General features: G+C 46.1%; 4 protein-coding genes, 3 long non-coding RNA genes and 1 other non-coding gene across 8 annotated transcripts; 3 read left to right on the top strand and 5 right to left on the bottom strand.

Annotated features, from left to right (window-relative positions):
* The first annotated feature begins 7,587 nt into the window (after positions 1 to 7,587).
* On the top strand, positions 7,588 to 9,574 carry LOC100191499 (Pentatricopeptide repeat-containing protein chloroplastic). Its single transcript, NM_001136931.1, has one exon. It carries the CDS (start codon positions 7,620 to 7,622, stop codon positions 9,438 to 9,440), a length of 1,821 nt encoding a protein of 606 aa, NP_001130403.1. The 5' UTR covers positions 7,588 to 7,619; the 3' UTR covers positions 9,441 to 9,574.
* An 11,592-nt stretch (positions 9,575 to 21,166) lies between these two features.
* On the bottom strand, positions 21,167 to 22,733 carry LOC100191200 (uncharacterized). The gene is made up of 2 exons (NM_001136635.1): positions 22,075 to 22,733; positions 21,167 to 21,973 (listed from the first exon to the last, which is right to left on the bottom strand). The coding sequence occupies exons 1-2, from the start codon at positions 22,572 to 22,574 to the stop codon at positions 21,334 to 21,336; spliced, it is 1,140 nt and encodes a 379-aa protein (NP_001130107.1). The 5' UTR covers positions 22,575 to 22,733; the 3' UTR covers positions 21,167 to 21,333.
* LOC103625814 (uncharacterized) lies at positions 22,500 to 25,023 on the top strand. The gene is made up of 3 exons (XR_002262136.1): positions 22,500 to 22,588; positions 23,348 to 23,459; positions 23,593 to 25,023. It is a non-coding gene; the product is annotated as an uncharacterized lncRNA (long non-coding RNA).
* Positions 25,024 to 27,892: 2,869 nt separating this feature from the next.
* LOC100280535 (uncharacterized) lies at positions 27,893 to 32,635 on the top strand. Its single transcript, NM_001153454.1, has 7 exons — positions 27,893 to 28,182; positions 28,431 to 28,554; positions 31,103 to 31,151; positions 31,252 to 31,312; positions 31,424 to 31,470; positions 31,552 to 31,629; positions 32,254 to 32,635. Exons 1-7 carry the CDS (start codon positions 28,006 to 28,008, stop codon positions 32,300 to 32,302), a joined length of 585 nt encoding a protein of 194 aa, NP_001146926.1. The 5' UTR covers positions 27,893 to 28,005; the 3' UTR covers positions 32,303 to 32,635.
* A 280-nt stretch (positions 32,636 to 32,915) lies between these two features.
* On the bottom strand, positions 32,916 to 35,742 carry LOC100282793 (transmembrane BAX inhibitor motif-containing protein 4). The gene is made up of 4 exons (NM_001155699.2): positions 35,294 to 35,742; positions 35,100 to 35,213; positions 33,754 to 33,911; positions 32,916 to 33,597 (listed from the first exon to the last, which is right to left on the bottom strand). The coding sequence occupies exons 1-4, from the start codon at positions 35,544 to 35,546 to the stop codon at positions 33,391 to 33,393; spliced, it is 732 nt and encodes a 243-aa protein (NP_001149171.1). The 5' UTR covers positions 35,547 to 35,742; the 3' UTR covers positions 32,916 to 33,390.
* Positions 35,743 to 40,425: 4,683 nt separating this feature from the next.
* Positions 40,426 to 40,699, bottom strand: LOC115029018 (MIR167cHG). The gene has a single exon (NR_163704.1). It is a non-coding gene; the product is annotated as an MIR167cHG (long non-coding RNA).
* On the bottom strand, positions 40,566 to 40,697 carry MIR167c (microRNA MIR167c). Its single transcript, NR_121038.1, has one exon. It is a non-coding gene; the product is annotated as a microRNA MIR167c (primary transcript).
* Positions 40,700 to 46,277: 5,578 nt separating the features above from the next.
* On the bottom strand, positions 46,278 to 49,985 carry LOC109939417 (uncharacterized). The gene is made up of 2 exons (XR_002261867.3): positions 49,725 to 49,985; positions 46,278 to 46,388 (listed from the first exon to the last, which is right to left on the bottom strand). It is a non-coding gene; the product is annotated as an uncharacterized lncRNA (long non-coding RNA).
* Positions 49,986 to 53,190: the final 3,205 nt, after the last annotated feature.

Here is a 53,190-nt window from a genome sequence, read left to right as displayed (position 1 = left end):
TTGTACACAGAATTTATATTTGAAATCAGAGACCTAATTCTCTGCATTTGGACTATAACTATAAACTCCTTCTCCCAGTACCAAGAGTCGCCCCTCTGTATTGCATAAAATTAGATCACAAAATTCCAAACTCCAATTCATCGATAAAATAGAATTAGAATTACATCTTATTTCAATATCATAAATGATTCGGTATTAAATCCAATTCAATTTCATACCCTTCAATATCAACATCCAAACAGAACATTAGGTTTAACCATATTTTAAAAAAACAAACTAAAATTTACGACAAATTAAATTCAAATATTATTTATTTTATGGAACAATTGGATCTATACCATTAAAAGATCCAAACTTTAGATATATACCATGGACCCCACATGTCATTGACTCATGTGGACCCACATGTAAGTGAGATAGTAATGGTATGGATCCAAAGTGGTGATCTTTTAATGGTATGGATCCAAATTTCCCTTATTTTATATTTAGTTAATTTGAATAAAGTTAAATAAACATAAAATAATTTAGTCTGGTGTTAAAATAAAATTGTATTGTTTTAAAACTGGTATTAAAAAATGAATTGTGTTTAAGACTGATGGAGTACCAGAAAACTGCTAAAAAAGTTTTGGTGTAGTATTAATATATTTAGTTTTTGTAAATAAATATATTGTTCCCCAGATTCGGCAAGCATATATCTCAACCGTTTTATATGTCGTAACAAACTCACAGGCTCAAACAACAAACATGTTATCCAATCAACGCCCATAAGGCTGGTGCCAATGCAGGCTATAGTGAGGGCGATAGCGCCCAGCAGGAGGCGAGAGCGGGGCTAGAGGCGGGTGAGAGCGACCCGGCGGGCGCTACTGCCACCGCCCGGCGATAGGCAGGCGAGAGCGGGGCGACGCGTTGGCGATGGCGTCTTCGCGGGTGAGAGCGAGGGGCGACAGTGAGGTGGCGGCTTCTGATTGGTCCACGTGTGCTATAGCCTGAGGCTGTAGCCTGCTGCAGCCTGTGCACTGGAGCAGCAGGGGCGAGAGTGGAGGCGAGAGCTGACGTGGCAGGGGCGAGAGGAAGGCTGTGCACTGGACTCAGCCTGTTCCAGTGCACAGGTTGCAGCAGGCTAGCCACGTCAGCTTTTCTATTTCAGAATTAAGTAATTCACGCGGATTTATTTCAACGCGCTCAGAAAACACACAACATAATATTTTTTTATTGAATTAAAAATTACAAAGTACATAATAATTAAAATAAAATGACATGATAATTAAAATAAAATTACATAACTCTAATCGGACTCCTCGATCTCATCCTCATCTTCCTCCTCTTCACGTTCCGCTTCCGGTTCCTCTTCTTCGTGGGAGCGACGATGTAGTGAAGAAGACTCATCTAACGGAAGGGTTGTAGGTGACCCATCGGATTGCAAGAGATCCGTGAAGGTGTTCAAATCTGGGGACCAACCCGACATTGTGTGAAGAAAGGTGAGTTTGGAAGAGAAAAATGAGATGGAATGGTGTGTGAAATGAGCTCCACCCGGGTAGGGGTATATATAGAGGGATTGAGGATGAAATTTGTGATTTTTTGCAATTTTTTTCGAATTTTTTGGACTCCAAACGGTCAAAATCGGCTAGTTGCAACGGCTAGCACACGTAGACCAATCAGATCGCGACACGTGGACCAATCAGATCGCGCCACATCGCTCTCGCCCGCGCTCTCGCCCCACCAGTGCCTCGCCTCCCTCTCGCCTCCCTCTCGCCCGGCCGAGCGCTCCAGCGCGGGCGAGAGCGAGGCGATACCGCCCGCTCTCGCCGGGCGCGAGCGTCATCGCCCGGCGCCGGCCTCTCGCCCGCCTCGGCAGCGGCCTCTTCTCGCCCGCGCTGCCACCAGCCTAAGGCCATAACCTTAGCACATTGTTTCAACATGCCTCAAACGTCTTTCAGATCGTCATTCCTTAAGTGTGTCAATTGTTTCTAGTTAAACATATTCAAATACTTGTAAAAAATGTTAGCCTTTGATTACTTGTCATTAATACATCAAAACTCATGACGGGAGCAAATTCACTTTTATTCTCTCCTTTTTTTAGTGATGGATAACAACGTGATCAAAGCCTACATGAGAGTTGTAATTAAATTATATTTAAATTCAGAAAATTTTGCTCCCTCTAAATTTGTGTATATATATAGAACTAAATTTTTTAAACTATATAATATTATATTTACACAAAATTAGAGAAGTGTATGATCTCCCCATGTATATATGAATTTGCGCCAAGTGTGAATCAATAGAAAACGCGACTAATATGACAAATATATCACCACACGCTAGCCAAATATCCTTACAAAAATGAAGTTCACACTAGCTTAAAATCAAGCATAGAACATCATACCTAATTTCATAATGCCCGTACATAAAGGTCTTGCAACAGATTAAAGTTCAAATAAGACACCACAAAGATAGTTTTGCTGCCATCAACATGTGAGACATAAGAAGTCCAACCATGTTACATCATGATAGATAAAGATAAAAACTCACACATAAACATGGAAGCAAGGGAATGCTCTTCCACTTTATCCTCAAGCGCTAAATATAGAACAAAAACTGTAGAGCTCAGTCTATATCGATCATATCTCTGAAGATCATTGCTTTTTACTAGAGAGATTATGGATATTTGAACATGAAAACATATATTCAACATTGATACCTTCGGAGGCTCTTCGCATGTTGGAATGGTTATAAATGACCAGTACTGGGTAGCCGTGACACTATTTATCAATTTATAGGGACGGGCCAACATATACCGGCCTATAAAATCACAGTTTTACATAATACTCTTGGTAATTGACGGAGTATATTTTTATGTTATTGTACAGATTTGACATGTTGTGTAGGTCTTTTCTTTCTCTTGGAGATCTTACCTGCTCTTCTCTCTCTAAAGGCTTCATCCGATTATGCCGAAGACTTCATCCGACTGACACCGACGCCTTTAACATCCTCATATAAATTACTATTTTATATCAGAAAAATCCAGTATGCCACCACTAGCAATAGCTATTTAGCCTAATAGTATGCACTTTGGAGACCAGTTCAGCAGGGCAGCAACACTACGACCCTATAGAATAATTAAACAATAGCTTAGCCGGCGAGCTTGTTGTCTTTTAGACACGGACGTTTCTCCCCAATAGCTATTTGTCAATCATGACCAAATAAAAGCTAAAATATAAAATACAGTACATCGTCTGAGCATGTCCAGGCTCGTATGCCCACATTGACCTTGTAACATAGGATGAAGATAACTGTTTTTTTTCTTTGAACACCACCAATACGAGAGCATGTCAACTTTTATTGCATATAAAAGAAGAGCTTATAACTATGACAATGGGGATCTTAAAGGACTAGAGGGACAACGAGGGCATAAATGCAGAAAAATGAAATCAAAGTCTCTTTTGAAACACATAAATGTAACATGAGTCTGTGTAGAAAATCTACAGAAATTATTTTTTTTATAGAAAGAACACAGAATTAGAAAGGAGAAAAAAAATCCAAGGTTCAAATGGCCTTTCCTATGTTGACAATTGACAATAGAGCTTCCAGAGATCTAGGGTCCCCTTCATTCGTTTGATGAATATATACAGAAGTTGTCGGAAGCTCGCGGATATAGAAAATTCCAGTTAAGGCTATCTCTGGTCACTCTCCTATCTTATCTCTCTCATCCTATCTAATCTAACGTGTCTGATTACAATAATAAGCCATGACGATTTCTCAGATAAAATTATTTGATTTAGAGTAAGACGCTGGAACATGAGTACATGACCATTCAGTGTTATCTTTATGTGTTCCTCAGAATTAGACAAAAGAGTGAGGATGTTGAGGACGTTACAGACTTACAGTCCTGCAACCTAAAACATTGTCACATATACGATACATACACGATTTGCTATTACTTTCTCAGCTGTCTCGTAACCTAAAACACTATTATATAAATGTTTGTAGTGGCTAGTTTATTTTTAAACTGAAATGTGAGTACACGATTTGCTGGGCATACCTTATCGCGACATCTTGTACACGTCTGCACGAGCCAAGCCCCCGTCTCATCATCGAGTCTTTTCAGTGCCCTGCCGCGTCCGCCTGGCATGTTCCACAAGCAACTGTGTGTGCCGTGCCCTGCCATCTATCAGAAGAAGCCGTGTCGCCGTCGCTTCCTTCCTGCTGCCCCTGCCCGAGCTCTTCCCATCCATTACCACGCTGTCCGATGCCAGTGCCCATGAGTGCCTGGCTGCCTGCTCCCTGTTCTTCTGATGTCGTCGGTCGTCACAGCTGGCCTGGCATGCCATATGCTGGTGTCGTCGCGTGCCAAGGTCAAACTGGGAACAGGTGCCGGGGCCATGATCATGGAACCGCGCGGCGTGGGTTTTGGACACGGCCATCCGTCCAGTCCAGTCTTGGCGCGACGGCGTCTTGTTGGCTCCCAGTCGCAGCGCGCGAACGCAACTGAAACTGTTTTTTCGTGGGCGCTCGTTTGCCGATTCTTTGTCCCGACTCATCCTCATGCTTCCTGGGGTGTCGTGAATATTTTAAACAGAACGATTGTTTTATTTAAGATCATAAACATCTGTATCTAGAGTTTACAGCAAGCTAGCAGTATTGTAGCTAGCATAGTTACAGGGGCGAAACAATGATGAGATTACATAATAGGATTAGAAAACACCAACAACCAAGCACCTAATACTTGTGCCTCTTTCCTGTTGTGCCTGTACGCCCAAGCTTTTGCTTCAGAAGCGCTGAATGCAAAGTGGCCGCAAGAGTGGCATGATCCTGACGGAAGACGACACCATTTCTGCGTTTCCACAATTGCCAGCAGCAGAGGAGGACAAAGGAGTTGAATTCTGCACCCGGAAGGCGATCAGGGCGACTGATGTTTGGTAGGTCCTGGGTGCCCAGATCATCAGCGACAGAGAATCCGATGGAGCTCCAAAATTGGCGTGCAAACGGGCAGTGGAAGATGATGTGCGAAGGAGTTTCACTGTCTTGGTTACATATTTCACAACAGTCATCATCAACAATCCCTTTTTTCTTCAGGTTCCATTTGCACTGAATTTTTCCTTGCATAAGCAGCCAACAGAAAAATTGTGCCCGCGGGGGGGCTTTGTTACCCCAGATGAAAGTGGTGCTAACATCACCATGCCCCAAGGACCCTTTAAGCAGGTTGTAGAGAGTAGAGGTCTGAAAATTACCAGTGTGATCCGCAAGGAAGCAATGTCTGGTATCTGGTCGATCGGCGAGGCTTGTGTTGTTTACTATTGTTAGCACAGCTTCTAGTTCCTCCCGGGCTTGTGGCGTGAGGCGCGGGACTAGGTGCAAACCCTGCAGCACCACCTCCCTCACGCAGACATTTTGCCTGATGCAGTGTGAGTACAGGGCTGGGAAGGCTGTAGACAGGTCGTCAGGCCCAGACCAAGCGTCATGCCAAAAATCAGTGCTGCAGCCATCCCCAACCTGAGACGAACTGATCGCTTGATAGATGGGCAGCAACGCTCTCAGAGTATCCCAATGGCACCCCCTGATCTCGCCCTCCATTGTTGCTAGTTTAACATTCGAGCGCACCCAGGCTGCCCAAGACGACAAGGCTGAAGAGTGCAATCTGTGAATGAGCTTGACCAACAGACACGTGTTCTGGATGTGTAGGTCCTTGATGCCCAAACCCCCTGCCTGTTTCGGTTTACAAACATTTTCCCAAGCAACCAAGCAGCTCGATCCAGAGCACCGATCTTCGCCAGTCCAGAGAAAGGATCTTCTACGGCTGTCCACCCTGGAGAGAATCCCAGGTGGCAAAGGCACAGCGCACATGGCATAGACGAGCTGAGAGTCAAGCACCGAGTTCACTAGGACTGCCCTGCCAGCGGGATTTAACAAGGCTGCTTGCCAGCCCGCCAAATATTTGTCAGTCTTGGCGATTTGGGGAGAGAAGGCCGTGAGTCTGAGCTTTGTGCTGGACAGAGGCAACCCGAGGTACGTCTGCGGGAAACCTTCCTGCTTGCATCCCAAAACTTGGAGCATTGGGGCCAGATCCTGAGGGTTAACATGCATGGGCACCACAGTGCTTTTGGAGTAGTTGATCTGCAGGCCTGACGCTACGGAGAAGGAGTCCAAAAGGTGCTTCAGAGCCATGATGTCCCTTAAATTAGCACGGGCAAGGATGAGGGTGTCGTCAGCGTATTGCAAGATTGGGCAAGCTGAGTCTTCAAGAATGGGGTGCCTAACCATGCCGCTATTTTTTATTAGCACCTGCAGAACATCGGCGACAAGCAGGAAGAGATACGGGGAGAGGGGGTCCCCTTGCCTCAACCCGCGCCTGCAGGTAAACCAAGGCCCCGGGCATCCATTCACCAACACGGCGTTCCTTGATGTGCTCTGAATTATCTTCATCCAAGACAGCCAAACGTCACAAAAACCCCTTGCAGACAGAATGGTGGCTAGGCCGTCCCAACTGACAGTGTCAAAAGCCTTTGCGAAGTCCAACTTCAGCACCAATGTGGGAGTCTTCCTCTTATGACAGCATTGGACAAGCTCCATAGCATACACAAAATTCTCTGTGATGGAGCGGCCTCGAATGAACCCTGTCTGATCCAAATCAATGAGGGATGCAATCTCCCGCTGCAGCCTGGTGGTGAGTATTTTTGTGATAATCTTGAGACTGCAATTCTGTAGGCTGATCGGTCGGAAGGAGTCCACTGACACACACCCCGGTTTTTTTTGGCAACAGCACCATGTACGCCCTGTTGATACGCTCAAGGTCGACCTCATTTCTGTGGAAAGCGCCCAAGAGATCCATCACTTGCACTTCAACAGTTGACCAAGCTGCCTTGTAGAAGCTAGGCCCGAAGCCGTCAGGGCCCGGGGCACTGCACCTATTCATCGATCGAACAGCAGCAGCAGCTTCTGCCTCAGAGAAGGGGGCAGTGAGGGCGCCGCTAGCACGAGCCCTCCCGCTGTAGAGGGCTTGCACATCGAAGGACCAGGAGGTGGCAATACTAGCGCCCATGATACCTGCGAAGTAGGATGTGATCGCCGCTGTTTTATCCTCATGACTCCATAGTTCCTGGCCGTCCACCTCAACCACTCTGATGTGGTTTCTTGTTTGTCTGTGAGAAGCATGAGCATGGTGAAAGGCGGTATTGGCATCCGCCTCCCGAAATGCACGCTGCTTCCCTCGCTGCTTCCAGTATGCAGCCTGCTCTCGAAGACGGAGTTCCAGCTTGTCCTGGCACAGAACCCGAACCTGCACTTCTGCACCAGACAGCGTGCGAAACTCTTCCAGGTGGTCGAGCAACATAATAATGAATTTGCAATTGGAAATTAAGTGGGGCGGCGCCCTGTTACGCCTTGACCAAACCTTTGCCGCAGAAGCTGGGTCTTTATAATTTCGGAATTGCTTATAACTGAGGCATTGGGCTCCGGACCGATTCAATCAGATCTCGGCCCAGCCTGGTCAGCCAGGCCCAACTGCCGATCGTCAGTTCCTTCTCCAAGTAGAAACCCCGAAGGCCCGAAGCGTCGCTAATCTCTTCTCCGGTGCCGCTACTCTCTCTCGAAGATAACGGGACTGGGGTGCTGGGCGGGCGGCCATGTCGTCCGCGCCTCTGACCGCCACGCCAGCCCCTCTCCTTCCCGCCAACAAACCCAAGAGCGCAGCACCGCAGCACCCGCTCCTCTCCCACCTCCCGCACTGCACCAGCCTCCGCGGGCTCGCCCAGCTCCACGCCGCCGCCGTTAAGGCCGGCCTCGCCGCGCACCCCGCCTTGGTCACCAGGCTCCTCACGCTCTGCACCGGCCCGGGCGCGGGCCCCGCCCACCTCGCCTACGCCCGCCAGGTGTTCGACAGGGTGACCCAACCGTCGGACGCCGTCTGGTACAACACCTTGCTCCGCGGCTACGCGCGCTCCTCCTCCTCCTCCTCCTCCTCCTCGGCGGCGGCGGTGCGGGTGTTCGTGCGGATGCTGGAGGAGGGCGTCGCGCCCGACACGTACACGTTCGTGTCGCTGCTCAAGGCGTGCGCCGCGGCGCGCGCGGGGGAGCACGGGCGGCAGGCGCACGCCGTGGCGGTCAAGCTCGGCGCCGCGGGCCACGACTACGTCCGCCCCACGCTCATCAACATGTACGCCGAGTGCGGGGACGCGCGCGCCGCGCGCGTCACGTTTGGCAGGGCGGACGGGGACTGCGTGGTCTCGTACAACGCGATGATCGCCGCGGCCGTCAGGAGCAGCCGGCCCGGGGAGGCGCTGGTGCTGTTCCGGGAGATGCAGGCCAAGGGGCTCAACCCGACGCCCGTGACGGTGATCAGCGTGCTCTCGGCGTGCGCGCTGCTCGGGGCGCTCCAACTTGGGAGGTGGCTCCACGATTATGTTCGGAAGCTAGGGCTCGGTTCCCTCGTCAAGGTCAGCACTGCACTGGTCGACATGTATGCCAAGTGTGGGAGCCTGGAGGACGCCATTGCTGTGTTTCAGGGGATGGAATCAAGAGACAGGCAAGCTTGGTCAGTGATGATCGTTGCGTACGCTAACCATGGGTATGGCAGGGAGGCCATTTCGCTGTTTGAGGAGATGAAGAAGCAAGGGATGAAACCCGATGATATTACATTCCTTGGTCTGCTCTATGCCTGTAGCCACTCTGGTCTCGTGAGTGAAGGGCTTCGGTATTTTGACGATATGAAAGATCATGGCATTGTTCCAGGGATCAAGCACTATGGTTGCGTGACAGATTTACTAGCTCGCTCAGGGCAGCTGGAGAGAGCTTATAAGTTCATCGATGAACTGCCAATAAATCCCACCCCCATCTTATGGAGGACGTTGCTTTCTGCTTGTGGAGGCCATGGAGATGTCGAACTTGGCAAGCGTGTCTTTGAGAGGATTCTTGAGCTGGACGATTCTCATGGTGGTGATTATGTAATATTCTCGAATTTGTGTGCAAACACTGGATACTGGGAAGAGATGAATAGGGTAAGGAAACTGATGAGCGACAAAGGTGTGGTAAAGGTGCCTGGCTGCAGCTCAATCGAGATAGATAACACGGTTCATGAGTTCTTCGCAGGAGATGGAAGGCACCCCAAATCACAAGAAGCACGGAAAATGGTTGATGAAGTGATCGATCAACTAAAGCTTGTTGGTTATATCCCTGATACCTCACATGTGTTTCATGTCGAAATGGGTGAGGAGGAGAAGGCGATAAGCCTAAAATACCATAGTGAGAAGCTGGCAATTGCTTTTGGGCTTCTAAATACTGCTCCAGGGGCTACACTGCGTGTTGTCAAGAATCTCCGCGTATGCCCAGATTGCCATTCGATGGCAAAGTTTGTCTCAATGGTCTTCAATAGGCGAATTATACTCAGAGATCTCAATCGCTTCCATCACTTTGAAAGAGGGATATGCTCTTGTGGTGACTATTGGTAAATTTGTAGGAACAAAATTCTTGCACCTCGATATCTTGTATTGCAATGCCTTCCACTCAGGTTGTGGTGAATCTGTATATCCATGGAAAACCTACTGACGACTGATGATTCTTTCTATGAATATTATTGGCACTGAATGATACTATGTTATGTAACCTTGATTTTGCTGTTGGATATCCAATTGTGGCCAAAGCCCATCAACTTGCTGATTTTCGGAGTTGAGTGCACCACATTGCTGTGGCAGCAGCTGCCTCTCCAGTCTCCCCACATCGCTGCCCTCGTCCACCATGGATCGGCGTCCTGTGCGGGCCGCTGCCGACAAGTTCGTCCTATGCCAAGCTCTTGACCCTCTGCCACAATGTCGCCGCAAAGGGTGCCAAGGAACCCACCTCCACGGTTGTTGCTGGTATCACCACCTACACGTGTGTTTTGCATTTGCTAGCTACTCATTCCTATGTATTTTAATGTTATAGACCAGCTATTTAATTTCATTTCTGTTCCCCAGTTTCTTGGATATGATACCTTACTAGTGTTGAGTTTGTGATCCAAATTCTGAAGAAGGCGGCCAAGTTGGCGAGCAAAGCGGAGGCCCGTCACGGTACGCATCCTTCTCTACTCACCTTAGGGTTTCGCCTCTATAAATACACTTGTAATCCGCAAGAGATAATCATCTCAGTGTAAATCTCCTGCGATCTGTAACCACCCGAAAAATAGTGAGATTTTTGCTGGCCGGTGCCCGTGGTTTTTCCCCCTTCCCTTTGGAGGGGTTTTCCACGTTAAATCTGTGTCTTCTCTGTGTTTGATCTGCTTTGTGTCGTATTGATTCATAACAACTAGCATTCTGGTATGCTTTTGATGCCAGATAACTATTAACCATTTTTATCTTATATAGTAATGGTGGGTGCTTCAGGTAGTTGTGCAGCTGTCATGCTGCAAGCCTGCGACACATTCATGTCCTAGTTCATTTAGATGGTATTTGTCTTCATTTGTGATGTTTCTTCGACAATCTAATTCTTCTAGATAGCGATTGCTGTGCCATCCGATATCCCCCAGGCTGTGTTAATTATGGTTGTAGAGAAACAGGGTTGAGGGCAATTGGCCACACCTCAATGAGAGGGGGCACCTTCTATTATATAGAGCTGGCTGGCCTGCTTTACAAGGCAGGGATAATTCCCCTGATTTATCCCTGATTTACATCTGCTATATCTAGCAACTAATCCCTGATTTACATCTGCTATCTATAGCAGCTAGGATTCTATCCCTGATTTACATCTGCTATCTATAGCAGCTAGGATATCCACAGATGGCATATTCTATTGCCTAACACCCGCCCGCAGTCGCAGCGGGAGGCTCCCGGACGCAAAGACTGGATCGAAATTCTCGAAAGAGTGCTGTCGGAAGCCCTTTAGTCATGATGTCGGCGAACTGGTGAGAGGAGGGCACATGGAGAACCCGAATTTCACCAAGGGCCACCTTTTCGCGGACGAAGTGAATGTCGATCTCGATGTGCTTCGTTCGCTTGTGGTGGACGGGGTTGGCCGTCATGTAGACGGCGCTGACATTGTCGCAGAAGACAACTGTGGCAGACGACAGCTGGATGTGTAGCTCCTGGAGTAACTGTCGAAGCCAGCAGCACTCAGCCACAACGTGAGCCACAGCCCGATACTCGGCCTCGGCGCTAGAGCGGGACACCGTGGTCTGGCGCTTGGAGGACCATGAAACTAGATTGTCGCCGAGATAGACACAGAAGCCAGAGGTGGATCGTCGAGAGTCTGGGCAGCCTGCCCAGTCGGCGTCAGAGTAGGCAGTCAGCTTGGTGACAGACCCGGTGCCAATGTGAAGACCCGAGGAGAGTCCCCTGGACGAAGCGTAAGATGCGCTTGACCAGCGCACGGTGAGGCTCGCGCGGGGCGTGCATGAAGAGGCACACCTGCTGAACAGCATATGCCAGATCAGGACGAGTCAACGTCAGGTACTGGAGAGCCCCCGCTAAGCTCCTGTACTCTGATGCATCCTTCTCTGACAGTAGATCCCCGTCGGTCGCAGATAGCTTGGCGTGAGTGTCAACAGGTGTCGATGTCGGATGACACTCAGCCATGCCTGCGCGCTGAAGAAGCTCGACCGCGTACTGTCGCTGGGAGAGGAAGAGACCATCGGAGGAGCGCGTGACAGCGATGCCGAGGAAGTGGTGGAGGGCGCCAAGATCCGTCATGGAAAACTCGGAGCTCAACCGAGTCATAATGCGTTGTAGCAGGGCCGACGACGAGGCGGTGAGGATGATGTCGTCGACGTACAACAGTAGGTAGGCGAGACTTGTCCCCTCTCGTAGAACGAAAAGAGACGTGTCGGAGATGGAGGCGACGAAGCCGAGGTGCCGGACGAAGGTGGCGAAGCGCTGGTACCATGCCCGCGGAGCCTGCTTCAGGCCATACAAGGACTTCTGCAGATGGCAGACGTGATCTGGAGCGCCAGGGTCGACGAATCCTGGCGGCTGTTGGCAGTAGACGGTCTCCTCGAGGTGGCCGTGAAGAAAGGTGTTCTTCACGTCCAGTTGATGAATGGGCCAGGCGCGGGATGCAGCGATGCTGAGTACAGACCGTATGGTAGCCGGTTTGACAACCGGGCTGAAGGTCTCGTCGTAGTCAACGCCCTCGCGCTGGGAGAAGCCACGGACAACCCAGCGAGCCTTGTGGCGAGCAAGGGACCCATCGGCATGGAACTTGTGCCGGAAGATCCACTTCCCCGTTACGACGTTGGCTCCGGGGGGCCGCGGAACAAGCTCCCAGGTGTTGTTGTCGACGAGGGCCTGATATTCATCCATCATCGCGGCACGCCAGTTGGCGTCAGCCAGCGCGCTGCGGTAGTTTGTCGGAAGCGGCGATGGTGAGGATGACGTCGTGGCCGCCAGCCCCTCATAGCAGACACGAGGAATGGCACCCGTCATGGTGCGAGTGACGCGCGGCGACGACGGAGGCGATGAAGTCATAGGGGCTGCTGGGACAGCTGCCGGCTCGGACGTAGACGTCGTACGGGAACGACGGACGTAGACTCGTGGGAAGGGAACCACGTCGGGTCCAGGCGGGGGCACGGGACCACGCCCGCCCGGTGTCGCAGAAGGCGAGTCATGTGAGGCTGCAACGTCTGGGGGCGGTTGCTCAACATCCGAGTGGGATGGAGCAACCACGGGCGTCGAGGATGGAGTCCCACCTGCAACAACAGTAGGACAGGGCACCGAAACCATATCGTCGTCGAGGAGGAATTCTAGGGAAGCAGAGGACGAGACGTCTGAGGTGGCTGCAAAGGGAAAGGTGGTCTCGTCGAATGTGACATGGCGAGAGATGATGATGCGACGGGTTGATAGGTCGAGACAGCGGTAACCTTTGTGTGAGCTAGGATATCCTAGGAAGATGCATGCCGTGGAGCGAGGGGCGAGCTTATGTTTAGAGGTTGCTTGCATGTTGGGGTAACAGAGAGACCCAAAAACACGCAGATGGCTATAAGTTGGTGGTTGATTATGCAGACGAGTATAGGGAATTTCATGCTGAATAGAGGAGGATGGGCGCCTATTATGGAGGTAGCAGGCTGTCAGGAGTCCCTCGGCCCAATATGTGGGTGGTAGGGAAGCATGTAGAAGCATGGTGCGAATGGAATTGTTGAGTGTGCGGATGATACGTTCAGCCTTGCCATTTTGGGGAGATGTGTAGGGACAGGAGAGGCGAAGGTGAGTGCCTTGAGCAGCGAGGAATTTGATGGTGGCAGTGTTTACGAATTCAGTGCCGTTATCAGCCTGAAAGCATTTGACGGGGAGGCTGAATTGTGTTTGGGCAGAGGCAGCAAGCTCGACTAAGTGTTGGTGGACATCAGATTTTTTTCGGAGCGGAAAAACCCAACAGTAGTGAGTGTAATCATCCAAACAGACCAAGTAATATGAAAAACCAGACAGACTATTGATGGGTGAAGTCCATACATCACAGTGAACGAGTTCAAAGGGTGCATGAGTTATGGAATGCGAAGAACTAAAAGGTAGACGCGTATGCTTGCCTAGTTGACATGAGTGACATAGGGAGTGTTGTACTTTATTACAAGAAATAACATGAAGTTTATTGAGACGCTCTAAAACGGCGGGGGCGGGGTGACCGAGACGTTGATGCCAGAGAGTTGACGATGCAGCCAGGAGAGCATGAGGTGGAGCGCCAGGTGTGGAGGCAGGCATGGTGTATAGGTCCCCGTCGCAGTTACAACGGAGAATCACGCGTTCCGTCCTGAGATCCTTAATAGAGAAACCATGGGCGTCAAATTCAAAGGAACAATTGTTGTCGCGAGTGAATTGACGAACGGATAACAGGTTGCAGACTATGGATGGGGCGACAAGGATATTATTAAGAGCAAAATTTGTTGTAGGTGTAGGAAGGACGAAATGACCTCTAGACATAACAGGTATACTAGTGCCATTACCTACTGTTATTGAGGAGATGGAGGGGGGAAGGCGCTGAGTAAGCATACCATCCGAGAACGTCATGTGCGTAGAGGCGCCGGAGTCAACAACCCAGGGCGAGTTGCCCTGAAGTTGCATGTTTTGCAGGGCAGCGATGAGGCCTGCTGCATCCCAGGTGCTGGTGGAGGTGTTGGAGCTGCTGGAGGACGCCTGGAGTGGAGCGAAGGCGGTGTGGGCCTGCGGGGAAGACCCGAGAATGCCCAGGGTGCGCCCAGCCTGGGCACCAGAACCTCCCTGGCGGCGCTGTCCAGGAGGGGTGACGCGCTCTCCAGGGGCCACACGTTCGCCAGTCCAGGGATTAAAGCCCTAGGGAACACGTTTGTTGGTGCTGGTGTTGCCGGAGTTGTTGGAGAAGCTACCAGAGGTGTTGTAGAAGGGCTGGTGGCCGCCTTTTTTGGTATTAGGGCGCCGGCCGCCCTGCTGGTGCTGCTGCTGCGAACCACCAACATTAGCTAGGAGGGCAGCAGCAGCACGCGTCTTCTCGTTGTTCTGCAGCCGCAGCTCTTTGAGGAGTAGCTGATGGCGTGCGGTGGCGAGGGTGAGGGGCTGCTGTCCGGCGATGTTGTCGGCGACGCCGGAGTAGACCTCGTTAAGTCCACGCAGCAGGTTGAGGACGAGGTTGGGCTCAGATACGGGCTGCCCAACGTCGCGTAGTTCGTCGGCCTTCTCCTTCATGCGAACGCAGTAGGCGTCAATGGACAGGTCCCCCTGAGTCATCGAGTGAAACTCGTGATTCAGGAAGATGGCGCGGGGAGCTTTGTTTGCCTGGAACACCTCGCCGATGGCCTTCCAAAGGGCGCTCGCCGTCTGGGTGCTGTCGGTCATGGCGAGGTTGAGGACGGCGTCGGAGGTGGTGCTGTACATCCATCCGCGGACGCAGAAGTCAGCCTGTGCCCATGCCGCATCGGTGGGGCGCGAGGTGGAGAGGTGATGCAGCAGCCCAAATTTCCCACACGTGGCCTGAAACGTCGTCGACCACTTGGTGTAGTTGGAAGGTTTCAACTCCAGGGTCATGGGGACGTGGAGCTTGATGTTGATGGTGGCAAAGGGGCAGAGGACAGGAGCAGAATCGGCAGCATCGGAGATGGTGCTCATGGCGCAGGGAAGGGGAAGGAGAGGGCAGACGGCGCGGTCTGGTTAAGGCGGCGCGGCTGGAGGAGAGAAGGTGAGGGGGGGGGGTTGGGAAATTAGATCGATGCCTGGGTCTCCGATACCATGTAGAGAAACAGGGTTGAGGGCAATTGGCCACACCTCAATGAGAGGGGGCACCTTCTATTATATAGAGCTGGCTGGCCTGCTTTACAAGGCAGGGATAATTCCCCTGATTTATCCCTGATTTACATCTGCTATATCTAGCAACTAATCCCTGATTTACATCTGCTATCTATAGCAGCTAGGATTCTATCCCTGATTTACATCTGCTATCTATAGCAGCTAGGATATCCACAGATGGCATATTCTATTGCCTAACAATGGTCACTGAGGTGTGGTAGGCCATTACTGGTGCAAGCTCGAGGATTGATGAAGCTATCTTTAATGAAATCCAGAGCCAGTTGAAAAGCACACCAATGTGACTGTGGATGTGAAAAGCAACTTAAAAAATCAAATGTAAGTGGAAATATCTGTTATAGTGTTATTACTCGTCTATTGCCATGCCATTCACCAATTCCAATTTTGACCATATGCACTTCCTCAGTGATGCAAGGTACTCTTCCTTTGTGAGGTTCTCCATTATTTTCAACTCTTTCTCACAGTCCATGACCTGAGACATACAAACTCAACTAAGTCGCTAGCACAACCATATCGAAATGCCAAACTTCACGAGTCAGCGTGGTTCACTGATGCTTGCAGACTGGGTCAATCTCTCACTAGTCCCTTGTTTTACACGACAGTGAAGATGTTCCAAGGTTATACTGGGAATTTTGTGTAGGTGGTGGGCCCCGGTACTTGAGAGCAGCAAGGTCATAGGCCCTTGCAGCAGCCTCTTTCTCATTGTAAGCTCCTAGATAGACTGTTCATGATCAAGCAACGAAAGACTCCTATCCAACATTTCATCACATTCCCGGTCAAAAAAAAAGCATTTCATCATATCATCTGCTGTCTTTTTATTTTGTTCCTGAAACTGAAAGAAATCCCTGGATCCCTGATGTTCTAGAGCACGTACCTTGTTTGCCCTTTTTCCATTGTGTCGGATTGCACGAGTTCTTGTCCCATAGACGCGCTTCAAAATGAAGCATATTCCGAAGCTGCTAAAGTGTGGAGCTTGTGAAGCATATCGCATCACACGGCAAATGGAAGAAACATCAATGTCTCAAAAGGTGATCCTTTTCTTGAATACATTATTCACACCGCCACTCCTTTGGGTAGAGACAGAGTTCATATCAGCTGTAAAAGAGTCACAGAGTCTCCTATTTGGCTGCCCCTTTAGCTGAGTCTTAGGGTTGGTGTGGTTGTTTTGTAGTTTTTCTGATGGATTCTTTTCTTTATGCTTGCTACTGGCCTCCGTAAGGAGGATCTTGTACCTAGTGTTCTATAGATCTTTCTCTCTCCCTGCTTAATATATGTTGGGGCGCACCTGCGCGTTAGAGAAAAAAAAGTCACAGTAGAAAACATCCCACTTTTCCTCAAATGATATAAGTTTATCATCCATTTGTCCTCAAGATTATACTCAATCAACAATTCATGCCACTTCTGGATGAAAAGAGCTTCTGATCTATCTTTGTAGACATATCTCTTAAAATATGGTAAAAACTTATAAGAATGTTTGTGAATTATATGTCCCAGATGTTTAGCAACATTGACATAGGTGTGCCACAAACAAAAATGACGGCCGGTATTTCAGAAAACATAAGCAATTGCTTCCCCCATGGTTGCGTCTTGATCAATGCAAATTGTGTTTGAATGCTTGTCTGACGCTGCTGCTAGAAAGATTTTAAAGAGCCAAATAAATGATTCAATAGTCTCATTAAGGGTTTGTTCGTTTTGACATCAATCCATGTGGATTGGGTGGGATTGAGTCGGTTTAAATCCATAACAAATCAAAATACATTTTAATCCCACTCAATCCACGTAGAATGGAAATAACCGAACAAGTCCTAAATATCGGTGTAGCCCCAAAGGTTATTGTCTCATTGTGATTGTTGGTTAGAAGGAGTGTGTCGAGTACCCAGGAACCGGGAGCCCAAGGAAAGCCTAGAAGGCCTCCCGAAGGCGGCCCATTAGCCCACCAACCCGCTCGCCGGGCAACTCGGCGAGACGGAGCCACCGACCAACCCCTCTACCGAGCGATCCGGCAAGGCGGGACTGCCGACTATAGGTGTACATTGGGTCGTGCCTGGCTGGCCCGTGGCCCGAAAGGAACGTGCTCGTGCTTCACGTACATGCCCATCGGGCCTTGCCGGGCCGGCCCACAGGATTAATGCTCGGTCCATAGCACGACACGATAAACTTTAGACGGGCCGTGTCGGCCCATTTAGCAAGGCAGCCCAGTAACCCATTAGGTCTGCTGGGCTGTTAAAGCACACATGCAAAACTGTAGAACAAAATAAGTATAGATCTTCAAATATAGATAAAACAACTATAAAATTGCTGTAAACGTTGAGAACTACATTCTACAAAACTTCAACCCATCATTACATAACAAGACAACAACCATAAAATTGTTATAAAACTTCAAACATCTCATTAAATTATTACAAAACTTTTATAGAACTGCTTATATACGTCCACAAATTAAATGGGTCGTGCCCTAAATGGGTCGTGCCTTTCATGGGTCGTGCCGCCCAATGGACCTTAGCGAACCGATAGTTACATGGGTCGTGCCGTCCATTGGGCTCGATGCTCGGCCCATAGCCCGACACGTATATCATGTTGTGTCTGGTCTGGCCCGCTGAGAGCACCTAGAGGGGGGGGGGTGAATAGGTGATCCTGTAAAATTCAAACACTAATAGCCACAAAACTTAGTTATGAGTGTTAGTACGACTAAATAACTTGAAGCGAGTTCTTGTAAGCACAAACAATCACAGAGAGATCAACACAAGACACGCGATTTTTATCCCGTGGTTCGGCCAATTAACACTTACCTACTTCCACGTTGTGGCGTCTCAATGGACGAGGGTTGCACTCAACCCCTTTCAAGTGATCCGATGATCAACTTGAATATCACGGTTTTTCCTTTAGATAATTATTCCCGTTTGCGAGGAATCTCCACAAGATTGGAGTCTCTCGTCCTTACAACAAAGATCACAATAAAAGCACGGAGTAAGGTTGGGATGAGCAACACACACAAGACACAAATCGCAGCACACCCACGCACACAAGAGAAGACTTGAGCTCAAATGACAACACAGGGAGTCATTGACTCGAATAGAGCTCAAATCTCTAACACAATGAAACGACTGCGCGGGAACAAAGTCTGGATGCCTTAGGATGTTTAGTGAATGCTTGGGTGTCTTCTCCATGCGCCTAGGGGTCCATTTTATAGCCTCAAGGCAGCTAGGAGCCGTTGAAGATAATCTTGGAAGGCTAATCTTGCCTTCTGTCGTGTGGTGCAGTCCGGCGCACCACCGGACAGTCACTGTAGCTGTCCGGTGCGCGATCTCCTTCCTTTTTTGGCGCATCCGACCGTTGGTCCTCGGGGGCAGTTGGCGCACCGGACACTGTTCGCTGCACATCGGACAGTCTGGTGCCCTCTGCCGACCGTTGGTGCGGGCCACGCGTCGCCCGCGGATTGCACGGCCGACCGTTGCGCTGGCGACCGTTGGCTCACCGGATAGTCCGGTGCACCACCGGACAGTCCGGTGAATTATAGCCGTACACCGCTGATTTTTTCCCGAGAGCGGCCTTTTCACCGGAGACCAGCCTGGCACACCGGACAGTCCGGTGTGCCAGACTGAGCTGAAATTTGGCTGCGCCGAGCCAAGTCTTTTTGTTTTCTTTTCTTGCTGCTTCTAGCACTTAACCTCATTAGTATTCAAAAACAAATGTACTAAGTCTAGAATCATACCTTGTCTTTGATTTGCACCTTTTGCTTGTTTAACACATAAGGAGTTCAAAACATTTGTGTTGGACACTTAATCACCACCAAACACTATAGAAGTTGACCAAAGGCACATTTCCCTTTCACCCGCCAAACTTCGTGTCGTGCCGTGCTCGGATTGGGCCAAAAATGTTGTGCCTCGTGCTGGCCCTTTTAGCCTGGCCCAGAAGTACACCTGTACTGCCGACCAACCCGCCTACCGAGTGATCCGGCGAGGCGGAACTACCGACCAACCGCCTGTCGAGCGATTTGGCAAGGCGGGACAGCCGACCAACCCGTCTGTCGAGCGATCCGGCGAAGCGGGACTGCCGACCAACTCGCCCGCCGAGCAACCCAGCAAGACGACAACCGACTCTTTGGCGAGCACATCTACAAGGAGGAAGAGCCGACACAATACTATCAAGCCACGTCAGCACGATAAAATGAACCATCACCAAACCACGTCTGTACCAGGGGAACAGTGCCGAAGGGCCTCTGTCAAACACGACCCCCAATACGTTCTCAGATGTGCCCCCGCTGACCGGTGGGACCAGTCAACCCCGGTCGAAGGGACCTCAGCATTAGAGCCTCTACAGTGACCTGAATACCTGAAAGAACGGGACAGTACACCATACCGTGTGTATGCCAATGTGTAGGTCTAGATCCGTTCATAGGCGTTTCCCAACTAATTCTCACGCAATTAGTTGGATAAGAACACGCGAGATAAGGACTCACGCTGGAGTTAACCTAATCGCGGACCATCCAGTACCTGCGGACTGTCCGGGCCACATGGTCGGACCGTTTGGCCGTCTCCAGGTGTCACATATGATGCTCAACAAGAAGCGAACAATAGTTATTTTATTTAATTGTGCTAAGTAGGAGCCGAATTTGTGAGTTCTGACTTTGATATCATATTAAGTTACATGGTTAATGCTTAGTATGATAGAGGAAGATGGACAATTCGTTTATAGTATTATAAGAGAGACAACGGCCGGTGTAGTCAGAATTCTTCTCTAGGGAGTCTACCCATGATGCGTGCAGACGTGTAGTCTGTAGTCGGGTCGGAACTTTCGTCTTGGAAGTCTTCTCGCGCGTGCGGCCAGGATCCTTCTCTTGGGAGCATCTCTGTGGACTGTGGCTGGTCTGTGGGTGAGGTCGAATGTGAGCATCTCTGTCCGTGCCCATGAAACTTGGTTGACCGACCCTGTCTTTCTGTCTTCTTTGCGATGAGAACACATTAGGCCAGCTGCTAACCAGACTTGGTTTTCTGAGGACCTGATCCTTAACTCTATCTTTGAACTGGGAGTCCCGATCATGGGTGTAAGAATGACGCCATCAACTTTTCTTTTGGTCATTTGTTTTAGGGTAAGTATCCGTGGTACACTTGGTATAATACTGGCTGTCATTGTCACAACTTGTTCTCTCCTTGCACTACGCACCAACTTATCCTGCTTTTTCCCTACTTGACATGTATTGGTTTGTCATTCAGTTGATCAAACCGAGCCTGATTGGGATTGCATTCTCCGGTGATACTTACATGCGTTCATGTCCCCATCACAGCCATCTGTACATAGTTTTATGGTCTCTGTCACCCATCTTCAGCCAAGACGAGAGAGGTAGGGGGGAAGTTTCTTGCCCTCCGCGTTGATCAAGCAAAGAGTAGAAGGAAACGCTCTTTGCAGCTGGAATCCATGAGAGCACCTTTTCATATTCCCCCCCTGACCAATCCTCATCAGTTGCATTACTCCACTACTGTACATCATTTGGTGTACTGAACTAGATTCTCTTCAATTTATTATTCTCTGTTTCCTTAGCTTCAATTCTTAAGCAGGTCATATATTGTTGTCATACATAAATTTTCAACAATGGTTGGTGCATCAACAACTCTTATGAACACTCAAAGGTTGCACGATTGCCCCCAACATTTATATCGTTTTTTAACCTGTAAAAGGCAAAGTGGTCCTAATTCTGTCTAGGCATGGCCCCTCGTTTAAACTACAGCTATAACTCGTTTATTTATACTCTGATGAATGTTATAAGAATTGAAGTATATATTTGCAGGTCGTACTGCTAATAAGAGAACATTAAGATGGCTCTGACTTTTAAGTACTACGACATATAAAAACAGTACAAGAAACACTAATGAAATACATTGATACGTCTCTTTCACCAAACTTTCAGTTGAGTCGTGCAGCAGCAAATTTTCCTTCCTTTTCAGAATAGCGAAGCATTTTCGTAATGTAAATCTATGAATCCATTATTACTCTCTTCTGCTGATGAATAAAAATTACAGTATATACCATGTGTATGCGTTTACCCTCCAAGTTTTCACACCACGAGGCAGGAGCAGGAAACATTTACAAGTTACCACTGATCAGTAATTCAGTATACAGGCGGCGGAGGAGCATGCACCGCTGGAGGTGGTGGCGCGATGCACCCGTGGGCGTCGCAGTGGACTTGCGGTTGGTGTAGGAATGAGACGCACTCCTCGCCTGGCCGCTGGTCGGGGCGGCCAGCGATGCAGTTCTGCCGGTCGTCGACGCGCGGCACCTCGAGGCACCGGCGTGGCTCGCCGCAGAAGAAGTTGTACGAGTAGGTGAAGTTCTTGAGGTGCGGCAGCTCGCAGATGCTCTCGGGGATCTCGCCGGTGAGCCGGTTGTGCGCGACGTCCAGCTGCTCCAGCGCCCGCATGCCGCCGATCGTGTCCGGCAGCGCGCCGGCGATGCTGTTGAAGCTGAGGTCGAGCACGGTGAGCTTGTCCAGCTTGCCGATCTCCGGCGGGATGCAGGAGGAGATGCCGCTGTTGAGGAGGATGAGCTCGTTGAGCGTGCCGGCCATGTCGCCGATGCTGCTCGGCAGGCAGCCGCTCACCCGCGGAAGGTTCGCCAGCACGATCACCGACGCCGTCGAGTTGGTGAAGCTGGCCGGCAGCGTGAACTCGAAGTGGTTGTTGTTGATGAAAAGCGCGTCGATCTTCTTGTCGAAGATGGCCGCCGGCACCTCGCCGCAGAAGTTGTTAAACCTTGAAGCACACGTGCATCACGTAATCAAGTAAGTTGCAGTACTACTTGTTTCGCTGGTTGAAGTAATTAAATCTGATGCGGTCTGCAGACGCGCGCTCACCTGATGTCGACGTACTGGACACTGGGGAGGCAGAGGAGCTGCGACGGGAAGGGCCCGGACAGCCTGTTGTTGCTGACATCGATCTCGTGGAGGAGGTGCAGGGACCGGAGCGACTCGGGGAGGGAGCCGCAGAAGCGGTTGGAGTTGAGGTGGAAGACGGCGAGGTCGGACAGCAGGCCCAGCTCCTCGGGGAGCGTCCCGGCGAGGTCGCCGTGGTTGAGGTCCACGGAGGCCACGGTGCGCTGGCAGGGGTCGTCGGGCGCCGGCGCGCAGTACACGCCGAAGTAGTTGCACACGTCGGGCCCGCACCAGTTCTCCGTCAGCTTCTTGGGGTCGTCCGTGATGGCGCGCCTCAGCGCCTGCAGCGCCACGTACGCCTTCTCCAGCCGGGAGCTGTTCACGGCCACCGCCGGCGGGGGCATGCTCGGCGCCGGCTGCGCCGCCGAGGCGACCGCGAGCACAAAGAACGTCGCCGACACCGCCAAGCTCATCCTCGTCATGGCTGCATGCAACGGTAAGGGCACTGGAATGTTTGGTTTCTTGCTTGCCGCTGTGCGCTGTGTCTACTAGCGATTCGTGTCCGGTGTGTGCCGTTGCCGTGTGTTCGATTTGGTATATATGTACAGCCTCTATCTTTGTTTATTGTGCTTGGATCATTGTTGACCACTTCGATTTTGTTCATGTTTGGGGGGCCATGATACAAGTTGGGCAGCCGTGACTACAATTTTCCTACCTGCCTGCCTGACCTGGCTGCCAGTGAATTCGTGATCCTTTCGCTTTCTTGAGCCGTGGAGCTTGTTTGTGTAGCTGCTGCTAATCCCCACCCACTCATAAGATGCTGTTACTGCTAGTACCTTTTTTATTTCCGCACTGATCTTGATTGGCTACGTTCTTCTTTCTCTGATTTTCAAACCATACACACTAAAAGTTGGATTGTGTAGTGCTCAAATCAAATGATTGCGTGAGAAAGCCAAGTATCGGTAGGCGCTTTGGATGTAGCTAGTTTTATTCCCCGTGTTTGTTGGCCGTTTGTGCTATTCCTTTAGCTTTGTTTACGTAGCCTTCTTTATATTAATTAGCCTGCACGACAACAGGAACAACTAAAATCATGTCGCCTGCACTGCACGATTTTTTGAGAATTTGGCTGGCTGCTTCAAGGATGCTTCCTGTTTGGAATAATAGTCGAGGAGGGGCAGCTTTCTTCTTCCTTCTCTTTTTCCTTTCTGTGTTCATCAATACTCAGCGTCTGAGTCTTGTTGGTCATCGATTTCAGCTGCTACTTATGTGAGGATTTAGGCGATCAGGCAGCCGCATCGCTCTACAGCAGACAATTAATTAAGCCTATTGTTTGATGCCTAAGCCGTCATGCTCTACTACATGAACCAGTACGTAGTTGAAAAATCTCAAGAAAGAGAGGAATACGGACAGAGGAATCCTATCATGTCTGTTGGCGCAGAAGGATTCTCTAAAACAATCGTATTCAATTCATCTCATTTGTTATATTTCCTAATTTCCCAGAACTGCAGCACGATATTAACATCACACCCCGGCACAAGAACCCCGTCTGCATCAGATCCTGACGTGACCTGCGACTTGCTGCTGTTCATTGCAGCGCGACACAATCTGGTGGCACGTCAGGTTCGCCCATTGGCCGTTGGTGAGACATTTTGCTCTCGTTTTCGCGCATCATTCGTTCGTTCATCCATCCATGCATGTGTGTGTCTGTGTCTCGCTCTGAAACCTGGTTTTAGTGCATCTTTGTCATGGTACAGCAGTAGGGATTTAATTAATAAGGCTATCCGCACTCATGGAACCCTAAATTTCTACTCTAAAAGAATATTTCATCCTGGTCAGCGAGATTCTCTACTCTATCCTATAATACTCCGCGTTCATATTTAACCCTAAATATCTATCCTATACCAACTACCACATATTCTATCATTTTTTTCCACACTTTTTTATTCCCACCCACATGCATGCGGCTCCGTGGCGCGCAGGCCGTTGTGCATGTGGAGGAGAGAGAAGCAATAGGGAGAGACGTTTTACTGCAAACGGCGACTGCATGCTTGAGGTGAGAGAGAGCCTCCCCTATCGCAGGGAGAGGGATGCAGTCCCTCGCTGCAGGGCATTTTACTGTAAACGGCGACTGCATCCGCGCTTCCAGTTCGTGAGTGCAGATAGCCTAAGCATCATCCGTTACAACATCGGTTTCGAACAAGATGGTGGCACTGACAGGAGCTACACGGATCATTTGCGCTTGCTAGATGCTGCCGCTGCTTTCGATGGTGAAGGACACCGGCGGTTGCCCTAACGGCGGGCTATTTGCTTCGGATTAAAGATAGTTGTTTAGACTACTGCAACTCTATATAGTGCACTCTATATAGTGCACATGAAGAGTGTCTGGCACGATCGCTTCAACTAATCGGTTTGCCTTTTTTATGGTGACGTCTTATCCTCTGGCCCCCTCCCTGTGTGCCTGTGTGGGCCGCGTGTGTTGATCAAGTTATAAATACTTCCGAATTGTGAGAGAGATGTTTAATGTAGAGGCTCTTATGACGTTTAAAGAGGTTATTTACAAAAAAATCGTGGAGTCCTCTCCGAGAAGAGATGTCTCTGGCTCGTAACCCAATAACAACAGACGTCTTACTTCACACTGTACGAATTTGTCGTCTGTTCTATCGATCCGATGTTGTATAAACGTATTTACTTGTGTATTTATTAATAGACTAAATTTATAGACACTATATTGTATAATAGAGTCTCTTAGTTGTGTCTTGTGTTTAGAGAACCATTTTGGTGTCTCTCCATTGTACATGTCCCTTGTACGCTCATTATGTATGTTGGAGATGCTCCAATTTCAACGCAAATGTTGGGGTGGGTGATGGGTCATACATTCACATCATACATACATGTAATGATTAATTATCTGGTTGGCTTCTGTTGACTTCTTTTTTGTAGTAGCGACTTTCGGTAGGCGATTACCTGTCTGAACTTCGATGCGAAGGTCCAAACATACAAGACCTATGATCAGGAGATATAAGAACCAAAAACACACTGTCCAACCACAAATAGGGCAGTTTCAATGTACTATGTTTCAAGAGAGTTTATTTTTATTTATTGCTACACCACATCAGTATTTTTTGGTGACCGGATAGGTTAACTAAAAAGGAAAAAAGAGGATTAGAGTTTTATGGCGATGACGATGATGTCCTGTTTCTTGAACTTGTGGTTTCCTAGTTTAATGCGTGATGGCTTTCACTGTATTTGCTTGGTTGTCTACGAACAATACGTTGCATTTAAGAGAGTTTTAGAAAAAAAAAATATTTTGAGATCATTCAGCTCGTTTTCAGCCTAAGGATTTATTTGGTAGAAGTACTCGTTTTTTGGCTTAAAAAATTGGTATTTCCTCCATCCCAAAATAATATTTGTCTTAAAGTGTTAATGGATTTATACAAAATTTAATGTATATGTGAAAGGGAATTAGGCTTACACCTAGTTCCTATATAATTTTGGTGGTTGAATTGCCCAACACAAATCTTTGGACTAACTAGTTTGCCCAAGTGTATAGATTATACAGGTGTAAAAGGTTCACACTCAGCCAATAAAAAGACCAAGTTTTGGATTCAACAAAAGAGCAAAGGGGCAACCGAAGGCACCCCTGGTCTGGCGCACCGGACTGTCCGGTGTGCCACCGGACATGTCCGGTGCACCAGGGGGACTCAGACTCAAACTCGCCACGTTCGAGAATTTCCAGAGGCGAGTCGGCTATAATTCACCGGACTGTCCGGTTTACACCGGACAGTGTCCGGTGCGCCAAGGGAGGTCGGCCTCAGGAACTCGCCAGCTTCGGGAAACTCCAACGGCTAGTCCGCTATAATTCACCGGACTGTCCGGTGTGCACCGGACTGTCCGGTGCGACTCCGGAGCAACGGCTATCTCCGCGCCAACGGCTCTCTGCCGCGCATTTAATGCGCGCTCTGCGCGCGCAGATGTCAGGCGCGCCCATTCCGGCACACCGGACAGTAAACAGTACGTGTCCGGTGTGCACCGGACACCCAGGCGGGCCCACAAGACAGAAGCTCCAACGGTCAGAATCCAACGGCAGTGATGACGTGGCAGGGGCACCGGACTGTCCGGTGCGCCATCGAACAGACAGCCTCCCAACGGCCACATTTGGTGGTTGGGGCTATAAATACCCCAACCACCCCACCATTCATTGCATCCAAGTTTTCCCACTTCTCAACCACTTACAAGAGCTAGGCATTCAATTCTAGACACATATAAAGAGATCAAATCCTCTCCAATTCCACACAAGGCTTTAGTGATTAGCGAGAGAGATTTGCCGTGTTCTTTTGAGCTCTTGCGCTTGGATTGCTTCTTTTCTTTCTCACTTGTTCTTGTGATCAAAACTCCATTGTAATCAAGGCAAGAGGCACCAATTGTGTGGTGGCCCTTGCGGGGAAGTTTTGTTCCCGGCTTTGATTTGAGAAGAGAAGCTCACTCGGTCCGAGGGACCGTTTGAGAGAGGGAAGGGTTGAAAGAGACCCGGCCTTTGTGGCCTCCTCAACGGGGAGTAGGTTTGAAAGAACCGAACCTCGGTAAAACAAATCCGCGTGTCTCACTTCATTATTCGCTTGCGATTTGTTTTCACGCCCTCTCTCGGACTCGATTATATTTCTAACGCTAACCCGACTTGTAGTTGTGTTTATATTTATAAATTTCAGTTTCGCCCTATTCACCCCCCTCTAGGCGACTTTCAATATGTATTATATATGCGTCTAGATTTATTGTTATTTACTTAAATATGAACATAAAAGTAAAGGAATAAAACAAACTATATATTAATATAGTGGGAGTACAACATATTCAGAACAAGTCTGGACATTTCAGTTTTTCTTTTGTTTACATTTATGTTCTATTCAAACTTTTATCAACTTATTTTCTATTTAACATATCTATTTATTATTTATACTTCATATCATTTATCATTTATTCATTTTTATTATTCTTTATTTTACATTAATTAGTTCTGCTATTTTCAATTTCCATGTTTTGATCTTTTTTTTAGTCCGTACTTGCTATTTGCTTAGTTTTTATACTATATATGTATCAGATGTTATATACTATATTTTTGTTTATAATATTATTCCTATGCGAGCGGAACACTTTTTTCTTAGACCTAAATGATATGCGCCTTTTAATACTGTAAATATTTCATAATTAGAACAAATCATCTACATGGTGTAGTGGTGGGGCCGGGAATGATGTTCTTAATTCACAAGTTTTTTTTTTTGTGGTCGAACTAATTCCTAGTTCCTGCAAGATTATGTTTCTCAAAGATTTTAATACTATGTGCTACAGTCAACTATGAGAGGTTTTCACACGTGAAAACTTTTTGTACGAAACATCCAATAAAAATATGCGCAAACAATATTAATAAAAGCTTATCTATAGCCAAATATCCATATGTTCCAAATTAAAATTCGTTTTAAATAAATAATAAATTCATATAAAATTTAATATATGTTTTATATTTATTACCATCTATTTAAATATAAATGTAAAAACCAAAAGCTAGAAAGGATATAGTTTTGGAGTACAATTTAAAACGGTTAAAAACTTAAAATAGCCGGCCTAAACGCAAAACAGCCCACATTGCATTTCGCCAAAATAGTTAACGCTGGTGGCTCAAGGCGAGCGGCCCACGATGCCCTCTGCGAAAAGCGAATTTAAGGCTGATTTAGTGATTAAGGAATCCACAAGAGAAATCCTCTTCCAATTTAATTTTAAATAGCAAAAAGATTTCTTACCATCAATCACCAAATCAGCCTTAGCGTAGCAAATACGCCCCTCTTCCAGCCTTCCCCTCCCTGTACCTACTACCCGCCCCGCCCTTCCAGTTCCAGAAGTTTCTGGAAGCCAACCCAAGCCATGGACGCCGCCAGCATAGCCGCCGCCGCCGCCGCCGTGGCCACCCCGCCCCCTGGCCCGGCCGTGACCGTGCAGGTACCGCGCGGGCAGGTGGATCTGATTGACTTCATCGACTGGACTGGCGTCGAGTGCCTAAACCAGGACTCCTCCCACAGCATCGTCAACGCGCTCAAGCAGGTTAGGCGCCGCGTTTCTCCTCCATTCAAACCCCAGCTCGACTAGCCCTTCACTGTGATTCCAACGGATGATGGATTCTGCTCTTCGGCGATTTTTTGTGTGGGCGGTTCGTTTGGTTTTCCTTTTCTTTCCCGAGAAGTTCTTCTCCTAACTCCTAAGGTTTCATCGGTGGTGACTTCCTGATCGGTCGTGGCTCTAGAGCGAACTATAATGGCGATTTCTTTGTGGTGCTTGTTTGGTGGCTGCAGAGTTTGAGGGACGACGAGGGGCTGTACCTCGCCAGTGATTCGGACGAGCAGCTGCTGATCTACATCCCCTTCATGCAAGTGGTCAAACTGCATTCCGTGCTATTCAAAGGCCCCGAGGAAGAGGGTAAGATTTGCAACTCACTGTCGGGGGTCTGTGCGATACTGCGATGAGCCTAGACTTGCGCCCAATTGTCAGTTTACATGTTGAAAATAACTAGGAGTGCTACCTTCCTATAAGTTAGACAAGGGTGGACCCAAAACAAAATGAGAGTGAGTGTGCATACTTGCAAGGATGGGCACCAAAATGCTAGAGCAGGGGCATCTAAGGCTATCTCCAGCAGATCCCCTATTGCATCCCCAGTATCAATTACATTTGCGCGTCCTCTATTTCCCACGCTCTATTGGAGACAGTCTAAGGGCCCCTTTGGCAGGGCTCTAGCTTCTCCAAAAATGGCTTTGGCTCTGACTCACGAGGTGAAGCCACTTCTTTAGATGAGCCAAAGCCATTCTGAAAAATCATTTGGCAAAACGGCTTATAAGTTGTTTTTCAGAAAGACCCTTGTATAGTTTACTTTTTATAGATCTCTCCTGTACGTGGCTAGGGATTGAGGGCAGGACCAAAAAAAATAATTTGGATTGGTGAGAGGGCTATTGTGCAAAAATGACGTGAGCTGAAGCCGGGTGAGCCACTTTTTTTGGCTTATGCCCTCTAGTTCATTTTAGAAAAGCACTTCACTGGTGAAGCCATTTGAAAAAGAGGTGTTTGGCACAACTTTTGCATGAGCCAGAGCCGAAGCTGAAAATTAAGCCCTACCAAAGGGGCCCTAAGTGACACTGGGCAGGGGACTTCATGGGGAAAATTAAGTCTCTACTATTTGCAATTGCAAAAGATAAATGAGTAGAGGCCTAGGCCCTCACTCGGACCTACATAGGTCCGCCCCTGAAGCTAGATGCAATAGTGATAGGTAGATCATCTGATTGATGTTAGGTCTGCCGGGATCCTTGTGAGATCATGTAACTTCAGTTGTGATTTCATGGATTAACATCTGGTCCTGATTGGCGTCCCCTCGTATAATGCGTTGTTACTTGTTAGTTGTGGCGCTGGTGCTGCTAAAAAAATATCTTATCTTCATATGTGCAACTAAGGTGCTTGTTTGTTTAGATTTCTGATAGCATTAGTGTTGCAGTGTTAAGTCGCCATTTTATTGGAAACAATTCCTTACTTCACACTGCATGAAAATACAGATTGCCCCTGTCGTTATTTGACACCTGCTCTTAATTCCATTCCCAATAATATGACACTGCCGTTAGCTTTTCCATCGAAAGGCTGTTAAGTGATGTGTGAAAATACAGATTGCCCCTGTCGTCTGCATATAGCAATCAACATATTAATGTTCTGGGATATACAATATAAATACATGGACACACAATGTTTAGATGAATTTCAACAGGTTTACAGAAATGGGAGGGCTGTTGGATGAAAAGTGTGAAATTTAAATAACTTCTAGTTGAGTTCGAATAAGAGGATATGGCTTGAGATGAATAGTGTTCAAACATTCCAACCCTGAGACCCACTCTGCTTTGAGATATCCCACCACACAACAGCCACACTCCAGGAGGAAAAATAATAAATTTGCTTTCTGCAATCATCATGCAACAGCATGCGTCAAGCACAGGTAACGTCAGAAAGACATCTCAGCTTTGGTTTGATAGTCTGCAAGTGATGGATGACAATGTTGTCATTAGGTGATGCAAATTGCTGCCGAGTTAGGAGTCCAAATTTCTTTGTCAGGATCATAGTTCTAACTGGCATCATGTAGGCTTTGCATCAGTCATTTGCATGATTTGAGGAAAACGAGGGGATATGTAAGCAACCGAAGACGACATGTGTGACAAGAAGTAAAACAGACGTGCCATTTTGCTGACCTTAAGGTTGAAGCAGTTGACAGTTTCATCTCCAACAGAAGTGAGGTGCAAGACCATAGGCCGGCAGTCTTCCAGAATGGCGACAGCGTGCACATGCTGCCTGGGCCACTGCTTCCCCTGTTCCCTATGACATGCACTCGTGTGTGCCCTCACACCATGTCCATTGCTTCCATATCCTTGTTGCTGCATCTAAGTAGCCCCTGCACTGCAAGGGGGCAAAGACACTGTCTGGACTCTGGACCCTGGCGTGGCCATGGCCACCTGCAGCTCCACCTGCTGCTGCTCTAGCTGCTTCATGGCGTTAGCTGCTACCTAGAGAATTGCAGACCATAAATGCAATCCCATCTTTTCACATGGCACTCATCAGACTCCGGATGGAATAGTTAACATTAGTGTAATTGAAAATAGAAGGTAGATCCAGCATGAAATAAAGACTGTAATTTTCATGGCCATAAAAGGAAGCACTCATATACTAGCTTTAAATAGGGAATTCTCTCATTTTATTGCCGTCTTGCACTTTGACCTCACTGAAAACATAATGTGTTACCAACTTAATGCCAAGTCCTTATTTTTTTTGCCTGACAGTTTTGAGTTTCCTCAAATTATAAGTTGTTTCTTTGAAATTTCCACAAACACTGATGTTCTAGCGATTTCTTTGTTGAGAACTGCATGATATGCTCTGCCACTGCAACTTTATAGCTCCGATTCTTTTTCAAACAATAATAATGTGCCTTTTATCATCGCAGGCCCTAAAACAGTAAAACTCTTTTCCAACAAAGAGCATATGGGTTTCAGGTATGCTACCAGCTGCCTGGAGTTATTTAGAATTTGGACTTTTCAAAACACATTGTCTTTTATATTCAGCCTGACCACATATTTATGTAATAAATGGCAGCAATGTCAATGACTATCCACCAATGGACACCCTTGAGCTATCCTCCGATCATTTGATAGAGGTATGACTTATCATCCTACTCTTAAATATGGTTGATGGTCATCCAGTTTTTTGACATCCCAGCCATTGTTGTTTTGCTCACCCTGATGGTCTTGGCCTTTCTTTCCTGCAGAATAAACCTTTGCCGCTAAAGTATGTCAAGTTCCAAAATGTTCGCAGGTATATACATTTCACGATATATATATATGCTTTTGTTTCTTGTCACTGTTTTTATTTAACGGCCTTCTGTTATTATTTCAGCCTGACTGTATTTATTGAGGACAATCAATCTGGAAGTGATGTCTCGAAAATTCAAAAGGTTGCTCTTTATGGCACAACGTAAGGTTTTCGCTTCCACATGTTTACGATGATTGCCATTGTTTCCATTTGGTTGGTTCTATTTCCTTTTCCACAAGTGCTAGATTATAAAGTTTTGTTGGTGTGAAGATAAGAAAAAATGATAATGTTACTGAAGGAGATCCAAGCTGGACCAGTACTAACTATTTGGGGGAGAGGAGAAATTGCAATTCTGGAACATGAACAAGAATTGGAAACATGTATTCTTTGATCTAATAAAATTAATTATGTTTGCGAGGATATCCATAGAAATTGAAGCTTAGTGATCAATAGGATATCTGCGTGATATGCAAGTGCAACAGTTGGATATTGATAACAGCTATATATTTTGCCATTTCTCTGTTCATTTGTACAAGCAGGGTACGTTTACAACCTGTATAGAAAAAGTAGCTGGAATTCTTCTTGGTCTAATAACTGGCTATTTTATTTTAGCCAAAATTGAAAGGTGAAGGAAATCATTTTACCAAATCAGATAGGAATGTGCTTAAGGGAGGGGGTGCATTGACAAGCATGGAGAACATGAAGCTCTTCCTAATTTCTTCACATATGCATATATGATGGAGGTGGTCCATTTTCCTGAATCTAAATTGCTTGGTTTATTTTCAGTGTGGACACGACAAATATGAAGGATCTGAGAAAGACAGAAGAGCACTGAGACCATTTAAAGGCTGAGCTTAATCCAGTGGGTGTATGACATACTAGAAACAGTTAGATGTTGAATTGAGCAATTTCTAGTTGACCCTGGCAAACTTTTTCCCCAATTTTTATACACGAGGAGTTAAAAGACGGTCTGGTGATGCCGAAGCTATTACCTCTTGGCATCTTGTAATCCTGCAATTTATGTCTTGGGGATCCGAATTCATTTCATGAATTTACCAAAATTAGTCCATGCGTCGATGGTCTCGCAAACTTTGCCAGCAGAGCTTAGTTCGTTCATGGCGCTGTGATATGCGTAAGATTTAATCAAGTCGTGGCTGTACTTGCCGTATGGCTGCTGGCCTGGCCAATCTGTGTCTTGCTGTTTTGTAGTATAATATAAGAAACCAAACGTTTATCTTTCTAGCTACACGTTGGCTTTGAATGTCTAGATGCGTCATTGTACACGTGGCATGGGTACTCAGATTTTCCAAAACAGTAAATTTTAGAGAAATTTTTAGTAAGCTATCAAACTGTACTCACCAATTTCCAAACCAGAGAATCTAAGTTAATGAACACATTTAAATGCCTCCAATTATAAAATAAAATAGGACAAATCAGATTAAACGCAGTGCTTTACTGGGATCGTGCGTAGAAGTACAGGTACATTTCGTCTGGTCGAAAGCTGGTAAACAGTCGTGGACTCTTGCAGTTCCATACACAAAACTGATCTTCTCGGCTAAGCGACACATGACATTTAAACTAAGGTCGCACTGACAGAATCTAATTATAAATTGGAGCCTAACTATAAATTGGAGTATCCATGATCATTAGTCTGTGAGATATGTACGTGTGAATAAGATCGAAGTAAAAACTTATGAAGTGTTTGGTTTAATGAATCACTTTATCCAAAATGAAGGGGTGCATCATGGGTCCATTCATCAAATTTAGTGGGATGACTCTATTCCACATATTAATACTAAACAACTAACTATGAGAATGAGGTGGTGATGGATTAACTCACTTCATTCCACAAACCAAACAAAAAAGTGAGTGAGAAGATGATGGACTATATCATTCCTCAAACCAAACACTCCATTAATGAGCTCAGCTATCGGCTGCCCTCAGCAGCTGCAGCAGAGACAGGAACAAGTTGATGACGTCGAGGTAGAGTGAAACAGCTGCCCATATGTATTGATCATATGTGTGGCGCTTGATGATATTGTCTGTGTCATAGATGATATAGCCACAGAAGATAAGAGATGCCAATCCACCATATATCATCACAGAGATCTTGCCCAGTGGGAAAAAGATCTGCGCAGAATCTCCATTAGTATGGTGCATAATTAATTCAGCATAAGCAAATAAGTATTCGATGATGCATTCAAAATCCACCACAGTAAAAATATATCTTAATAAATAATAAAGATATATAAGTACTTAAAGGGAATCCAGGTAGAGCCATCCAACCTGGATTAGTGAAAACACCATGAGCACCATGATAGCAGCAATTAGGAAGGGGCCGAGAAAGTTGAAGTCATGGCCCCTCTTCGCAGCCCAGAAAGTGTAAGCAGTTAAGCTGTTCACCACCACCGCTGTAAGAATGGCAGCCTCCAAAATGATTTTTCCTGCTCACATTGATAACAGACAATCAACTCCTTCATAGAGAACAAAATACTAGTTGACACCAACTATACATGCTCAAAACGGTGACATTAGTAAAGCACATTGCAATCACACATGGCAGAATTCCAGTCAGTACATGAAGTTAATTGCCACAAATGGAGCTGATCCCATTGCATACTTCTGCAATATGTCATAGAAGCATTCAAGGTTTAGGACCTTATGCAAATGTACTAAGTGTCCCATGGAATTCATCTAAAGCTAGTTTCTAAACAGATGTTGTTGGGTCTGCCAAAAAGTTCGTAACAATGTCAACATGGAGTTTCAATGCCACGCCCACAAAAGAGCTAGAGGCAGAAACAAGCGCAGGATATGTAACTCTAATACAAAAAAGATCAAACAAGCCCCAACTTCTAAGTTCTACCGGATGATGTGAGCTCAAAAAAATACAAAACAGTAAAAGGGAGAAACCCAATGATGGTTTTGCTCGTTGGTTTTCTTGTCAAGAAAAGCAAAAAGAATAAATGTTTCACTAACGGAGTACCGGACAACCTTTCAACAAGGCCTCAACAAGATGAATTAACGGTCATAAAACCCACAGATGGAGCAATGTACCAAATGCATTTGTGTTGGATGGGCAGATTACAGAGATGCTTACACCTAAAGTCAAGAGATTAATCCACAAACACATGTAGATATCATAACAATAATGGGCAAGACCAACTAGTAACATGTTTGTTCAAAATTTGTGCAGGTTAATCTAAAGCATATCCGACTAAAGACATTAGAACATGCAATCTAAATACAGATTTATAGACGGGGAGACTTCAGATGAATTACACTTATGCAGGGTTTTTTGGCACATCACATTCTTTAGGCTGAAATCGGTGTCGACACTGTTGAAGAACTCCAGCAGCTCAACTATATGTTTGTGGAGATGGAAATAATAGAACAGACCTTAATGTTAAGGCGATTGGTTTACTGTCGATTGGTTGCCAAAATTTACCAAATTTTAGTGCAACAAATGTGGTTAAAGGGGTATTTAAAGAAGTGGAATCCTAATGCAAACAGAAACGCCCATTCGTTAGAATCACCAACCAACTCAAAAACCATTTTAAGATGCTCAATCAGACAAACAGTATAAAATCACTCACGCTACCACACCTAACGATGACTTAGAGCGAGCAAATTACCGCTAGTGAAAGCGCATGTCATGCCGACGGCGAAGCTGATGGCGACGGTGAAGAGGCCGAGCAGCAGCAGATTGATCGGATGCTTCTGGTGGTAGTAGTGCAGAGGGCACAGCACTGCGCGCAAAAGGTTGCACACCAATTTCAGCTCACGGGGAGAAAAAAAATCCCGCAAAAGACGGGAGACCCGGGCTTACCGATGAAGGGCAGGACGATGAGGAAGATGTAGAGCGCGATCCCGGCGTTGGAGGAGACGAAAAAATTGGAGACGGCGGGCACCTTGACGACGAAGGCCGAGACGGCTGCCGTCATGGCGAGCTGGACCGTGAGGATGACGTAGATCTTGCGGACGAACGCCCACCGCAGTTCGGGACTCTCCGTCATCCCCGGGTACAGCAGCGAGGACCCGCCGGCCTCGAGGTCCGGGTCCGCCTTCCTGTACCCGAACATGGCGTCTAGTTTCTCTCTCGCTCGGCTCGCTAGGGTTTGGGAGGCCGACCGGCCGGCGGAGACGACGACGCGGGCGGGCGACAACTGGCCCTGGGCCGCAAAAGAGAGGACGAAGACTGAAAAGCAAACGAACAGTTGGTTCGCGCACTGGGAATGCTCGGATTGGATGGGCAAGGGACCAAACGACCTTCGCGATGCGCGTGCCTTCGAAGCGAAGGCATAGTTCTATATGGGCCGAGTGGAGTGCGTGAATCGGGCCCATCACTGCTCCTTCCCGGATCCATGGTCCTCATTGATTTTGTCTCACAAAAAGCGGGTGCGGCGAGCCCGCCTCGGTCTCAAGATCTGCCTTACATTTTTTTTTGATAAACATTTATGAAAATAGAAAAATATTGGAGTTGTTGTTTTTATTAGTTGAATTGTATTTTCAAAAAATAAGGCACTCATTTAAGACACTGTTAAAGATGCTATTCGCACATTCTTTCGTGGTGGTACCGTTGATTTGTATTGTGGCTATCTCTAGCCTCCTCAATCTATAATTTATAATTCTGCCTCTTCTTTGATCTGTTTCTGGATCTATGAACCAGTGCCGTTTTCATTTATTAATTAAGATACTCTACAATGGTATCACTGGCAATGCCGATTTTTTTATATTTTAGCCCTTCCTCGGAAAAAAATTCATGTTTAGACCTTAGAAAATTTTAATGTCATTTTTGGACCCTTTGCTTGGCGCCATAACCAATGGCGCCGAGGTGCGTGCTACGCTGGCCCAACCTGAACGACGTGGCGCCAACCTTGAGGTAGAGTGCAAGACTTTTAACCTTGAGGTTGTGGGTTCAAGCTCCATGGCGGACGTATTTTTTTATTACTAATTTGTTTTTTTTGTTGTCCATATTTTTCGTTTATGTCGCTGATTTGTCCGTCCAGATTTATTTTTCATCTAGTTTTTTTTGTTTTTGTGACCGATTTATTTATTCATCTAGATATTTTTTGTTTTTGTTTTTGTAACACAGCTCGGCGCCAAGATCTATGGCGCCGAGCTTGGTGCCACGTCGGTGCCACGACGTCCGTTTTTGCCAGCGTAACACGCACCTCGGCGCCATAGCCTATGGCGCCGAGCTGTGTTACCTCGGCGTCATTGGCTATTGCGCCGAGCAAAGGGTCCAAAAATGACATTAAAATTTTTTAAGGTCTAAAACGTGAATTTTTTTCCGAGGAATGGCTAAAATATAAAAAATTCAGCTGGCAATGATAGGCAGCTAATAGTAATAGCTGGTGTCCATGGCCTCGTTACAGGATCCCGACGGCAGCGTTCCATTCCACTGGGGCGTTGATACCGACGGCCCTCTCGCGGTATCTGACGACGCCGAGCTCGTGAACCATGTCTATGGAAGATCCTCTGCCCTGTTCCCCGAAGGTAAAGCACCCAAAGGAAAACAAACGAGCAGAAGCGGTTCTCTGTCGCTCTGCACTCGGTTCTCGCCCGCTGACGCCTGGGCGCACGATGCCTGCGCCGCATCAGGCAGGCTTCTCCACGACGTCCGGAGGGCCGACGAGCTACGAGCACCCATGAACGAGGGTTGACAGCTCGGCACGGGCGAGGCGTCCGGCGCGACGTACACGGCCACCTGTGGGCTTCTCCCACTGTTCACCGTCTCTGCCCGGGATCGGGACGATGGCAGGCGTCAACTGCGTCTCTTGCTCCCGGCCGTCATCTCCTGCTTGAGTTCAAGTTTCGACGGTCTATCTGGTCGTATGAAGTTGAGTTTACTTCCAACTGTTAACTTTATACGGGTCTAGCTAGCTGATCCAAGTCTATGTATGTGGCAACTTGTCATGCAAGTGTGACAAGCTTCCTATCTTTTTTTAGCCTCAATAGTATATGTAGTCAAATAGTAGATGCGATGTGGTCAATCTCTATATAATTTTCGTACAGGGCTAATCTCGTTTATCGTGGATACTGGATAGCATTTATTATTAATATTAAACAAGTGTGTGCGAGAGGGTCAAATCTAATGAGATACTCCGTCCTAGGTACCTAATTATGATCTGATAAATCTGATGTTAATGCGAGAAAAATATGATGTCAAGGTGCAATAACATGCGCGTTTGCGAGTTCCTTCGTGACCAATACCGTGTAATATACCAAAGGGACAAGCACAATACTACGGCCCCCCTGAGCTACAGCGTGTAAAATCTGAACGGAGGTCGTCAGAGGCGGCAGCTAGCAGCCAGGACACAGGCCATAGCGGCGGCGAGCTGCGGCGCGCGGCGCTCTATGCATCAGCAATCGCTGACACAAGGCCATAGCTAGCGATCGAGGCAGGCGTTAATGCGGCCACAGCTGTACGGAGTATGCCGGTGGTATTTAACTCTATCGGCTGTTTTCATATTAAAGCCACAGCTATTTGGAAGATAGACTACACGGAGCGGAGGATAGCCCAATACCAACCACGCCGATGGTAAGAGACAGGACAGCAAGATGCGTCAGGCCCATGCACACACACCTTTGGCAAATCAAAGGTAGGCTGGAGTCGTGGAGGTGTGTGTCACGCGACGAGAGGGAAGGCAGGCAGGATTGGGCGTGGAAAAGAAAAGAAATGGGATCGACCGGGGCTGCCGTGGAAAAAAAGGCTGAACAAAAAGCGGGCGGAAGGAGGTTGGATCTCGCATCTACGTAGCTTTTAGCTGGTTTGTATTTTCCAACAATCTGAATTAACATTTTAGCTCACCTGAGCCGGATCAAACCTACATGAATATGCACCCTTTGTTTAATTTATTTAATTAAGTTTTACAAGCTATGGATTTTAGTTAAGTTTTACTGCACTAAATTATAGAACGGAACCCCAAGCCGAAAATTTACAATAAAATCTAGACGGTAGCAAATAGGTCTAATATTCGTATAAATAGAATCAGGTGACTTAGAATATAATGTTAAGTTAGGCACCACGACAGAGGGCATGCTTTTTAAAAAAACAAAAAAAAAACTTCAACTAGTCTCGTAAATAAATTTTCTAAGGCTAAGCCAGTACTGAATAGCAGGAGGGTATTGAGGGAATGAATTAGGTAGCAAACATGCCGTGCTTCTGACTTTTAGATATCATCGTTTGTATATAAGTTTTTTTTATAAAATACAAAATAGGTATGTCATTATTAAAGTATTTCTAGATAAAATTGAGTTATGACAAAATAAATAATATTTATACTAAAAATCGAATAAGATAAAACGTTAAGGATCTGTTAACGGTAGATTTTAATTGTGAGTTGTGACAAAGTTGATGTGAGCTAATAATTATGAAAAAAAACTAAAATTTATATTTGGTTTATACAACTGAGAACTATATATATTATAAGAATATGACATATAGTAATATGCATGGATGATAAAAGTCTAGAAAATCTAGATTAGAAGGTAATTCTAAATTAAACTAGAGATATAGAAACTTTATAGAGTTGAAAGTTATTCTGAATTGAACAATAGAAATCTATAGATTTACAAGAATCTATTCTTATTGTATCTGTTTAGTTGAGATTCTAAATGTTGACAACAAATCTAAGTTCAGGAAGACGAACAAAAACATCCTGAGTAAGATGTCTGAAATAAAAACGTCATATACTTATTTTGATATAGAGAGTCCGTGTAGTCCTACTCTACTCAGATGGCTTGCGGATAAACATGAGCACAGAACCTCCAGTGAAGCCAAGCCACGACACTAACGCAAAGCAGGAGCACTTCTGCATCCGTGAAAAGTGTGAAATGTAGCGGCTGCAAACACCAGAGCAGCGTCTCTGTCTCCTGCCCACAAATTGAAGGGCCTGACTACGACTTAATCAGTGCATGCATTCGGACGTTTGGGTCACATCAGCAGCGACCATTGTATATTCGCCTACCTCGACAGTTCTTCCGCCTACCATGCTACTACACCCAAATTTCAGGCTTCATGGCGGCACCTTTTTTTATTTTTTTGCTAACATGAATATCTACTTTGTTCACAACATATCTGGACTCTATTATGCAAGTACAACATGCTCTAGCTCAGCCACTTAATTAGTTCACCTCGCCTGAGAAATAATCAGTAATGTGTTAAGATTGCTGCGAAACATTATTCGACCATGAAAGGACAAACTTTAGAGACGGCTTTGAAGAAGAAATTAGCTAGGATATCCACCATGCGATCATGGCAACCACATATATATGTGAACAACATCAAGGCCGCGTTCTCATGATAATATCTACATCATAAAGTTGATCAAATCAAATAAACAAACGGTAGATATGAGAGTATTTCTTTCTGTTGGTGGTCGGTGCGAGTATTCCTGCCGAGGACTCCAAACATGAGTAGCAGATATGGCTAGATATGCAAAGGGGCATAATGTGGGTTCTTCGCACTCGCAGCAAAGAAAAAAAAAAAGAAAACTAGTTTCCACGGCAGTTTCTTTTTCTAAACACACTATTAGGTTAAAAAGGATTTTTCATACCACACACACACACCATAGTAGATCAGTTTTCTGCTCCGAGGACCACAAGCAAATGATTGGCCTTATCCGTGATCTATAATGAATGAAGCATCACATCGAGGACCACGAGCGCGGATAGCTATGGATCACAAAGTTGAACCAAGAACAAGCAATAAGCAGCAGAAACTTGCATTCGCCAGGGTTGTCCTTGCTACGAGGAATCAAAGCCAGCAAGAAAATAGAATGGCCACTTACAGATTTGATTAAAAGCGAAATACATGCACATACATACATCAATCTTGATCATTTAAGCTACGAAACTATCATTCAGAGAGCAAACAGCATGCAGCAGCAACCAATTAACTAGCATAATAAACCGAACGAGCTGTGAATCTATCAATCAGAATCAAGAACAAACAGGTGCACCCAGATCAGAATGTCACTACCACTCTACTCCCAAGAGATGTAGAGAAATAAACTTTAGAAGGTAGGATGCAGCAACTGTTGGTACATATATACTACCTGCTTTACCAGACGAACACGGCCACCACCACCGTGCTATGCCCAAGGACGGGAAGAAGTGAGGCTGCCACAGCATGATCTAGCAAGGCATGACCACCTCGAGCTATTGTTCTCCTCGCGTGATCACTCCGAGCTAGATCATGCTGGCAGCTTCACTCGTTCCCTTGGGCAGGCAGTTCCAGGCTAGCTAGAACATGTTGCATAAAATACCATGACTAGGTGTAGATGGGTGATTATTCAATCTCAGATCCAAAGAACAGAAGGTTGTACAACCTATAAGAAACGGAAGAAATCAAAGCAAGTGATGGCCAGTGGAATAGAAGAAGCTACCAAACTGAGATCTGCAAACTCGAGGGAGACGCAAGGAAATGGCATCATGAGAACCAAATGTCTGTGGAAGGAAACAGATATAGAAACATAGAACATGGCGATTTACTAGACCTAGCTAGGAAGAGAGTGGAGTGGATGGGTGAGGAGGAGAGATGGAGATTGTGTACAACGAGAAGCAAGACAAAGCGCATGATTTATAGAGCGGGTTGTACCGTTGTGGTGGGGGAGATGTAACAATATTGCAACTTTTATGCAGCTCTCAGAATAGTGTCGGAGTAAAAAGGCAGCGAGAAAGAGATTAGAGAGAGACAGAGGTGTTCAGATGAAGCCAAGGGTGCCCGCTACGAGCTAGGTGTAGGCACTAGGGTTCTAGAGACCTAGGGGACCTAGACAGCCACCGCTGCAGAGCTGGAGGTGTGAGTAGGGGTGTCAGGGCAGGAGGCAGCGCAGTGCAGGCAGCAGGAGGCTCGAAAAAGAGATGGAAAAAAATGGTGGTTTGATGGACGGATGGATCGGGGGATGGGGAATCAAGACAAACCCGCCTGTACCCCATGCGGCCTCGGCCGTTTCAATGGGTTGCTTTTTAGTGATGCAGCTTTTCTAACAGCAACAGTGCTTAAGAATGTGTTACATGTATTTGTGTCACCAAGATTCAATCCAACTGCGAATTTCTATATCTCTGGTAGCCCGTTTGAACGCAGGTATTCAGCCTTAGAATTCACAGTTGATATTGGACAGCTCGAATGCCGGTTTTGGATGTACAGAATTCAAAACTAGAAATAGAGTCTAATACCAGCTCAGCATTTTGTGGGGAATCAGACCGACACTCGCTGCTCCTCTTCACAAATTCAATTCCATGTTTTGTACATCCAAACATAAATTGAGTTTGGATGCCTCTTGTGATTCCAAAAGCCAATTTTATGGTCATCTAAACAACGGTTTTCAATTGTAGTCTATTTTAATATCAAGCCTGATTTAGTATTCAATGTAATATTGAAACATTCGATGTGATATGTATTAAACTTTAGTAATTTACTAAGCCTTGAAATGGAATTATATCATAGGCATTACTGATTGTTCAGAAATGGTGTTGATATGCAACAAAGACTACTTCAAATCACAGAACAAACATCATATCAAGCATTAGCAAGCACCTCTCGTGCACGGTTATTTGGTACCAACAGTGATATATTTTAGTCCAAAATACTATATCAATGCTCCTTTTCAGTGTAGCTAACACCATATCATAACAGATGATCATACATACTAATTATAGTCGACGATTGATGTAGAATGGAATTTGGAAGGAATATCCAGTACTGGCAATGATGTCATCAAACTAGACCGCACAGCAACATCCAACAGCCATACATCACCAGCTGCAGCAAGATTCTGGGCTTGCTTGAGAATAACTTCTTTGCGCTTTGCAGTCACATGCACGTCTGTTCGAGACTGCAAGCGTCCAGCTTGAACCTATACACTGCTAACTCTACCACGTTACAAATGGATGAGACTACGATCGAGAGCACTCTTTTTTTTTTGTATGGATCTATATCTGCGACTTCAAGCGTCACAAATACGAATGCGTGGTTGAGACGTGTCCATAGTATTCAAATATGAGCCTAATATTTAAATATGATACGTGATTATCCAAGAAATGATCGATTTTATTTAAGTTTGTACACTAATCTTATTGCTTTTGACGTTATGCAACGTATCTCTTCATTTGTGATGTTTAGATGTGGAGTTTGGATACAATCTATGTTGAAGGTGGATGTCAAACGAGTTTGTGCTGATAGACAAGAGCGATAAAAAAACCGATGCCAAAGCTTGAACTAAGAGACTCGAGAAGCGAAAGGCTGACTATGATGGTCGACTCCTAGGTAAACCAACAAGTGTAAAAGTATATGGAAGAGTAGACTGTGTTGACCAAATCAACAAAATGATTCACTAAGTATAATGGGGGCACCGGAGAACTTGGTAATAAGATGGTCACAAATTGACGGTGATATATGTCGAGATTACGAGAGAGTACATCAGACACGCTACTCACGAGGCTATTGGTGGTTTAGATATTAAAACCACTTGCGAACAGTTTTTAGGTTTACACCTCAAAATCTTATTGAAGTTCCACATGAGTTGTTGGCGGTATGTGACGTTAAGACGAAGCGAATTCATGAAAAACTTGTCGCTGTGAGATGCGGTAATTTAAAGTTGGACCATTTAACCCTAGTTCAAGTAGTTCAGCGAGAATATATAGAAACATATTAGAAATGTGTAATAGGGTATAAATAAGATAGGAAGCTGCTCGATCTCTATGGTGCTTAGTGGTAGAGTAGTTTTAGCTTTCTAATGTGTGAGAGAGATCAACATAATTACTTAGAATGTTGTATTCTTTCTGTCGATTATCGTAATTAGGGTGTCAGGTATCGTATTAGGGGTACCTGGATTATGCCCCTAAACGCGCTTAACCCCAAGGCTGCCGCCAGACACATTTCGTGAGGTCAAGAAAGTACGAACCATGATTCGCCCGAGGCTTCACATGACGGTCACTCAAAACTCCACCTCACCCGAGCGTGCCCTCGGACGGGGGACGTACTCGAGGAAATCATCGTCCCGCCCGAGGTTCTCCCTTCATGGAATGGATGTTTTCACCTCGTCCGAGCCTGTCTCAGGCAAGGAGGACAACCTCGAGCCAGGCCTCGGCCAAAGGCCGTAGGGGACATGAGCATTCAATACGCATATCTACCCCACGTGATGCCACGGTCAACAGGAGCGACAGGACCGCGGTCTCGTCCGCTTTCACCAACTACGATGACGCATGCCCAACAACGGCTACTGTCCCCCAAGTCGTCTGCCAACTCCGAATGGGACACACATACGGCAGAGGATGACCTGGCCCTAGGGAGAAAACTACGTCTCGCCCGAAGCCGGTCTTGGCCTCATGACAAACTTTGTCTAGCCCGAGCTCGGCCTCGGCCACCTTCCCTACTGCAAGCACTTAGGTGCAGGTAATATAAGTCTCATCCCCGTCTGCTGGAGGTAGGGTCTTTTTTTTGCCCGAACTAGGATAAAGACTTGTGTCTTTTTGCATCACACAGATGGGCCAGGGCACGCAGCATTCAATCACTAGTCGGTAGGATCCTCAGGTCAAAACACCAACACTTTCGTCTCTGTAACTTGAAAAGGTCTATGTCGCGGTTTCGGAAACTAGGGACAATAGATTTATGTCCGGAGGGGATGTAAGCGTGGACTAACTTTGAATGGTGGATCACAGAGATCTGAGCGAGGAACCGAAATTACAACGGGTTTTGCAATACCCGAAAATTCGGGTACCCGGAATTTCGGGTTCGGGTATTCCCGAATTATCCGAACTATTGTGACGGCTTCATAAAAACATATACACCCTATTAAATTAGTATAAAAATATAGTTTGAATAATGATATACATGGACATATAAAACACAAGCAATCTACAATCACAAGTAGCACACTTACACATAATTATAGATGTATAAATTAATAATTAAGCATGACATTAGTACATGACACATGAAAGTTCGAGTAATTCGGGTATTTCGGGTACCCGATTGTGATACCCGAATTACCCAAAATAAATTCGGGTTTTACAAGTTGCTACTCGAAATTCCGGAACAAAATTCGGGTTTCGGATATTTCGGGTATTTCAGTTTTACGGGTTCAGATTTCGGGTTACGTGTTTTTTTGTCGAGCCGGGATAAGCTAGCAGCCTGACAGGACAAGCAAGAGCCTCTTGTCCAGGCCTAGGATCCTAGAAAACTAGGTAGAACCCTAGAACCACAGAGGAGACAACAACGGCTGCAAAAGCAGCCTAGGCGCATGGGCGCCCGAGGCATGGCGACTACAGTACAGCGTACGTATCCGTATACGGGTACGCTACTTCAGAAAAGAAAGAGCACGGTATCACAGTGGCATACTTTTTCTTATGATATAAATATAATAATATTCCTCTTAAACTTTAAGGGCGCGTTTGGTTCTCTTCTCAGGAGATGCAGCTGCATCTGTGCGTGCAAAAAACAGCGTTCGTTTGGTTGGCCGTATTCATGCAACCAACCAAACAGCATCTCTCGTGAACCAGACTAAACGCATGCAGACAACCAAACACACTCTATCGTATACACTCAGCCAGGCCAGTTGTAGCCTGGCTGAGCTAGTGCGAGCCAGGCTCGCCTGGGAAGCGAACCAAACGCCCCCTAAGGTACAGTTATAAGATGGGGTGCCATGAAATTATGCCATTTGAGTTATTTATGTGTTTGGTTGCTAGAGAAAAGAGATGACACAAAATTAAACTGGTTTAAAATGAATGTCTTCGTATGTGATGAACCAATTCATTCTAGGAAATTCCTAGAAGAAAACAATCCACCGGATGTAAGAATGAAAGTGGGGCCGACGTCCAAAAGTAGAATGGAGCTCACTCCAACTACATAGCATAACAACCTATTGTATGTTCTAAAATATAATTCGTATTCATTAACTAGTCTAAATATAGTTTGTATATCATTTATTCGAACGTGGATGGAAAAAAGAGGCTTAGAAAAAACTATATTTTAAGACAGAGAGTACTAAATATTCTCATTTTTTTAAAATATCTAGTTATATAACATAAGCTACATATTCAGAAAAATATAATATTTTATAGTTTGTAATAAAGTTAGTACTGTAAATAATTCCCACCTGCAAGTTGCAAACTGCAAAATAGGTGAGCATGCATGCACGCGCACCCTTGCAATTTTACGCTTTGAACCAAAAGTTTACTGTAATTTGAAACAATTATATATATATTTGTGTTCATCCCCCTTGTGTGTGGGCTGTGGCTGAGGATGTCAGATGTCACGATACTTTGCCTACTAGCTAGCTAACCTGTATCGCTAGCTAGCATAACAGGAGCTAGCCTGGCGGGACCACCACCAGATCCTCCTAGTAAAATCACAAATACTGCCGACGACACCTTTCTTCTCCATGGGCTGCAGAGCTGCAGCTGCTGCAGGGAGCCTGGGAGGAAAAGGAGCACGATCGCTACTGCCTTTTGCATGCATGCGTGTAGAGCGAGGGAGACTACTCATTGCTCATTAGTCAAGCGGTCAAGCCCAAGTCCTTGTTGACTGTACCTCGGCTTAGCAAAAGAGAGCAAGGCCAAACAGAAAAGCCACGACAATGTGCCTTCAATCCTTCATCGTGCCCTGGTTTATGTCAACTTCTATATTCGACTCTATAATCCGTACAGTCTATATATAAAATAATATTTCATTTATTTATATAATCGTGTGATAATCTTAGCCTTACCAGCACTAGAAAAAAAAATATTTTTGCTGAGCCTTTTTTTTTATGTTTGTGCATATGTTTCTTATATCAGATATCATAAAATAAGTGATTTTGCAAGTACCTATGGAAGTTCATGTCTTTGCTCCCGGGCTCGTATCGTAGCAGCTAGCCAAAGCTCTGAATCATTCCTTCCTCATCATAGTTGAAATTTGGATACAAAACCAGCTGCCACTAGAAATTAAATAGCCGTATATGTAAGAAGCAATATCACACAGTAGTAATAACAACTTGAAAATGCAGCAACTAAACGCATGCAGTAATAAACAAATCGGAACCGAGTTAATTAGTAAAGTGAAACTATCATAACAAACCAGCAAAGACGAATTCAGCTAAAAAATGAACATCTATCGCTTACATGGTATCGAGATTCGGGAGTTTGTCTGACTCAATGCGTGTTCATCTTTTCTTTCTCTCTGGAGTTTGATTTAATAATAATGTTCATCAGACTGGAGGAGAATCGGCAGGATTTTGACAGTTGAATGTAGCAATAACATGCATTTACGCTAGGACAGAGGGCATACCTGTTTGGTTTTCTACTTAAGATGCCACAGATTACCTAAGCTTAGTCACTCAAATTGAAAAACTAAGCTTAGACAGAAAAGTTAGACACATTATAACGTCTTAGGCACCAAACCAAACAGACAAGCGGCGCCCCATATCGCCGTGTCCTGCATGCAAGGGGGAATCAGGCAACATGCACGCATGCATGGCTTTCATCTATCTACATATACAAATGCAGACAATTGTGGGATTCTCGAAACCATTCCCAGCAGCATTGATAAAGAAATACCGTCCTTGATTATAAATTATAGAACACTTTAAGGTCATGTACAATCTAATTAAATGAGGTCTCTAGAGGATTAATAATTGGAAAAAAATAATAGACGAGCTCTTCACGACTTTCTATTCATATTGTGACTTAACAACATTTATTATATATGGACTCAAGGTTGTATCATGCGGTATCTTAACTGTCTCTTATATTTGGAAAACTGTTCCAAGGGCTTAGAGTTGTACATGCCGCAAAAGCCATTTTTTCTAACTTCAATGAAATTAATGATTCAACACCTATAAAATGAAATTAGTTTCATTGAAATGTCCATAACTATGTTTAATGGTGTATTTATTTAAACTTTTAGATAACATTTTATTTCTCTAAAAAGTAAATTAAAAGTAGAGAAATTTAACACGGGATAAATATAAAGCAAACTTTACAATTTGAAACAGAGAGTATTACGTATTGTGAGTCACTACTGTAACGGTAGAGCATATACATGTAAGTAAAAAATGCAAGTAAACATATGCTTCCTAATTATAGTGTGCATAGTACTGAAGTAACCACTCACAAACATAAGAAACAAATGCAATTGTCTGATCAATGATTTGTGCAAAAGATTCACCGAGGTAGTGGAAGAGGCAATACAAAAGGATGAATGGCATCATGTTTCATAAAAAAAATTGTATATGGATCTCTATTAGATTTTTTCGTTTTGTTTTGTTTTGAGATCATCGTCTGTATAATTATTGCTAACACAGTACAACATATCTACGACTTTAGATTAACAAAGGCAAATGGTAGGTACATATGCAGCAAAAAAACTTGTAGGTAAGGAAAGTGAAAGATGCCAACAGAATAGGCAGTTCCTGATCCTGCAACAAATGCTTACCTCGCCTAAGGCTATCCTCAGCAGACCGCGCATGTATATAGCCGTGCAAAACACAGTTTTGTATTATATACTACATTATTTACGGAGTGGTGTTTGAAATAGGTAATTAGATAGGGTGGACAGGAAGGATGCTCAAGACATCCTAGGTCAAGAAGGAACTGATCGGATCACAATTTTGTAATTTTGTAGGTGGTCGAGCTGCTCTTAAAATTCTATGTTGGAGACAAGTTTCGGTACACCCGAGTAGACCGGTAAGATGAGCCTTGTGATTTGTGTGATTCTCGACTAACTATACCATAAGTTGTCTAAAGTTAGCCGATCAAGTTAAGAACTAGGCATAGAAAAAAAGTTATGTGAGATATGATAAATTAGGAAACGAACGAAACACACTCTTGATCCCAATCCCAAATTCCCATGGACGAGTCCGTGTAAACCTTTGCTCCGCGACCGGAGGCCCCTAATTTCATCCTGAAAAGATCGAATAACAAACAGAGGCATGCTGCTTGATTAGGCATTCTACATACACTTTGATCTATTCTATTGTACGCTCCACATTTAATACATGCCTGCCTGTGGTCCATGCACACCACTGTCCATGGTTATATGAAAATTCGGTTAAAGCACCATGCGCAGATGCAGTGCTGCACTGATCTAGATCTCTTGGCAGGTGCAGGCCTAGAGATGCTTACCAGAGCTTAGGTGGTCCTCTAGTCTTAGGCATGTATGCATGCGTACTTGTGCTCCTCACCTCTCACATCCAAAGCTACGACAGTGTACCCTCCCTCCACTCCCGGCTCACCCAGATGTGCTGCCTGGGTGCAGGTTCGTTTTGGAGGGGTGGTAGTGGTGATAGTCGTATGTGAGAACAGTGATAGCAGATCGAGCAAGACTGTCACTGTTCCCTCCATGTACTTTGACAGGACCAAAGAATGCAACGCGGATCTGGATCGATCGGTGCCAAATGGTGGTACTGTTTACGAGAGAATGCATTGTTTTGACGAAATGTAACGAGCTCTACGTTTCTCTACTGTACTTTGGAGCTTTTGTACAGGTCCAGGTGCATGCGTACAGTACACCCCAAGGCTTTGCACTGCACACATCTGGGAACAGTGATAGATACTTTCACCAGCCAGTTACCACAGTTTTGTTCTTATACTCGATCTCGCTTCTACGTTTGTTCAAACATGAAGAAAAAAAGCGTGAACATAGCCAGCAGCCATGAAAGTAATGGTAACCAGTCTACCGCGCGCACAGGCAAAGCAGGAGTCTCGAAAATATCTCCAGCATGGGACACATTAGCCAAGCCAAGGTCAGAATCCTCAAAGGCGATCAGGTTGCAGCGGCTTTGTAGTTTAAACCCCCAACAACATCTGACGGCTAGCATCTAGTGCCAGCAACATGGTGACATGCGTATGCGGCGTGCGCGCGATGCCTTCCCGGCGTTCCCTCTGCCAATGGTGTGCGCGCGTGCCCTCGCGCGTGCTGTCCCGTCTGTGCGTGAGCGCGCGGGGTGGTGGTCCTGCGCCTACTACGGTCGCCTGCATCGGCCATCAAGGAGGAACGCAGCCGGCAGCCTGCCTGTGCGGCGCGCGTTCGTCCATGAATGCGGCTCATGTACCACAGGCCAAATGGCCTGCGTATGATCGCTCTGCAGACCTTTTTGTAGCGGCAGTAGTACCAAAAGTTGTTGAACTACCTAGCCGCGATGATTCATTCAAACCCTAGAACTGAGCAAAGTGTCCCGTGACCTAAAACTTGAGGAGGCGGCATCCATGGCTAGAATGATACGTGGAGTCGTGGAATAATAGTTTGGGCGGAGGATTTATTTGAGGAAGCGCACCTGTATCGATCGTCGGTAGTAGCGTGCAGCCGTCCGCCACCGCGCCGCTGCCTAGGGCGTCAGATGGAAAGGCGCACCAACATTTCGAACGGCGCGGCCGGTCGGCGTAGCACTGGCGAGTCATGCCGCCGCAGCCGCCAACGGGGTTCGGCAGGACAGCCACGCTTCAACCTGCTGCGCCGACTCGCGCCGCTTGGGCGTCTGTCCTCTTGCTTCACCTCGCAAGCCTCCCCGCGTCTGTCCCACGGAAACTCCCAGGCCACCTGGGGCTCGGTTCGGACGCGGTCAGAGAAATAGCCCAAACTGAATTCCAATCGATGGAGGCCCATTATGAGCAGCACAACTACGAATTCTAAGCCCAGGCCAGATCGGCGGAAGCCGTACAGGCCCAAGGGAGACACGTCACAGGTTAGGGCCTGTTTGGAAATGCAGTTTTGAAATGATGTAGTTTTGAGATACTATAGTTTACAATTGTGCATGACACAAATACTACGGTATTACTTTACCACAGTAAAACCACGGTATTGCTCAAAACCGAGATCTGTTTGGTTCTATTGGAAAAACAAAGTATATGTAGAGAGAAGAGAAGAAAACTGAGGTCATGAGTGGAGTTTCGAAAACTCCAAAAATACCACGGTTTTAGGTAAACCATGGTATTTAAAACTGTGTTTTGCCTGTACAAATCAAACACCTTTTGTGTTCCAATACCATAGTATCATCAAATACCATAGTATTATTTCAAAACTGCAAAAATACTACACTTCCAAACAGGGCCTTAAGAACTGTTTTGGTTGAACTCTTCAACTTGATTTTTTAAACCAGCCGAAGTTATAAAAAACAATAGCTGCTTTGAGTCAAAAGTTGTTTTACTGGTCCCATTTGTTTTATTATTTTAATAATCATAATTTAGACACAAACTAATTAAGTTAATATATATGCATATGTAATATATTTGTAAGTTATCATAAATTATATGAGAGAGATAATTATACATTATAGTTATGCTATAAAGAAACAAGTAGAAGAGTGTGCTATAAGTTGTACATTAGAAAAATAACATGTAAATCTATAGAATCAATTTTCATATCTCATCTCATTAATTTGAGATAGGCTTATATATAAACTTTGGGAAGTCGTGGAATGGCACAATCTAAAAAATAGTCTACTCCATTAGTTGGGTTCCAATTCTTTAAAATGAAGGAAAACGAATGGGGCTTAATACAAATTTAAACACAATAACTTTTTTCATCTGCTATGAAGGTAGATAACTTTAAAAATCACATACCTGCCAACTACCACTAGTTATCAAGATAATGATTCATTTTTTATTCATTTTTGAATGTTGCTAGTTTGTGTTTTTTACTTATGTTGGTTGTGCGTTCTACTAAGAACAGAAGCTGAAATTTGTACCAAAGTAGTCCCTTAATTGTTTGGTATTTAATAAAGACACTTCCTTTCTCTTAAAAATCACAAGAAACGAAATAAAACACCTCAATATGTGGTAAGGCTATCTCCAACAGGCTCTCTATCACACATCCTACCTCACTTTCTATCTAAAATCACACTCTATAAACAGTACAACAACATTCACGTATACGAGAAGAAGGCCAAGAGCAGCTTGCAAATGAGCTATCATTGATATTTCGGTCCGCTCGGTCGCCTCCCACTGGGGCGACACGGGCGGCCAAAACCCTAGCCGCCGCCGCCCCCTCCCTCCACTCTAGCCCACCTCGCCGTCACCGGAGGGCGCCGCCGGATGTCCGCGTGACCCAAGGAAGGTGGCAGCGGGGCGATTTTGCTTCAAGAAGAACAAGGCGGCCGAGCTGAAGCCCGCCCGGCATCAGGCTGCCGGCGGCATCCTCCAGTGTAGGATCTAGGACACCGGCTAGAGGGGGGGTGAATAGACGGTTTTGACTAAAAACAACAATACTAAGTAAATTTAATCAATACAACAAGAGGAATAAATTTACTAGTGTCAATAAGAAAACAATGTATGAAAGACAACTACGGAGATTGAATACTTGAAGAACAATAAGCAAAACACTAATCAATTACAAGGCAATAAGTAATGCTAGAAGGAATAGACACCGAAATTTATCCCGTGGTATCGGTGATTTGCCGATCACCCCTAATCCACGTTGAGGTGGACTTCAAGCTCTCACTTGCTCCTCTATCAAGACACGACTTGATCTTTGAGCCAAGTGGACAAGAAATCACTCAATACCTCGATTCCACTAATGTCACCTTTGCCGCTCCGGCGAGGTAGGCGCGAACCCCTCACAATCAACACCGCGGCTTCTCCACAATCTTCTTGGAGAGCTCGACGGAGACAATCACCCGAGCCGTCTAGGAGGCGGCAACCTCCAAGAGTAACAAGCCAACGACGCTTGCTCGGTGTACCACCTAGTGCCTCAAGAATCACCAAATGATGCAAATGCACTAGGAACCCTCAATCACTCACTAGAATGCAATCTCAAGCAAAGAGTGTGAGAGAGTGAGTTGGAGGATCACAAATGAGCTCAATGTGTGCAAGGAATGGCCAAGAGAGGTCTCACACACGAGCTACCCTTCTATTTATAGTCCCCCATCTAAATCCAACCGTTATGTGCAAAAGGGGGCAGTTCTGCGCACACGCGGACCGTCCGCGCCCAAGGGCCGGACGGTCCGCCGTACACCATAACGGCTATAATGACCGTTGAAACATGTCAGAGCAGACTCAAAAGGTAGGTCCGGACAGTCCGCCCTTCAAGGCCGGACCGTCCGCGACCTGGCAATTTCAAACACCCGAGCCTCGGATCAAACAGAGTTAACACACGCGGACCGTCCGGCTATAAATCCCGGACCGTCCGCGACCTGAGACAGTACTGTCCGGACTGGTCCCCCGGACCGTCCGTAGTACAAATCAATAAAAACACACAGTCCCTGTCCAAAAACGAGTTAGACACATGCGGACCGTCCGCGCCTCACAGGCGGACCGTCCGGCTATAATTCAGGCACTGACCCGAAGCCACCTTGAAAGGGAATTAGGCTTACACCTAGTCCCTAATTAATTTTGGTGGTTGAATTGCCCAACACGAACATTTGGACTAACTAAGTTTGCCCAAGTGTATAGTCTACACAGGTGTAAAAGGTTCACACTCAGCCAATAAAAAGACCAAGTTTTGGATTCAACAAAGGAGCAAAGGGGCAACCAAAGACACCCCTGGTCTGGCGCACCGGACTGTCCGGTGTGCCACCGGACATGTCCGGTGCACCAGGGGGACTCAGACTCAAACTCGCCACCTTCGGGAATTCTCTGATGCGACTCGGCTATAATTCACCGGACTGTCCGGTGTGCACCGGACAGTGTCCGGTGCGCCAAGGGAGGTCGGCCTCAGGAACTCGACAGCTTCGGGAAAAACCAACGGCTCGTCCACTATAATTCACCGGACTGTCCGGTGTGCACCGGACTGTCCGGTGCGACTCC

The sequence above is a fragment of the Zea mays genome, chromosome 5 (assembly GCF_902167145.1).
Source record: "Zea mays cultivar B73 chromosome 5, Zm-B73-REFERENCE-NAM-5.0, whole genome shotgun sequence".
Classification (NCBI taxonomy): Eukaryota; Viridiplantae; Streptophyta; class Magnoliopsida; order Poales; family Poaceae; genus Zea; species Zea mays.
The sequence above is the reverse complement of the archived record's forward strand: the minus strand, read 5'-3'. Positions and strand labels throughout refer to the sequence as shown.

Bases quoted from the DNA above. Each gene is read 5' to 3' on its own strand.
- LOC100282793 (NM_001155699.2), bottom strand. From the start codon at position 35,546: ATGTTCGGGTACAGGAAGGCGGACCCGGACCTCGAGGCCGGCGGGTCC. The intron at 35,214-35,293 runs GTAAGCCCGGGT...TTTTGCGCGCAG, and splicing joins CATCGTCCTGCCCTTCATCG to TGCTGTGCCCTCTGCACTAC. The intron at 33,598-33,753 runs GTTGGATGGCTC...GATTCTGCGCAG, and splicing joins TGGTGTTTTCACTAATCCAG to ATCTTTTTCCCACTGGGCAA.
- LOC100280535 (NM_001153454.1), top strand. From the start codon at position 28,006: ATGGACGCCGCCAGCATAGCCGCCGCCGCCGCCGCCGTGGCCACCCCG. The intron at 28,183-28,430 runs GTTAGGCGCCGC...TGGTGGCTGCAG, and splicing joins TCGTCAACGCGCTCAAGCAG to AGTTTGAGGGACGACGAGGG. The intron at 31,630-32,253 runs GTAAGGTTTTCG...GTTTATTTTCAG, and splicing joins GTTGCTCTTTATGGCACAAC to TGTGGACACGACAAATATGA.
- LOC100191499 (NM_001136931.1), top strand. From the start codon at position 7,620: ATGTCGTCCGCGCCTCTGACCGCCACGCCAGCCCCTCTCCTTCCCGCC.
- LOC100191200 (NM_001136635.1), bottom strand. From the start codon at position 22,574: ATGACGAGGATGAGCTTGGCGGTGTCGGCGACGTTCTTTGTGCTCGCG. The intron at 21,974-22,074 runs GTGAGCGCGCGT...GTGTGCTTCAAG, and splicing joins GTCCAGTACGTCGACATCAG to GTTTAACAACTTCTGCGGCG.